This window comes from Salmo salar, chromosome 13 (genome assembly GCF_965601325.2).
Source record: "Salmo salar chromosome 13, fSalSal1, whole genome shotgun sequence".
Classification (NCBI taxonomy): Eukaryota; Metazoa; Chordata; class Actinopteri; order Salmoniformes; family Salmonidae; genus Salmo; species Salmo salar.
The window spans coordinates 38881911-38933631 of NC_138303.1; the positions used below are offsets into that span (position 1 = coordinate 38881911).

At 41.9% G+C, this 51721-nt stretch overlaps 4 protein-coding genes across 12 annotated transcripts; 2 read left to right on the forward strand and 2 right to left on the reverse strand.

Annotated features, from left to right (window-relative positions):
* Window positions 1-2389: 2389 nt before the first annotated feature.
* On the reverse strand, window positions 2390-7699 carry rnf41 (ring finger protein 41). Of its 4 annotated transcripts, none has more exons than XM_014135563.3 (7): window positions 7411-7699; window positions 5009-5048; window positions 4609-4724; window positions 4097-4368; window positions 3541-3676; window positions 3306-3409; window positions 2390-3038 (listed from the first exon to the last, which is right to left on the reverse strand). In XM_014135563.3, the coding sequence occupies exons 3-7, from the start codon at window positions 4696-4698 to the stop codon at window positions 2684-2686; spliced, it is 957 nt and encodes a 318-aa protein (XP_013991038.1). In that variant the 5' UTR covers window positions 4699-4724; window positions 5009-5048; window positions 7411-7699; the 3' UTR covers window positions 2390-2683.
* Window positions 7700-11415: 3716 nt separating this feature from the next.
* LOC106567179 (zinc transporter ZIP5) lies at window positions 11416-16873 on the forward strand. Of its 4 annotated transcripts, none has more exons than XM_082960059.1 (12): window positions 11416-11505; window positions 11610-11697; window positions 11900-12100; window positions 12428-12690; window positions 12859-13048; window positions 13254-13431; window positions 13633-13817; window positions 14497-14625; window positions 14936-15011; window positions 15120-15350; window positions 15537-15727; window positions 15965-16873. In XM_082960059.1, exons 3-12 carry the CDS (start codon window positions 11912-11914, stop codon window positions 16112-16114), a joined length of 1782 nt encoding a protein of 593 aa, XP_082816185.1. In that variant the 5' UTR covers window positions 11416-11505; window positions 11610-11697; window positions 11900-11911; the 3' UTR covers window positions 16115-16873. The 4 variants fall into 4 exon arrangements, with proteins under 4 accessions (XP_082816185.1, XP_082816186.1, XP_082816184.1 ...); XM_082960060.1 differs by having other exon boundaries at window positions 11487-11505; window positions 11622-11697; XM_082960058.1 differs by lacking the exons at window positions 11416-11505; window positions 11610-11697 and having other exon boundaries at window positions 11704-12100.
* Window positions 16874-16925: 52 nt separating this feature from the next.
* Window positions 16926-40435, reverse strand: LOC106567178 (serine/threonine-protein phosphatase 6 regulatory ankyrin repeat subunit C). 2 transcript variants are annotated; one of them, XM_014136186.3, is made up of 26 exons: window positions 40209-40435; window positions 39812-39898; window positions 37783-37861; window positions 37503-37573; window positions 37167-37367; window positions 36818-36905; window positions 34425-34567; window positions 34011-34223; window positions 33677-33755; window positions 33371-33568; window positions 33121-33238; window positions 32937-33005; window positions 32594-32734; window positions 32420-32482; window positions 32164-32275; window positions 31982-32053; window positions 31647-31848; window positions 31304-31391; window positions 30955-31072; window positions 30454-30673; window positions 28675-28762; window positions 27576-27659; window positions 27233-27378; window positions 27024-27106; window positions 26715-26889; window positions 16926-25818 (listed from the first exon to the last, which is right to left on the reverse strand). In XM_014136186.3, exons 1-26 carry the CDS (start codon window positions 40233-40235, stop codon window positions 25550-25552), a joined length of 3234 nt encoding a protein of 1077 aa, XP_013991661.1. In that variant the 5' UTR covers window positions 40236-40435; the 3' UTR covers window positions 16926-25549. The 2 variants fall into 2 exon arrangements, with proteins under 2 accessions (XP_013991661.1, XP_013991660.1); XM_014136185.3 differs by having other exon boundaries at window positions 32164-32278.
* Window positions 40436-41666: 1231 nt separating this feature from the next.
* Window positions 41667-51321, forward strand: LOC106567177 (coenzyme Q-binding protein COQ10 homolog A, mitochondrial). 2 transcript variants are annotated; one of them, XM_014136183.3, is made up of 5 exons: window positions 41667-42215; window positions 43330-43482; window positions 43715-43907; window positions 44151-44252; window positions 48679-51321. In XM_014136183.3, the coding sequence occupies exons 1-5, from the start codon at window positions 42079-42081 to the stop codon at window positions 48844-48846; spliced, it is 753 nt and encodes a 250-aa protein (XP_013991658.1). In that variant the 5' UTR covers window positions 41667-42078; the 3' UTR covers window positions 48847-51321. The 2 variants fall into 2 exon arrangements, with proteins under 2 accessions (XP_013991658.1, XP_013991659.1); XM_014136184.3 differs by lacking the exon at window positions 41667-42215 and adding an exon at window positions 42336-42470.
* Window positions 51322-51721: the final 400 nt, after the last annotated feature.

Below are 51721 nucleotides of genomic sequence, written 5' to 3' on the forward strand. Positions count from 1 at the left end.
AATGTGTAGAATTGCAGGAAATAAGCTTTAAACCTGTGCAAGATGTTCCCCAATGCTGGAAGAGGGGCCTGAGCTAAACAATTTGGGAACCCCTGCATTAGATACATTTTTAATTTTGATTTAACCTTTATTTAACTACGCAAGTCAGTTAAGAACAAATTCTTATTTACAATGACGGCCAACCCCGGCCAAACCAGGATGACGCTGGGACAATTGTGTGCCGCCCTATGGGACTCCCAATCCCAGCCGGATGTGATTCAGCCTGGATCATTGAACACCAGATAATGAATCAGAGGATTTTCAGGCACAATAACAAAAACATGCCATTTGGCAAAGCACATGGCATTCCATCCATTCACAACAAAGGGAAGGATTTAAAAGTAAAGTCCTCAATAGAGTATGGGCTGCTGGCCAGAGCTCAGCGGACACTGCTGCTGTAGACATACTATACACAATGACTGTACTGACCATGTGGGTGTTTGTGTGGGGAGACAGACGAGGAGCTGCCAGATAGACTGCTGCTTAGACCCCTAATGATCAGAAACCATTGATGTATGAGTCCCTGCTTGGAAATAGGAGTGACTTAATACCGTAAGAAAACAGTACCATGAGTATCACAATTGCAATTGTATTTATTTTTGTCTGTACACCCCACAGCTCAAAAGAGAAAATGACACAAAACATAAAAAAATGACAGAATGACAGGAACAAAAGATAGAATACAGAACAAAAGTTTCACAATCCAAATTGATCTTCATTTAATTGACACGTTTGTACATTATGGTGACACAAACAAAGTAACATGAAGTTAATTTCCAAATGTTTGTCAGTGGTGTAAAGTAACTAAGTAAAAAACTTGAAAGTACTACTTAAGTTGTTTTTTGGGGTATCTGTACTTAACTATTTCTATTTTTGACAACTTTTACTCCACTACATTTCTAAAGAAAATATGTACTTTATACTCCCATACATTTTCCCTGGCACCCAAAAGTACTCGCTACATTTCGAATGCTCAGGCAGGACATAAATATGGTGTAATTAACACACCTATCAATATAACGCACTGTCATCCTTACTACTTCTGATCTGGCGGACTCACCAAACACAAATACTGCGTTTGTAAATTATGTCTGAGTGTTGGAGTGTGCACCTGGCTGTCCGTAAATAAAAATTTAAAAAAGGAAATTGTGCCGTCTGGTTTGCTTAATACTAGGAATTTGCTGTTTAGCATTTACATTTACTCAAGTATGAAAATGTAGTACTTTTTCCACCATTGATGTTTTTTTGTACTCCCTGTCTTTAGATCAAGTCCCTTTTCATTTGTTACTTTAGTTTCATTCAGTTATTAAAAGCCTTTAGATAATAGTTATGTAAATTTAAAAAAAAACCCACATAGAAGCTTCAATCATGATTGAAATAAAACAGATTAGGCTACACAATGTTACATCCCAAACGTTTAATGTCATTTGGACCCAACTTTATGTTGACTATGTACAACAGAAGCAAAAGGACAATTATGAGCTTAACTGTATTTACATAACACGAAAACATTTTCAAGCATAGTCTTCCAAATAAATAAATAAAATGCATGGCACAAGAAAATAAGCTAAACATCATGACATATTCACAAAAAACAATGCTGGAGCGAGCAAAACATGTCCAAAGGTAGCATCCTGAAACACATGGCCTATGTTTACACAGATAGCCCAATTCTGATCGTTTCCCACTAATTAGTCTTTTGACCAATCAGATCTGCTCTGAAAATGATCTGATGTGAAAAGATCTGATTGGCCAAAAGACCAATTAGTGGGAAAATAAATCAGAATTGTGCTTCCTGTGTGAATGCAGATGGAAACCAACGGACAAAAATCACATTGTCTAATTATTGTATCAGAAGAATAGCTAGAGAGTGTATATTTCTTCAATATAATATTTGTATTTACATAATTTTTATGCTCATTTATTTACACAACAATGTATGATGGGGGAATCTAGAGAAACTTAGAAGATCAGACAAAGCTTTTAATAGCACATTATGTGACTGTTGTAAACATTCCATCTTAGAATATCCTGGTTATTATCAGTTATGTTCTTTTTCCAGGTGTATTTTTGGAAATGTCCTTTTAAGGCAAAGATATTAAGCTCATATGTAAGTAATACTCCTCTTCTGGTCATTTTAGGATCCTTTCCGATCTTCCATTCTGCTTAATCCCCCCCCCCCCCCCCCCCCCCTTTTCACTTTCATCTTTCAAGAGACAAACATTTACATAACCATTGTGAAATTGAAAAAAAAAAAGAAAGATGTCTGCCACTCTGGTATGCTCCCATGATGATTTAATCAGACGCAAAAAGACAATGTTTCGATCCGAGTTGGATCTTCAGGGATCAAAACATTGTCTTTCTTTAGGGTCTGATTACATCACCATGGGAGCATACCATTTCTTTTTTCTTTGATTCGTTCTTCTGTCCTGCACCTGATAAGTTGAATGTGTGTATTTTCATATATTTTTTTCCCATCGGGAAATAGACCCATAATTTGTATGTTTTTAGAGAGGAGTATTTTTTTTTTTTTGGAGGAATAAATCCCTGACATAAATGTCTGCACTCCTCTCTGCCAAACTACACTAGACATTCTCCTAATGTTGGCTAATTTCTTAGAAAATCTCCTTCCCTCCTTGCGTTCTTATAAGATCTCCTCCACCCCATGGGCAAAGATCATGACCAGGCCAGGCTCTAGGATCATGTCCTCTCCCATGTGTTGATTCTCACAGGCCATCAACACCACCGCCTGTTTCCCAGGGATCCGCTTGGCAACGTAGTTCTCGTAGTAACGCCGGTTCATCTGCCGCGTCTCCAGCGTGGCCAGGCCCTGCGGCCAGTTGCGCTCGTGGGCATTCTCAATCAGGTCGTTAACGATGGACAGAGGACAGCCGCTGTCGATGAGTGAACGCTTGATGACCGCCTGGAGAACTGCGTCTGGCGTGGAGATCATCCCGCCCCAGCGTGTCACCCGTGCAGGTTGGAGGGAGTTGACCCATCTGTTGGAAAGGAACAGGTGAGATGGGGAATAGGGATTTTTTTTTTTTATAGCTCTAAAGCACTTTGTGACAATACTGCTGATATAAAAAAGGGATTTATTAAATTTGATTAAGTTCAGGGTGATTTAAGTGGTTGTACACATTGATAATTTAAACAAACAATATCCAAAACACAGTAAATGGATGACGCTTGCTGAAATAAAATGCTGAAACTATGTCAAAATATCCTAAAAGGACAGGGCCAGGGGAACAGGAGAGTAAACTCACTCCAGGATCTCGTTGTACTCAATGCTCTCCTCCAGGTTCTGCATGTTGGGGTTGGTGCTGCGTATTGCTCTCATGTAGGCTTTTAGCAGCTGGATGTCCCGTTTCTTACAGAGAAAGACACAGACAGATTATATTCCTGACCTTTGAGGAACAGAGCACTAATGGATTTTTATGAATTACGCATTCGCATATGTTTGTGCGCTGTGTGTGTGTGTGTGTGCGCGCGTCTGTTTACTTGTTCCCCCAGCTGGTGCTTGTGCTCTACAGCATTCTTCTCCAGTTCAGAGATCTTGGTCTGCTGCTGCTGTACCACGCCACGTAAGTGCTTGATGCAGTTGTGGTTGCACATCTCATCTTTTGGCATCTCTAACCTGTAGAGAAAGTGTGACCTTTTGAAACTAAAGCCACTAGATCACTCGATTTGTATAGTATTTAAATAGGCAAGTTTGTATATAAGAATTTGTTCTTAACTGACGGCCTACCCCAAACAAACCCTAACCTGGATGACGCTGGGCCAATTGTGAGCTGCCCTATGGGACTCCCAATCACGTGATTGTGATACAGCCTGGAATCGAACCAGAGTCTGTATTGACGCCTCTAGCCCTGAGATGCAGTGCCTAAGACCGCTGTGCCAGCGGGAGCCCCCACTCTAGAGACCACTACAAGACTAGATACTGTCACATTCTGCAGTGGTGGTGCGGCATGCCCAGGAACTCAAAAGTCATAGCCATGTTTTTCATTCTGGCCGGTCTGTTCTACTCTGCTGTGTAATGTGCTCTAAGGTGACTCACCCACAGCCCTCCTCACAGTTGATGGGCCTTTTGGGGTTGTGCTCACAGTCCTTCAGGTGAGACTGCAGTTGATCTAGCCGCAGTGTGGCTGTGCAGCCGAAGCCAGCGTTGTCACAAGCAATCTGGAGTTTGGAGAGCATGTTGCGCATGATGCGGGGCACGGGCCGGAGGTGAGCCAGTGTCACCACGGTGCGGTCCACAGGACAGATCTGCTGCTGATTGAACCACTGGGTGATGCAGGCGTTGCAGAAAGCATGTTCACAGTGCGGGGCCTACACATGAAAGAAATAATGAGAGGAGATGGAGAAGGGTAAAGAGGTAGGGGGAAATAAGCTTGTTTTGTATGAAAAATAAGAATTAAATCAGTAGGTCTTTATCCCAGAAATAGGTGACTAGCTGAGAGGAAAGTTTTATTTTTATTACAAAAAAATCTTAATTAAATTGATAAAAGGGATTAACAATTCCTTGCATGGCCTGGCTGAGAAGGGAAGAGGGAAATGTAGGGCACTAACCTGCACTGGCTCCTCCAGTACCATGCTGCAGATGGGACACAGCAAGTCTTCATCCACCTCCCCTTGGAACCTGGTGACATCATACCCCATGGCACATCACTGAGACACACAAGTTTCTGCAGAATACAAGCCGGGTAGGTGAGTCACTGCCTGGAGAAAATCCATTTCACAATGCAAACCTGTCTAGAGGACTGTTTATGGCATATCTGCAAAAGCAATGCAGCAAAACAAACATAACCCATCCTGTGCAATGAACATAACTTCAAGGTCAAGCCTTGTTGTTACCATATTTTTAGCATCGTAAACAACCTCAGCTATATCCTCATGCTAAACAATGTTGAGTGGCTCAAACCAGTAGTTTGAGAGAACTAGTGAGAAAACAGAAAAGCAGTGCCATTACCTCACTCACAAATGGCCCTCATTTCTCCCATTCAGCAGGACTGTCAAAGGTCACATGGAGTGGCTTTGATGAGACATTGTATTGGGAGACAGACACAATCAGACACATAAGCCTAACTTTCTAGGCATTTACTTAGAAATGGTATCATGGCAATGACACAGAACTTAAACCAAAGACAGTACAGTATGGTTTGAAACTCCGCAATTACAATCCTTGGGGCTGCAGCCAGGGTGGGAAATTAACTTTATGGTCCGCCAGCCACTGTGGCAGGTAGATATATATATATTTTTTAACAGTCACTCAGATTTCTTACCAGTCAAAACATTATTTTCACTATAATTACACCAAAAATCACCACAGAAAAAATGGATGAGCATGCTTTCTATCGTTTCTAAAACAAGAAATGTATTACTAATAAGAAATAATGGGATATATATCATTACATTTGTGACCTGTGTCTTTTAATAACCAATGTACGTTAAAATAAATAATTTAGTATTACAATCTAAATGTACCTTTAATCCATCTGTCTGCATATTTCAAGATATGGCATATGAGTGTGCAGTGAGATATGGGTTGAACGCTACTTTTCTTGTCAATTAGCTTGAAAAAAACATGCACTTAAAAAAATGGAAATCAACCAGTCCTCCATCTTTAATACAATGGAAATGTCAAATGCTTATTATCTAAAATGTTGAAAGTGCGTGGGTAATAGAGAGAAAAAACCAAATGGTGCGGTTTGAGGCCATGTGGCGGAGAATGATGCAGGCGCTGGATATGGGGGTGTGAGCATGGGGATCTGGGCAGGAGTTATATTGTGGATGTTTGTGTGCGTCTGTCTGTTGTCGTTTGTATGTGGATATATATTTTTTTACATTTTCAAATAAAATAATGTTACTTAAAAAATGTTTTTAGATACAACAGTAAAAATAGAGAAACAGTTCTGCCACAAACAGCTGAGTGATACAACTTATGTATTATGATTGTTCAGGGCTCTATGCTGACATTTTGTTCTCCTATGTAAACATACAGAAGCACACAAATAAATCTAGGAGAGCAATTAATGTATTTGAGTGTTTTAATGACTATGTATAACAGTTTTTTGGGAGTTATCCATGCTCAATCATTAGGTGAGATTTGCTCCCGGGTGGCGCAGTGGTCTAATAAGGCACTGCATCTCAGTGCAAAAGGCGCTACTACAGTCCCTGGTTCGAATCCAGGCGGTATCACATCTGGCCCGTGATTGGGAGTTCCATAGGGCTGCGCACAATTGGCCCAGCGTTGTCCGAGTTTGACCGTCATTGTAAATAAGAATTTGTTCTTAATTGACTTGCCTAGTTAAATAAAAATATCAAAAAAGTGTTTAAAAAGACAAAACATTTTAGCTAACCCTTTAAGGGACGGGCCGTTACCGTGGTAACTTGAGCACTTGTCTGTGACCAACAAAAATCACCAACTACGACGTCTTCCTAGCTGCAGACAGTTGCAGCAAACTCAAAGTAACATTGAAAAACAACCTAACGTGTGAACAAAACGATGTAACTGGCTAAGAAACGCGAGGACAATGTCACACTTTGGTAGTATTTCTTGTCAAAACGGCCAATTTCTACATGTGGGTTTTGGATTTAAAACACTTCCCAAATGCTCTGTGACCACCCGCCAACGTGGCCGGTGAAATAGACATTCTTACCCCGCGAATGACAACATTTGGCGGGTGTTAATTTCCAACCTTGGTTGCAGATGCTGCTTTGGCATACTGAGGATGAAGAGACAGGGCATTTCATAGTTTGATCTGACTAGGCCCTGTTTTCTGGGTGGTGACTACGAGCCTGCTGATTAACACAATAGTGTAATCACAACTAGCTACCATAGATGATAGACTGTAGCCTAAACAATCAAATGGAGAACATCTCTGCTTTAAACCCTCGCTGCCTAGCCTCCAGCTGACTTGTGACATATTCAGTATGGCAGGCAGCAACACTACACAGCAGACTGGGGAGGGATGGTTAAATAAGATATTCTCTTATATCTAGCTGAAATTATAGGACACTTTACAGACTGGCTTTAATGAAATGCGATAGCTAACCAGCTCAAGCTAGCTAGCTAGTTAGTTAGCAGTCTAACAGACCTGCAAAGCTGCAGCTTATACATGTGAGTTATACTAACGTTCGTTAGCAAGCTGCCATCAAAGAGAGTCAACGTTCGTTTCTTAGTTTAGAAAATAAGTAAAGCCAACTAGCTAGATAGGTTGATCTAGTGATGGCTAGCCTAGCTAGCACTGTAGCTGACTGGCTTGCTAGGCCAACTGTTGGCTATATCAGCACGCTCTTGTTGACTTGCTAACGTTCTTACTGTAACCCTTTTTCAAATAAAATATTCTGTTATCGGGAATAACCACTTACGTCCTTGAAGAGCAAGCAAAATGATTGCGACAATTTCCGTAATTTCACCTCTGCTGACAGTTAGCTAGCCTCCAGCCACATCAGCTAGCCTAAGTAGGTTGTTGCTGGTTTAGTAAGCAAGCCACTCCGCCTCCTCAACCCGACAGGGGGGCGTCAGAGATGATTGAAATCAAATGATATTTTAAAAAAATGTAAGAAAACTAATTGTATAAAAAAAAATCTGTTGATATTATTGAAAATAAAAACAAGGCAACAGTGAACATGTCGTCCCCCACGAATGGTGCAGCGCCCCCCCTTGAGCCAAGTGAAATATCGCGTGTGACTAACACGTTTCAGTTAATTACTATATAGCTCCGGACTTGGGCCAATCAGTTAAATTTTGTACATGCAGGATCGCTATGGCAAGACGCATCACTCCCCCAAGTTTCTTCCAAATCGGGACAGTGCTGTCAAATATCGCGTGTGACTAACACACAAACGAATGGGGATGGAGAAAGATCCACAGTCCTCGATTTCATCGTGGGGACCATTATCACTAAATCTGGTTTGTAATTCAACGTAGGTCATTGGATGTGGGCCCTCAAGCTTGAGGCCCTTCGGTGCTTCCTGTGGAAGTGACTGACTCCTAAGGTCCCTTGCAAGACTACCTATTTGGGTCACTGTCCTCTGTACTGATCACTGTCCTTTGTGTTCTCTTTTTTGTGTGAAGGTGACTATGCCTCTTGTCAGGCCTGGGTCTAGACCACCATCATAGTTTGGCTCCCATGGGACGTAGATGAACCAGCAAAGACTGGCTCTGGGGTTCAAGACAGAATTCTCCTCTTTGGACTTTTCTGATTATCATCGTCCGACTCATAATCTATTATCCCATTAGGCCTACTCATCCCTGTCTTTCATTAAGAGATTTTAATATTTACCTGTAATGTATTCTTCAACATTTAAGTGATAACGACTTGCATACAGTAGGCCTATCACCAGAAAGGTTGCGAGAATTAGACTATTCTTTTTGTGAAAATTCAATCAACTCAACACTTGTCAAATCAAATCACATTTTACTTGTCACATGCGTCATAAACAACAGACATGGACTAACAGTGAAATGCTTACTTACAGGCCCTTCCCAACAATGCAGAGAGAAATAAAAAAGAGAAATAATAGAAAAGTAAAACACGTAAAAGTAATGATAGATACACAATGAGTAACGATAACTTGGCTATATACAAGGGGTACCAGTACTGAGTCTATGTGCAGGGGTACAAGTTAATTGAAGTAGATATGTACATATAACTAGGAATAAAGTGACAGATAGTTAAATAGTGACATACGCTGCTGCTACTTTTAGCTAACTATTTAGCAGTTGTATGGCTTGGGGGTAGTAGCTGTTCAGGGTCCTGTTGGTTCCAGACTTGGTGCATCGGTACCGCTTGCCGTGCGGTAGCAGAGAGAACAGTATATGACTTGGGTGGCTGGAGTCTTTGTACATTTTTAGAGCCTTCATCCGATACTGCCTGGTATAGATGTTCTGGATGGCCGGGAGCTTGTCACCAGTGATGTACTAGGCCGTTTGCACTACCCTCTGTAGTGCCTTGCGGTCGGATGCCAAGGAGTTGCCATACCAAGCGGTGATGCAGCCAGTCAAGATGCTCTCAATGGTGCAACTGTAGAACTTTTTGAGGATTTACGGGTCCATGCCAAATCTTTTCATCCTCCTAATGGGGTAGAGGTGTTGTCTAGCCCTCTTCATGACTTTGTTGGTGTGTTTGGGCCATGATAGATCCTTAGTGATGTGGACACTGAGGAACTTAAAGCTCTCAACCCGGTCCACTACATCCCTGTCGATGTGAATGGGGGCGTGCTCGGGCCCTACGTTTCCTGTAGTCCACGATCAGCTCCTTTGTCTTGCTGACGTTGAGGAAGAGGTTGTTGTCTTGGCACCACACTGCCAGGCCTCTGACCTCCTCCCTATAGGCTATCTCATCGTCGTCGGTGATCAGGCCTACCACCGTCTGGCCCTCTGGGACATGTCCAACCTCAAAGCACTTCATGATGACAGCCCCATCACACTTACACCGTTCATCATGAAGGGCTTTGAGATGCTGGTCATGACCCACATAAAGGCCAGCATAAGAGCACACTGGACCCACTCAAATTTGCCTACCACTCCAATAGATCCACGTAAGATGCCATTTCCATTGCTATTCACATGGCTGTAACGCATATGGACAAGAGGAACACCTATGTGAGAATGGTGTTCATTGACTACAGTTCAGCATTCAACACTATTGTTCCCTACAAGCTCGACACCAAGCTCAGAGCCCTGGGTCTGTACACCTCCCTCTGCAACTGGATCTTGCAATTGGATTCAACAACACCACCTCCACACTGACTCTTAACACAGGGGCCCCCCAGGGGTGTGTCCTCAGTCCTCTGATGTACTCCCTGTTCACCCATGACTGCGTGGCTTTGCACAACACCAACTCCATCATCAAGTTTGCTGACAACACCATGGTTGTAGGCCTGATAAACAACAATGACAAGTCAGCCTTTAGGGAGGAGGTAAAGGTAAGTGAACTGGCATTGTGGTGCCAGGACACCAACCTCTCCCTCAATGTCAGCAAAACAAAGGAGTTTATTGTTGACTTCAGGAAGCAGACGATGGAACATTCCCCGATCAACGGGACTGCAGTAAAGAAAGTCAGTAGTTTGAAGTTCCTTGGCATCCACATCACCGAGAACTTGACCAGCACCACCACTACTCTACTTACTAAGGTGGCTGAAGAAATTTGGCATGCCAACCAGGATCCTCTCCAAATACTACCGCTGCATCATCGAGAGCATCCTGAACGGTAGCATCACGGCCTGGTATGGGAATTACTCCGTCCATGACAGCAAGGCCCTCCAGCGGGTGGTGAAGACAGCCCATGCTCCCACCCATCCAGGACATCTACTCGAAATGGTGCCTGAGGACAGCATCATCAAGGACCCCACAAACCCCAGCCACGAGCTGTTCACTCCCTTACCGTCGGGCAGACATTATCAGAACATGAAGCCTGATACCAACAGGCTCTGAGACAGTTTCTATCTACAAGCCATCAGACTGCTGAACACTTGAACTGGACTGACCACCTGCTTAGATTCTCCACACATACGTTTATGCTACACACACATCACAACTGCTACTACTAGACTCTTATTATGATTGCTAAATACTGCAGAATTTAAACACTTGCCTTCCAATCCCCCCTTCCCCATAACACGTGCAAATATTGGACAATATTATATTGTATTATACTTATGCTAAAATGTTTATTATATTTTACTGAGCCATTTACTTTGTTTGTATCATCTTTTCTTATTTTGTATTGTTTTTTCATTGTCAAGAAGGAACCTACAAGTAAGCATTTAACTGGACGGTGTATACCATGTGTATCCCGTACATATGACTAATAAAACTTGAAAGGAATACATTTCGGTCTATGAGATCATCTTCTCAAAATGTATATGATCTCCTAAACCTGTGTTAACCTCAGACCTTATTTTTCTCGCGTTTATCCCAAAACGATATTCTTTCCCCCCATAGGAATGGCTGAACAAACAAGAGTATAACTTGTTTCCGTCCTAAAAAATTGAAATTAGTTTGTATTTTCTACCTCTGGATCATTGGTCTTAATTTTAAGGTTATGGTTAGGCATAAGGTTAGCAGTGTGGTTAAGGTCTGAGGTTAACATGCACAGGAGATCTTATGCGTTTTTGTTCTGAGATAATCAGTCAATTAACATGACCTTTATGAATCCTTTATGTTCTTGTTTTGATTACATAAATACTTCAAAATTGACTGATGAAGATGATCTCATAGAAATAAACGTATATGATCTCCTAAACCTGTGTTTAACACAGACCTTCGGCGTTTCTAAAACATTCATTTGCCCATTGCTTTGGCCAACGAGACATGACAGTTAGCCTCCATTAGTGGCTACAAAAAGACGCCATTCTCTTTATTGCCACTCTGTTCTAACCAGGACATGGATATATTGAGGTTTTGAACATTTCTCATGAGCCTTGGCTTGAGCAATTCAGCCTGCTTCATTGGAGAAGGTAGGTCAATTGCTGTTATCAATGCTTTGCGGCCTTTCTTATCTGTTTCATGACTCGGCTGTAAATGAACGAGTCGTTATAATATTAACTCCAAAAAATAAAAGACTTCCCCCCAGGCTCTTCAATCCTCTAAGCAGCAGGACAAGATAAGATGTATTTCGAGACTGGTGAAAGCAACAACGAACAACCCACGTGAGTTGCCTGTATGCCCCAGAAAATGTCAGGTTTTGTAGGTTCGCTGACCTGTAAAATGTTTGGCATTCAGCAACTGTAACAGTTTCAATTTTGCGGACTAAATGACGAACAAACTGGCAACATTCATGAAGGAGTCATTGAGACATTTCACGGTACCTGATTTTTAATGAACTTGCCTCTTCATATTCCTTTTTTGCAGTTAATTTATAGGATGTCACCTCTACTGACGCTCGCAGTAGGACTATTTGTCTGTCTGTCTCTGCTGGAGTTTGGGGCAGGGGCGCAACTTTCTCTCAGTGGCACAGTGAAAACACCAGGGAATATGACAGACAGGATATCAAATGGAAGCCGACAAGAGGGGTCGACATCTGAACATTTAGATGAGGCTTTTGAAGAGCAGGTGAGACTATTGTGGAAGACAGGCTATACCAGTTTGTATTGTCTCCAGCCCTCTGAAATATCTGAATTTGGCCTCAATAGATCAGTGCTACAACAATTTAACAGCAATATTATGAAGATTACGTAATTTAGAGTTGATAAGGTCACAAGTTAACCTTTGAGACACTGCTGTCAAAAGCACTAAATCTATTTTGTGCTTTGTTAAAAATATAAAATATCCTATTCTAATAGTTTAACAATGTCAGTATTTTACCACTGATGATTATTGCTCTTTCTGATAATTTCAGCTGTCCATTTACTCTTGTAAATACCTGTCTTTTTTTCCCAGGTCTTCTACTTGCAGCGTCTGTTCCATCAGTATGGAGACAATGGGACCCTGACCTATAAGGGCCTGCAGAAGTTACTGGGCAGCCTGGGACTAGGGCAGGTCAGTGTGTTGGGGATCAGCCATCGAGGATCGAGGCACAACCATAACACTTTGACACAACCTCACCCTCCTCATACACAATCTCATGACCATGACGATCAGGAAACAGACACCCCTAGTCCTAGTAGACCTACTCAACCACCCTCCTCCGCAAACACAGCCAGGTGAGATACAGATATTACAACTGATTTGATCCCATGATTGTTAGAGATATACAGCCACTTTTGAAGTAGGGAAGTTTAGCATTTGTGCTCATCCGGTTATGAATAGTTAGTTACACACTGACACCTGAATAAACTGTACTGCCTCTTCTTCTCAACCCGCTCTGAAAGAACCCCACAGCCTGGGATATCAGGGTCTGCTGGATCTAGGTATAAAGAGGGCACCACATTATCATCTGATAATGTGATTAAGGAAGAAGTCCTTCCGTGGTCATCTCCTGTTGCACACTCTATTCCTGTCCAAGGAATGTTTAACTCCCTTGTGTCAAATCACCCCACTCAGAGGCATCTTCATGGGAACGTGAGTAGTCAATAAAAGACAATTGATCTGGTTAATGTTTTGTGCCAAACGCACAAAGTTCACAACTCAATTCTGCTTACTGTTCTTGGCAAAATGTTATCCTCAGGTTTTTATTTGACATTGTTATTTAAAGGGAGTTAATGACAAAATCCACTATCAAAACATTCCCCTTACATAAAGTTTCTTTTAACCCTTTCCTTTTCAGTGTCTGAACGTTACTCAGCTCTTGTGGAATTTCGGTCTGGGAAAGGCACCCCACATCACTCCTGCCCACTTCACCCTCCTGTGCCCAGCTCTGCTGTACCAGATTGAAAGTGGTGTTTGTCTACGCCACCCAGAGTCTGATGGGGCGGAGTCAGAAAGGAGTGTGACTTTCCTTAAAGGTGCATTTATGAAACTAGATACCAACTATGAGAGGGAATGATTTATCGATATAGGATGTTTTAAAAAACAATGTAGCCTTTTACAACTTGGAGCATAACTTAACAGTTAGGATACACTAAGACTTAACATAACCATGGAAACTACAATACCCTATTGTTTAAGCAGAATGAATACAACATCAAAATCAATATAATATTTAGTTTTTTCCCCCGCAGCTTTGGGATGGAGCTCCTTAGCTCTGGCTGTGATCAGCCTGCCGTCTCTGCTGTCTTTGAGCCTGGTTCCCCTTCTGCCCCCTGCCCGCCTACGCTCCTTCCTCTGTCCAATGACAGCCTTGGCTGTGGGGACGCTGTGTGGAGATGCCCTGCTGCATCTCCTGCCTCATGTAAACACCCTACCAAACTGTCAAACACTACATACAGTGAGGGGAGAAAAGTATTTGATCCCCTGCTGATTTTGTACGTTTGCCCACTGACAAAGAAATGATCAGTCTATAATTGTAAGGTTTATTTTAACAGTGAGAGACAGAATAACAACAACAAAAAAATCCAGGAAAACGCATGTCAAAAATGTTATAAAATGATTTGCATTTTATTGAGGGAAATAAGTATTTGACCCCCTCTCAATCAGAAAGATTTCTGGCTCCCAGGTGTCTTTTATACAGGTAACGAGCTGAGATTAGGAGCACACTCTTAAAGGGAGTGCTCCTAATCTCAGCTTGTTACCTGTATAAAAGACACCTGTCCACAGAAGCAATCAATCAATCAGATTCCAAACTCTCCACCATGGCCAAGACCAAAAAGCTTTTCTGGATTTTTTTGTTATTCTGTCTCTCACTGTTCAAATAAACCTACTATTAAAATTATAGACTGATAATTTCTTTGTCAGTGGGCAAATGTACAAAATCAGCAGGGGATCAAATACTTTTTTCCCCTCACTGTTCATACCAGTGCTACTGTCTCTGTTTAGTCATGGAGGGTTAAGTTGTAAAATCTAGTAGTAAATATAAGTCTAAAATGAAATGCGTTGAATGAAAACCGTCTTGTATTATCTGTGTCCTGCAGGCTAAGACTGGGCCACACTCAAGCCACTCTGAACAACAGGACTCCATACTGAAGGGCCTTTGTGTGCTGGGAGGGTGCTACCTCCTCTTCATCTTCGAGAGCCTTCTAGGACTGAGGACCCATTATAAGGTTAGCTGGATTTCGAAAATAAAGAAGTTGTGCCACTGTTTTATGATACACTGTGCATAGTAGTCATTGGGAGATTCTCAATTGCATACTCCTTATGTCCTCCTCGCCTCCTTCTCAAAATCCATTGGATGAGAAAGCCAGAGGTCCCACCCCTCTGACCATCTCCTCCAATGGGTTTTGAGGCAGCGAGGACGCGAGGTGTATGCAATTGAGATTGTCCCTAAGTCATATTGTTTTTGTTGGAAAATAGGGAATTGTTTAGTCTTGTATTGCTGATGTGAATGTTTAAATTATTTTTTTTTGTCATCAGAAAGTTAAGAGGAAGCGGAAGCAGCAGAACACCACTCTAAATCCTGACCCAGAGAGGGAGCTTACTGCTCTGCAGAGTGAGTTGGAATGTAATACTTATGTAACTTTGAGAGCATTTATGTCCGTATTGGCAGAGTTGAACCGTTGCATTGTAAAACATCTTTCTCATCTCTCCCGTTCTTAAGGCCCCACCGTTCTTGAGCAGACACATTCCACTGAGCAGCATGGTCATTCACACAGCCCGCCTGGCCAGGAGCAGGTTGGGATGGGAAGCTTGGTGTGGATGGTGGTTATGGGAGATGGGGTACACAACCTTACTGACGGACTGGCCATTGGTGCAGCATTCTCTCAGAGTCTGGCTGGAGGTCTCAGCACCACCATAGCTGTGTTCTGCCATGAGCTTCCTCACGAGCTAGGTAGGTATACATGAACATCTCACCTTTTTGTGAGGTGCATGTAAAAACAGAGATGGGTGCAACACATAAAAGCATTGCACATCGACATGCCCTTCAAAAGTTTAAGCCTGGTACTATAACGTTTCAGGTAGACCTCTGTAATGAGTATGAGACTATGAAATTGATGCATTGTGTTTATCTTTGCAGGTGACCTGGCAGTGCTGATGGGAGCAGGGTGGCCTGTTCGTAGACTGGTTATCTTCAGTGCTGTATCAGCCCTACTGGGTTTTGTGGGCTTGCTAACTGGCTCTGTCCTGGGCCACCAGTCAGCCCACATCTCCCCCTGGATCCTCGCCCTCACCGCTGGGGTCTTCCTCTATGTGGCCCTCGCTGACATGGTGAGTCACTACGGTGGAAGGAGTTCCACACCCTTTTCACATTATCGGGCCAACATGAACTGCACTGTGCTGGTTCAGATATTTCCTTTTCAGCATGGTTCCAGCAACTATAGTGGCTGCGTAACCAGGCCAGCACAGCTCAGCTTAGTGTGAAAAGGCATTTTACAGACAACTGTGTCTATTAATTTGGTCAGCGTAATAATGCTGCATTTGTCATTTTCTCCTTTTGCTCAATAGTTGCCTGAGATGCTTCATGGTGATCCTGGCCCGATGGGACCCTGGACTCGCTTCCTGCTACAGAACCTAGGCTTGTTGGCAGGGGGTGCAATCATGCTGTGTATCGCTCTGTTTGAGGACCATATTGCCTTCAACCTGGGTGATGTCTGATTCAATGAAGGATATGAGTGGATCAGATTCTAAACCACTGGATTGGTTACTCTTTCAACTGAAGTGCAATTGGCCAATACCAAATGACTTCTTATCGGAGTAGACTTTGGTCCGGGTGGTAATTTGCATTACTACTAAAGGCCTGAAAAACATGATTTAAGATTACATCATTAAGTACCAGCTTCACTTTAGAGCACTCTGGATGCGTTTACACCGGCAGCCAAATTCTGAGCTCTTGCCCAATTATTGGGTAAAACGCATCCTCTAAGACACAAGATTTTACATTAAGCAGACGCTCTTGTATTGAGTAGATACATTTCTTGTCCCATGTGAGAATCGAACCCACAACCCTGGTGTTGCAAGCGCCATGCTCTACCAACTGAGCCACACTGGACTACACAGTTTGATGGTTAGTGTGAACAACACATGGAAATCACCCTTGCAGGACCAGATGGCCAAGAGAATGACCCTACACTGATTTTGCTTGCTTAAATGTTTTATGAACCCTATGATTTTTTTCTTCCTAAATGTACTGTGCAACTTGTTTTCTACTGTTTCTATATGAACATTGATTTTATTTTGAGATTGAAATCAATGTGAGTCTTAATCCTATTATTTCAGACTGATTTGCAGTGGTTGAACCATACAGGAATGTGAAGTTTCAATATCCAATTAAATCTTTTTTAAATCTTGAATACTGTATAGCCATGTCAGCAATTCAATAAAGGTGGCCCTTTTATATTTGGCCATGAATCCAGAGCACTTCTCACTCGTTCCACATCTAGGACTCAAATCAGAAACACACATTGCATTGAATATTCAGCAATAGCACTTTATTTAAAACACACAACCAACCCTAAGCCACAATACTGAATGACAAGACCAACTGGCTGCAGCAAACATTGTATAAAATAGAGTTAGGTTCAAATGTTTAATAAATCCTTTAAAATCATTTTAGCGTCAAAGACAGATGCAGATTCTTCCAAAATTGTGAATTATCTTTTACATTTCTATAACAAATTACCATTTACATATTGTCCACACAATGGAATAACAAGGCAAAGTGCTTTCAGGATCGATTGCATTGTCAAATAAAGAAATGGCTTGAGGTTTTGGAGGGATAGTGGGGTGAATGGAATGTGGGGGCAGGGCAAGGGTCTGTCTGGTCAGATACCTGACCTCTCACTGGTCCCCTATTCACATGGAATTAAAGCAGCTATACAGAGATTATGGTGGGGAGGCAAACACCTACCAACAGTTTGGTTTGGAGTGGATTAGTGTTTTTGAAGGCATACGGCTTGAGGGGAACAAAACTCACCCACGTACAGAATATAACAATGTGCATATAACCTGACTCCCCCATGACAACCTGTGAAAAATATATATTATGATAGTACCAAACCAGCTGTACGTACATACATACATACATACGTATGCAATAACTAACCCAACAAAACATTCACATTCCAGGAAGCTGTAAACTTTAACTGAGATGTAGAGCACAACATGAAAACATTTGTACATCGGTTCAAGACAAAGACAAACAGAAAATGCCAATGTACTCATTCATGTAATTCATCCCAAAAAGAAGGGGGTTTGCTATGCAAGGAGCACATCAGTCAAAATTAATGTCTAGCGTGGGTAGAAGACATTCGTTATCAGCGTCATAACACAGTCTGGCTTCACATCCCAGTGCTATTTTCTACGTTTTTCATAAATAATTTCATGTTGAACACACAATTATACATACAATCAAGCACACATGTTGAATTATAATTGTTCATGGCAAAATGCTAAGGTTCTCATAGGCTACTGTGTATTTGTTTGTTTGTCAAAACAGGTGGAGATTAACTCAAAGCTGCAATTTATAGGAGGTAGGAAAAATGCTTCTACTGAAAACCGCAAGAAATGCAAACAAGTTTATTTACATGGATAATACCATTAAATGTACCAACCTTATAGAATTTGTAGTAAGTGAGAGGCGTGTTTATATTCCTTGACTGGCCATGTTTGAATTCATTAATTTGGAAATGGAGCTACATCATTGGTCCTGGTGTCATTGCCATCACACGTCTAGAGCACATGCTGGTGATGGCCTTTTCTTCTCACAGTAGAATAGTATTAGAAGGTTTGTAAATGAGGTAATCAAGCGTTAAAATAGGGAATTGTTCCTTCCGCTGGGGGGGGGGGTGGGGGTACAGCAACCTGTAGGCCTGTCAAAGATACTACCATTCACCAGCAAAGAAGTTTAGAACTTGTTACCCAACAGCAAAGCTTGCAAAAACTATTGGAATGTTTGGCGGACAAACCAAATCTCTTTTTAAAGGTGCATTGAGAAACCATTTGATTATAACTAATCATGTGCCCTAATTCAGACTCCTCCCCCTCTCCTGGTATGTGGTCCACTCCAAGGTATTTACAACAGATAAGCCACTGAGTAAAACAGGCAACTAACCCTTAGTCGGTCTTTATCAGTTTACATTCAGTTAGGGTGCTGCAGAACAAATAAAGAAACAGCAGAAGGACCAACAAATATCACAGGATATACCCAATGAATACATCCTTTTCCCATGTATTGCTCAGGGAGCACATAAGCCATAGAGTACCTCCAACTGATCGTGTCCTAATCACTGTGCTCGAGGTGAATCACCATTATGGAGATACTCCAGAGATTGTCTGGCCAAAGACATCATCATGGGTGAAGTAGAAGTTGCTTGTACAGCAAATTACTGCAATAATGGCTAACATGGTTTTCGAATATTTCCTACCTCAGCTGATTAAAAAGGGGAATTTCAAGGGGAACAACCAATATCGTACGGGCTTCCAACATAGTACATGTCAAAGGGCCTCCAACATGTCAAAAAGATGTATACAGTAGGTATACACGTCCTACCCTAGGCACTGAGCTGATCTTACGATACTGGTACACTTTATTCGCTACCTTTTAATTTCCATTGTCATCGACATGTCTGATTTAAACAGGCCTGCCTACTTACATTAAGGGATACATGCCATTCACCCCCTCAACATTATACATAGAGTTCAGGAAATTGTCTCAACTTTTTTAAGCTGTTCTGATCTTCACTGAACAAGTTTATCACACACAGAGCAAGTAGTAAGATTGTGAAAGATACTAAACGGGGGTGTGCGAGGGTGAGATGAATTAGGGGGGAGTCTCTCTTAATGTTTCTTTCGAAAACAAGAAGGTATTTCATCATGTCTTTAAACCACTTCATTTACGTCCAAAAAAAAACCCCATATCATTTGATATGGAGGACGATGCATACGTACACACGCAAGCAAAACATTTAAAGATTGAAGGAGATTCACTCCATAAAATGCCATCCAACTGCAATTACAAAAAACCACATGGTTGATCTACCAGTCAAATCATCTTGTACACGGTCTCCCTTATGAGCAAGCAGCTTTGATACTTAAATATCAAAATCACACAGTCCTAAGAATGCAATTCCATATTCTAGATTCTAACAAGTGCCACTTCTCTGGACGCAAAGCAGCTAGGAAAGGTTCCAATCCTACTGCCCGCCGCAGAAAGTCTATTTTGTTTTTGGCCTTGAAAAACGCAGGTCATGTTCTTTTACTTGAGGAAGAAAATGATAAATAAGGTTTATTGCACTCGTCTTTTTCAACCATAAAAAATAAAAATAGAGGCAAGCTTAAAGAGGACGATCTACCTCGCCCTTATGCTAATATCAGACAACGCATGTTATATTACAGCACGGTCACACTATCAACGCTACACACTGCTACTAAGAAACCCCTACTTTCAATCAGTCTAATACAACAAACACTCCAAACAGTTACAACCAACACATTATCATTACTACTGTACCTCAATAGGATTTCCACAACTTGATCTATTCTCTACAGCTAGTGAGTTTAATTAAATACATACAACTGAAACAATCTGAATTGATATGCTCAGACTTCAGGAGAAACTACATTTACAGTACTGATACCGACCATCCAATCCCATGCTTTCCTATTCTCCATGACCACCATTCTTGGCTCTAACCGCCACAGCACTGAGAGCCATCCTTGAGGTGACATTAAAGAATAATGGGTCCATCTTTGGATTTGTGCTTTCAAAAAGTTACTTCAATATTGGTGCATTCAACATCAGAAAGGAGATTGTTCAGATCGTTCACTCCATATGACTCAAGCTCAGAGACCCATAGCATGCACACAGAATCGGCCAAGAACGTAAAACAGGAGTTGCTTATTATAGCTCACATCACATACTGTAGGTTGAGAATGTTCTTTTCAGAGAGATGCGCTCTTCTATGCTTTTACATGTCATTCATAAGGCTTCCGGGAGGTATAACTGGAAGACCATGCGGTAGATAGAGCATTCATTTAAAAAAAAACATTTAAAAAAAGGCACCAACCACCTCTGAGGTGGTTGTCACACAGGTCCAAATGATGGAAGAAACGTAATGAGACCACAAGCAGGGGGAAAGCTAGCATGAGTGAAACTCTACAAAACCTCCCACGTTCACTAACTTGAGGGGGTAAATAATTACTGCATAGCAGTCCCCCCACTATAAAATGTGTTTTCACACTACTTTTCCTCATGACCTCCATTGAATTACAGATTCTTCTGCCCTTCACATACTAGAACTCTCATAATTTGGTCCGTAGAAATCACACTGACAACAAGGTAGACGTCTGTGTTCTTCCTTTCTCTTCTCTCCAACCGGTATGGAGGTAATTCATTAACAGCGTTATTTGGTTTTGGAGGTGACAGTCAAGCTGACAAGACCGGTAATAAGTGAAATCCCAATTTTTCCACTTACAAATATGGCAAAATCCCCAAAACAATCACAAGGCAACCTTGAGCAGTGTGCCACCAACATGGATGCATGTGCTTCTACACCAAAGGATCTTTGTGTGCGACCGAAATGACACCCCATTCCCATTATAGTGCACTACTTTTGACCCGAGGCCCCCCCATAGGGCTTTGGTCAAAAGTAGTGCACTATGTAGGGCATAGGGTGCCATTCGGGACACATCCCATAATAGCAAAACCAGCAGAGATTTTAGCAGTCCCACTGGGAAACATAACTAGCAAGATGGTCGGTGTTATAACGTAGTAGGTACTGCAAGATACTTGTTCCTTTGCCTTTAAAAGGCTCTGCTGTGAATTAAAGTTTTACATTTGTATTCTATGAAAGATACTTCAAGTAAGAATAGGGGCATCCATCGAGGACGAGGTAAATCTATTCCCTGTTAACCATACATCTGCAAACATCAAAAACTGTTCTAGAATAATTACAAACCACGGGCAAAGAAATAACCATTCATTATTATTATCAGTTTATGCCAACACAAATAGTCTGTCATTTGAAATCTTCCATCCATTCTTTTCTCCAGACTACCACCAACTCTATTCTATGATTGCTTTCCACTTCCTACGATCAGTACTAAGTGGTTCAAACCATTAGTCACCAATGACATCATGACCTGTATCTGTGCCAGCAATGCTTCAAATCAGAACTTAATAATCATTCCAACAACAACAAAAAATATATATAATAAATGTTCACTCTAACCATGGCTACCACAGTAAATGAGTCCAAACAAACACATTTTCTACTGACCAAGTACAGTATGACTATCATGCTTAAAGGCAAATAAAGGTTTCTATGGCACTAAATGGATGTAGCTAGCTAGGTGTATTTTCCTTTTCAAAAACCGGCTATCAATGAATGTAAAAAAAAAATGAAAGCATCTACAGCGTAGTTAAATTTCCTGTTCAGAAGATATTGTAAGGCAATCTTAATGGTGTTAGAGATTAATGTTCAAACCCTCCAACCTCCTGTCTCCATTGTCAATACATGGTTATGACACACACATAGGGGCTTAGGTATAGCTGGAACACATTTAAGAAAGACCCATGACAGGAAGACTAATACGACGATTACTTCTTGCTGCTACTTTACCGTTTCATGAATGCCAGAGAAATGTAGTGTAATAGTTCAAAAGTCAGGAGAAAGCAAGTAGTCTTGTTCCAATTTGACCCTAGATTCACGTCAGTCAATTCATGGCTCAGATTAATATTCAGTATGTACATTGCTCGAATGCCTGCATATTTCTCAAACCCATTGCTATTATTATTATTTTTTTAAATATTGTTTTATTATCCAATGTACTTTGGCAAATAAGGCCCTAACTGTGACCTAAGATTCTCATGTGACGACTACTCCGCAAATCTTCAATTGGCATCTATGAAATGCTTTGTTGGATTGGCCTAAACACAGTCGAAGAGCAATAGATGTGCTGCACACGTCTTTCACAGTCATTAATGCTACAAATAATCCTTTCATTGCTTCCTAATATTAAACCCTAGGGAAATATATTTTACTTGTTTCTTTAAAGTTAGAATTATGATCTCAAGCTCCTTTACAATGAGTTCTCAGTCTATCAATGGAACACAGATATGGGGTAGTCCCAGATGGGATATATACTGAAGAACTGGCGCCATCAACTGGACAAGGGAATTGAAAAATAAAATCCACACACACACACACACACACACACACACACACACACACACACTCCTCTGCTCAGACGTTGCTGACACATGCCAGATATGTAAAATACCCATCAGGTAACCACATCACTATGTTATAGCAATCAGGTGCCTGACAGCACGCAGTCAATGACGTGGCACGCTACCATCGGCTGATGCATGCGGTGTCTGAACTGGGGAACGTGAACCCGACCTGCTAGCCAGACACACCTGCGGTTGGATGATTGAGGTAATCAGTGTCTCTATTGTACAACATGCATCCCTCAGTGTGGAGTTAGGCGAGGAGCCCGAGGAGGATACAAGCACGGCGAAAGCAAGCCTAGCTAAATCACTGGACTAACCACAAGGACTAATAGCGGACCCTGGGCTGGCATCAATCAAACCGCATCGTGATGACTGGATTTTGGACCATGAGATCTTTTTAGCTTTAGAGTTTTGAAGTTAAATCGCAGTCAATGAAGCAGCGTATACAATCCTTGCAATCTGTTCCTGTCTTTTGCACTTTAGCTACAACCCATATGTAAATATACATATGCATTTATTCAGACTGCACACAGATATGCTGAATGTGTTAAAGTGCTTAACTATCTCAAGTGCCTTGGATCAGGGCTAAAATGGAACTGCATTGTAGTGTGCATACAACTAAAATAATGCCAATATGATTTTCCTGTTGTTCGTCATCAATCCATGTCATTTGGTTCCTGGTTCCACACAGCCCGAGACTATTCCCCCTTTACACATGACGACATCAAAAGACTATACACTTCCCTTTGTTCCTCCTCTCCCCCAGACAACACTGACTATAGGGCACAACATGATATGCTACTCTGGTATCATATTAGGTCCTCATATTTCTCATCCAGAACTAATGCATGTCATTTAGCATTCATCAAGAGATGAGGTTGTGGCGAAGCATGAAATGAAAAATGAGTCCCAGTGAATCACTGAAATCTATTGATCCTCTGATGATATAATAGAAATGGTAGTGTAAAAAGATTTAAATTAAGTCAGGCAAAGAGCTCCAGTGGTCTGATAGAACAATCTACAATGTATGTAGACCCACAAGACAGGATACATACCAAAAAAGGAATTTCACACTTATCGGCTTTACTAAAAACACAAGTATTACTACTGGCCAGATGAGAGTAACATTAGTTTCCTCTCAGTTCCTTCCTACAGTAAGTAACCCAACGTACCTACTAGGCTTTCAAGTCTCTTTAGTTAGTCAAGAATTCTGTCCGGAGACATGAACAATCAAGTCCAACCAAGGAATCATATCCTCAACAGATGAACAAGTCTGAATAGGATCCAATGCTTCTCTGCTACCCAGTGGGTGAGACCTTAGTGTTCATCATATCCTGCATCCGTACTGCCATGGAGGCAATCAATTGCATTTTTTTTGTTCTAGGCACAGAGCGAAAAATGCCTTGGACACAGACTTCAGCCATTAGTCTAGAATAGATCATTTCCATGTTGCTAGTATCGGTACTCAAACAAATAAGGTGAACATCAAACAAGATTTCCAAGGAAACAAAAGCCCTTGAGACTATGATTGTCTTTTTGATAACGTTCAAAATGCCAGAAATTAAATATTGCTTAAATTATACAATAACAAAAAAGGGAAGAACACTGTCAGTCCAGCGTTTCAATCTCACACCAGAACTGACCATCGTACTAGACAAGATACAAGCTTTTTGATAGAGTGGTATTTCTCCAGCTCCAAAACGGCTGAAGTAACATTTCGGGAAATAATACAAATAGGATTCCTCTCCGAAGGTAATTCGAATTCAATGTACCAAAATGGTTTGGGAATGATTTAAGGAAAGAAAAATGGGAAATCAATTGAAATGGCTTGTAAGATTATCACTGAGCAGTAATCTTAGAATTCAAGATAATGTGTTTTGCTGAAGGTCAATGGGGCGAGTCCGCTCCTAAAGACTTCAAATAAATAAAGGCTTCATTGCTACTACTTTCCCTGTCTAGCCGTTCAGCAGCTGCAAAATGACTTAAGAGGTATCTCAACATCGATCTTTCTCTGTAAATATTTCTCAAATAAATATTTTGTCAGTCATAGCAGTGATATTCACCTTTGGTCATAATGTATATGCTTTAAACCAAATTCTCACTTAGTAAACACAAAATTGTGTTCTAGACAATACTTCAGCATTGAGAGCAAATGTATGCTGAAATGCCAACCTGAGCATTGTTCCCCTTTGTAAGGAGACATGCTTACATATTCATCTTTCAAACTTTAGCAGCCCTATGAAATTCTCCTCTATGAAAATGCCCCACAAAGAAAACGAGGCCAAAAGTTTAAATATTAGGTTACTACAGAAGGTACATATTATAATTTTTTTTGTTCAAGTCAGAATCTTTATATTTTAGCATTGCACTTTTGGGTAGGACTTTGTATGGTTCATTCATAAAGTCCTAGAACCCTTTGGATCATTCTCCTTTTAGGAAGGCTGTGCATTTCTCTACAAGGCCAGCACGTCAAAGGATGTTAAATACTGAATGATATGAAGAGAAAAAAAGTGACTCAACAAAAGACTAAAAAGATTAAAAAAGAAAAAAGAATGAACAGTGCTTTTAGCTGTCAGTCATTTTTCTGTGCTGACGAGTACCTATTTGCGGGACATTATTTAAAGGGGTTTGTGGGTGGTTATTAGTAACCATTTTGGGACAAAGCAGTATTCCAGTGACCTTACAGAAAGAGAGATCGGTCTCAGTGTTAAGCACTAACTTATACAGAGCTGGGATAGATAGATGCTGTGGGCTCCATTTGCATATAGGTTTGACTGCACTTCAGGAGAAGATCACTCACACACACAGACTACCCTGTGGTGGTGGTAGTGCTGTCAGACAGTAGATGTAGGATGACCTCACTCAGAAAGACATCCGTCCAGGCTGACAGCGGCATGGCGGTCTTTGACATAGCCGTTGTGATGGTGGAGGCCTCCGTTGGGCAGCGGCGTGCAGGCAGCAGTGATGCCGCAATGCTTCAGTAGGTTGAGACCGGGGGAGACGGAGGAAGAGGAGCAGGGGCAGGAGGAAGGGTCCAGAGGAGGGAAAGGTTTCATGGTGGAGAGGATCAGAGCCAGGCAGTCAGCTACGTCCTTGTTGGGGGCGCAGGCCAGGGCTGGAGTGTGTCCTTGTCGACAACAAACGCACAATCAGACCGCATACACTGGAAAGCTGTGGTCTATGGCTTATGCTCAAGGAAAATTGAAATACCTAAAACAAGTAAGTACCGTAAAACTTCAGTTAAATAATGGGTCTCAAATAGCCACCCGTTTCTTAATAGCCAGGCAACGGCACATTTCAGAAAATAAACGGCTGTTTCAAATATAAGTAGGGGCTAAATTAATTGTTTACGAGGTTTAATGTTTGATTGGTTAAATTAAATAATTCAGTAATGGACTTGAAAAAATGATAGCGATCATGCGTTTTTTTTTGTTTTTAAATCGGCAGGAAGAAACTGTTAGCCATCGGCTGCTAACATCTGAGAACCGCTAGCTAACTGACAAAAACAGTCAACTTCGGGAGTACAGACCTCTAACAAAAAAAGTGAATAAATAAAATTGGCCACACGCCCTCTAGTGGCAAAGGTATGCACTACCACAAATGCAGTCCAAGGAGAATCATTATTCTGTCAAGGAAAAGTTATTTTTCTATTTTATAAAGGCATTCTAAGACAGAATAAATGGGACAGTGTGTAAATTATAACACAGGAAATTAAGAATTTGATTAAAATCCTGGAAGGGAATGCTGTAATTAAACAATTAACTACGCAAATGGGCAAAAAGGAAAGACGCCTGGCTCAAATAGAAGCCCGTCTGTAATAAGCACCTGTCGTGTTCAGTGATCTAAGCAAATAAACACCTGGGCTATTAATGAAAGTTTTACGGTAAGTAACAAAAAATCTGAAGTCAATTAGAAATCATTTCGAGCCCAAGCCCATAACAACAAGACGACATGGCGTAGGACTTTCTGATGTTTACAATGAAGATGTTTGGGCAAAGAATAAAGTGGAATAGTGTCTCTTACCCTCCTCATCCACTGCCAGCACTGTGGCTCCTCGACTCAGCAGTGCCTGGACAACTGTGGCCAGACCGTTGCGTGCTGCTAGATGCAGCGGCATTTGCAGTGCAGCGTTGGTTGCATTGATGAGGGTAGGGTTATGGATCTCCCCCAGAATCAGCAGGGCACACATCTCATGAGCCTGTGAGACAAATAGGAAAAACATGCTTACATCAACCATCATCATCAATACATGTTCCATCATCTCAGGCCATAAGAGAGGTGCTGCATAGTCACGGATTTCTGAGCTTGGATGATATTTTAAGTGGTGCTTACTTTGCTGCAGGCCAGATGCAGGGCAGTGTTTCCATTGTCGTCCAGCAGTGTCAGGTCAGCCTTGGCTCGGTGCAAGAGGATGGCTGGAAATTACACAGGATTCATCCCAACAGATAATGCATTCACTCTCATCAAGCGTTACTTCACAGGACTTGCTGAACTCTATCCTTTTACAAAACATCAATGGAAAAGGTGCTCTGTAGACTTACCCACGGTGCCACTCTGTCCATTGTCGGCGGCGACCATGAGAGCAGAGCGTCCGGTGTGGTCCACGGCATTGATCTCAGCTCCGTGGCGTAGGACCAGCTGCAGCCCCGCCACATCCTCAGCACACGCTGCGGCATGAAGAGGGGTCCTACAGGCACAGAGAGAGAGACAGCCCATCATTGGTGAGCTCAGTATCGCATGACAATGAAACTACAGTTAAAACTGGATGAAACTGGAGTCCACATTAAGTACAGAGGTACAGCTTTAAAAAGGTATACAAATGACAGGAGACACCCAAATAAACATCTAGATAAGATAACAGCACCTTGCTCTCAATAGGCCTACCTTTCTTTAGTATCCCTGGTGTTAACCATCTGTACGCCAGCAGATTCCAACAGCATCTCTGCAGCTCCACTATGGCCATTCATTCTGCAATATCGCGAAGATGACCAAACATGACCGAATTAGTGCTAAAACATCAAACCCATCACTGATCCTTTCCCAAACACTTTTTACAGACATTGTCCTAATAATGTACAGGTAACTGCCAAAATAAAGGAAACACCAATATAATGTCTTAATAGGGCGTTGGGCCACCATGAGTTAGAAAAGCTTCAATGCAGCTTGGCATAGATTCTACATCGGTCTTCCACCAGAAATTCCATCATTTGGTGTTTTGTTGATGGTGGTGGAAAACGCTGTCTTACACTCCAGAATCTCCATTAGTGTGCAATTGGGTTGAGATCTGGTGACTGAGACGGCCATGGCATATGGTTTATGTCATTTTCATGCTCATCAATCCATTCAGTGACCACTCGTGCCCTGTAGATGGGGTCATTGTCACCCGGGTGATGCATAGCCATGGTAGACAAAATAATGAGTCATGGGTAACTGCATACGTAGAGCCTGTCTGAAAGTGGGCGTTGCGAGACAAGTGGGAGGATCAACACAAGTGGGTGTATGGAAACCTAACAGCTAATTGGGAAGATTGGTTGCCACTCAATACAGTTTTGTGCGGCTACTTTCTGCTTCCTTGTAGCACTTTAGCTAAGCCTAACCCTTTTCCTCCTAACCTGCCTAGCTAAAATGCTACAAGGAAGCAGCCACGCAAAACAATCGTGAGGGGCAACCAATCTGCCCAATTAGCTGTTAGGTTGACACACCCACTGCTGTTTATCTTCCCACTTGTTATTTTGCAACGCCCACTTTTAGATACTCCACATATGTAGTTACCCATACATGAAAATAATATGCCTGCCCAGCATTTTTATACATGTCCCTAAGCATGATGGGATGTTATTTGCTTAATCAACTCAGGAACTACACCTGTGTGGAAGCACCTGTTTCCAATATACTTTTATCCCTCATTTACTCAGGTTTTTCCATTTTATTTTGGCAGTTACCTGTATAGTCATGTTTAAAACATTGACTAGAGAATACTCACAGAGCACAGTGCAATGGGGTAAAGGAGTTTCCCTCCTGGATACTACACATTTTGTGTTCAAGTAAAACCTCCAAACAGTCTTCTTGCCCTGAGAAAGAAGACAAAGTGTGTTTCAAATTTGCATACTGCTAGCGATTTCATTTGAATAACGAACGGTCACGCAACAAAAACGGATATAGGTTCTCCCCTCACATTCGATTTATACATACATTTCATATACAGTTCCTTCAGAAAGCATTCACACCCTTTTGACTTTTCCCACATTTTGTTTTGTTACAGTCTGAATTTAAAATGTGATTGTGTGTCACTGGCCTACACACACAACCCTATAATGTCAAAGTGTAATTATGTTTTTAGAAATGTTTACAAATGAATTAAAAACGTAAAACAGAAATGTCTTGAGTCAATAAGTATTCAACCCCTTTGTTATGGCAAGCCTAAATAAGTTCAGGAGTAAACATTCGCTTAACAAGTCACATACTAAGTTGCATGGACTCACTCTGTGTGCAATAACAGTGTTTAACATGATTTTTGAGCGACTACCTCAACATACAATCATCTGTAAAGTCTCGCAGTGAATTTCAAAACAGATTCAACCACAAAGACCAGAGGTTTTTCCAATGCCTCGCAAAAAAGGGTACCTATTTGTAGACGGGTTAAAAAAAATACAAATAAAACAATTCTGACATTGAATCACCTTCGTGAAGTTAACACATTGGATAGTTTATCAATACACCCAGTCACTACAAAGATACAGGCGTTTTTCCTAACTCAGTTGCCGGAGAGGAAGGAAACCGCTCAGGGATTTCACGAGGCCAATGGTGACTTTAAAACGGTTACAGAGTTGAATGACTGTGATCAGAGAAAGCTGAGGATTGATCAACAACATTGCAGTTACTCCACAATACTAACCTAAATGCCAGAGTGAAAAGAAGGAAGTCTGTACAGAATAAAAATATTCCAAAACATGCATCCTGTTTGCAACAAGGCACTAAAGTACAAAAGCTAAAAAAGTGGCAAAGAAATTAACTTTTTGTCCTGAATACAAATCACTACGTTTGGGGCAAATCTAACACAGCACATCATTGAGTCCCACTCTTCATATTTTCAAGCATGGTGCTGGTTGCATCATGTTATGGGTATGCTTGTCATCGGCAAAGACTAGGGGGTTTTGGAGGATAAAAATAAGTGGAATAGAGCTAACAGACAAAATCCTAGAGGAAAACCTTGTTCAGTCTGCTTTCCAACAGACACTGGGAAATAAATTCACCTTTCAGCAGAACAATAACCTAAAACACAAAGCCAAATATACACTGGAGTTGCTTACCAAGAAGATATTGAATGTTACTGAGTGGCCGAACTACAGTTTTGACATGAAAATGGCTGTCCAGCAATGATCAACTACCAACTTGACAGACCTTAAATGTTTATAAAAAGAATAACACCCAAAAAGTCTACAATCCAGGTGTGCAAAGCTCTTAGAGACTTACCCAGAAAGACTCACAGCTGTAATCGGTCGCAAAGGTGATTCTAACATGAATTGACTCAGGGGTGTGAATACGTACGTATGTATATTAGATATTTCTGTATTTTATTCTCAATAAATTTGCTAAATATTCCAAAAGTATGTTTTCACTGTCATTATGGGTTATTTTGTGTATATGGGTGAGAAAAATTCCAATTGAATCCATTTTGAATTCAAACTAACACAAAATGTGGAATAAGACAAGGGGTAGGAATACTTTCTGAAGGCACTGTATACACCTATTGAACGCTGACCTTGGTAAGCAGCCCAGTGTGATGGCGTGTACTCTTCATGGTCCAATAGGGAGTCAAGAGGGTCGGAGCGCGTGGCCGCACGCAGCAGATTGGCGAGGATGTCAGTGTGGCCGCGGGAGGCAGCGTAGTGCAGTGGGGTACGACCCTGGCCGTCCCGACACAGTGCAGAGGCCTTGTGGTCCAGCATGGCTGTGACACAGTCATCACGGCCCAACGCAGCCTACGGGACAGGGACACACAGGGAGGGGCGAGGGACGGAGATGGAGTCATTTCCTCTCTGCTCTAACCTAAGAGTTACACAGCTAGATTTCCTCAAATTCTACTGTGCTTTAATAATTATTTCAAACTAATGCTGTTCCTTTAATAAACTCATGTTAGTGTTCCTCTCTATCACATAACTGAACCAGCCACGCTGTACAACATTAACTTTTTCACAGGACACAGTAAGTGTAGTGGATGTGTAACCAGCCCAGTACTGCTCAGCTCAGTAGTGTGACTCACCCCTCTGTGCAGGGCAGTGCTGCCCCTCTTGTCTTTGGTGTCAGGCCAGGCTCCCTTCTCCAACAGCAGGTGGACACAGTCTGTATGGCCACCCAGGACGGCCAGCATCAGAGGAGTCCTGAGGAAGAGGGGTACCACACAGTCATTTACATTACAATACAAGCCAACATCAACAATAAAGCCTCCTAGCAGGCAGAATGTGTGATTCTGCAAATCTTCAGTAAACAGCTTAAACGGTATTCCTGACTCTGGATCTACACTAAAAATAAACAGAATAAATTGGACGTCACAATCAAAGACAACGTCAACAAAGCTTCCTGGCAGGCAGTGAGAAATAGAGACCACTCACTGTTCCTGTGTGTCTGTAATGTTGGTAAGGTCTGCCTCCTCCCCACTGTCCACCAGCATGTGCAGACATTCAGTGTGGCCATTGGCAGCTGATATGAAATGACAAATATAATTTCATTACAAACTCCACCCTGTCTGCTAGTTTCTAAGCCATTACATACTACCTAAGATAGACAATATGGAACAATACACAGGGACACATGCTTGCAAGTAAGATAGTCAATGTATTCATTACACCTGGCACATAAACTAACTTGATTAGCATAATTTGCAAAAATGCATCCCGCAACCAATTCTAGGAAGGGCGGTGGGGGGGGGGTTGAGAGGCATGGCGTGATCCGTACCTGCGACATGTAGAGGGGTCCACATGTGTCTGTTCTCGTTGAGGAGGCAGGATGCCCCCTGGGCTAGCAGGACCTCTACACAGCGGGCGTAACCTCTCTGGGAGGCCAGGTAGAGCACAGAGCGGCCCGAGGCATCCTGCACGTCCACGTACGCAGCAGTCTCCGTCAGCACACGCAGCGCCTGCCAGTGGCCATTATCAGCCTGAAGGGGGGAGGAGATGGTATACGACAGGAAACAGTCATGCTTTTGGCTGCTCTATATGAACATGGCATCTTCTTCACACAGTCTCAAGCGATGCATCAGAGAGGGTTTTAGGAATGAAAGGCACACTTACAGCTAAATGCAATGGACTCACTGGAATACTGCTCTCGATGTCTCCCAATGCGTTAAACGACATTTCCAGGAGCTGAAGGAACATGGTCATGCTGCATTACCGTCCACACGGCAAGGTTCACGATGAAAAACTATTCACCTGTTTAGCTTCGTGCGGTATTGAACGCAAACAAAAGGACTCACCAGTTCCAGGTTCTGCTTGTTGCCGTGGGAAGCAGCATAGTGAACAGCACTGTAACCTTTAGAGTTGACCAGGGATGGGTCGGCACCGTTGTCCAACAGATGCTCCAAGCAACTACTTACAAAGACAGACAAAAACAACAGTCAAGTGGATGTCATGAAATATACAAAATATTGAGTCCTTTAAGCAGATCTTTAATTAATTATATTCTGGACTGTAGACGCTATACAAAACAATGGTTGCAGACAGTAAACTCACAAATAGGACTCCTTTGCTCCATCCTCCTCCCTCTGAAGAGTCCCGGGGAAATGTCGGTCCATTCTGGAAGTGTAGAATTAACACATTTAATGACAAATTCAACACACAGCCATGTTTCCTGAAAGCGTATTGTCATGCGTCAGTGTATTTTTGCGATGGAGTGCGAGTTCCTACCTGCAGAAGGCCTGGGAGGCAGCAGAGTAGTGCAGGGGAGTACAGCCTGTACGGTCAGGCTCGTTGACCTCAGCGCCAGCGCTCACTAGGGTCACGGTGCACTGGTACCTCCCATTAGCAGCTGCATAATGCAACGGAGTCCTGAGCGAAAGAAGGCCCACAGAACCATTATCAGTCCATTCATCAAACGTATTCACAAAGCACTTCTTACAGCAGACGTTACCACAAAGCTTTTACAGTAACCCGACAACCTTAAATCACTGACTATTCCACCGAACGTTATCGCATACCCACACCAGCATGAGTACAAACAGAAAGCAAACAATTAACTGCAAAAACTCACCTTCCCGACTTGTCCCTCTGATTCAAGTCGGTACCACTGCTTAAGAGCATGTTCAGACATTCAACGTTTCTGTCAGAAGAGAAGTGAGGAACACCACGATGAGAACGGCTGACTCGTTAGACAGCATTAACCAACACAATGGCTCAGAGTAGGTCCAGTTTTGGAGTGCGGTTCTGTGTCTTACCCTCCAGAGGCAGCAGCGTGTAGACACGTCCTTCCAAAGTTGTCTGGGATGTTGATGTCAAACCCAGCTGATAGAACGTGCTCCTTACTCATAGATGAAACAATACTGTACAGCTGCCCTGAGGGGAGAGGAGGCAACTAGAAATAACATCCAACACGTGACACTACAGTCAGAGACAGCCCCTCCAGCGTATAGAATCCAACAGATGTGTGTGTGAATGAATGATATAATATATATAAAAAGTACCAACCTGAGGAGAGTAGCTTGCGACAACAGTCTGAAAACCCATAGAGCACAGCCAGGTGCAGAGGGAACATCCCATGAATCCCTTGTCTGGCTGTATCTGCACCGTTGGTCATCAGAGTGCTGATCAGCAGCTCATGGCCGTACTTAGCAGCAACATGAAGGGGGGTATTGCCATATTTATCCACACTGTCAATCTCTCCACCTGGGGGGAAAACAAAGTAACAGGATGAGACAAATGAGTAGAGAACCAGTGGGACAAGAGTCACTTAAAGCAGCCTCACAGGTCAGTCAGAGGGGTTGTCATGGTTACCGTTTTGGATGAGGATCTGAGAGCGGGTGAAGCGTCCGTGAATAGCTGCCATGTGCAGGGGGCTCTTCCCTTCTTTACTCTGGAGACGGAAAAAAATAAATGTTTTACTTGTCTTGCAGACAAATCATTGTTTATTCCCCACATATTAAAACAAAATGTCAGGGTGAAAGTGGTGGTAGGGATGGCATTAGTCAGTCTTAGAGAAGGAGTGCAGATCTAGGATCAGTTAAGCCTTTTAGATAATAATTAATTTGATTATATGGACAGGAGTTAGGGTATCTGAGATCAGCAATCGTACTCGGAGACCATTTTTTAATACATTAGGGCCCCATACCTGCTGGTTGACGTCAGCCCCGTTGTTGACCAGCAGCTCCAGGCAGAGGGCCCCGTTGGTGGATACAGCGGCCAGGTGCAGTGGGGTGTAGCCACTCCTGTTGGGCTGGTTGACGTTAGCTCCGTGGTTCACCAGCTCGTTGGCCACAGCCTCCTGGCCCGTGTAGCAGGCCACATGCAGTGCAGTGTTCCCAAAGGCATTGGGCTCATCCAGCTAAAAGAGCACCAACACACAAGACATGAGTAGTTAGCTAAGTAACAAAAGGTCAAAAAAATAAAAAGATAAAACAATTGAATTGTAAATCAGAGATAATCCTCTGCCTCTTCTGAACATGGCCAGACCATGGTTGGTAATAAGTATTATTTGTATTGGCTATTTTGAGAGTCCGTTTACCCATTTGAACCCCACACTCACCTCTGCCCCGAGCCTCAGAAGGTACTTGACGATGTCAATGTGTCCGCTGGCAGCTGCAGCATGTAGAGGGGTGTAGCCCTGCTTGTCCTGGCAGCCTTTGTCTGCACTCCGAGACACTAGCAGCTTCACCACCTCCAGATGCCCTATAAGACACAGGGGAGAGGCCGGAGTGTGAGGAGAGGGGAGAGGCCGCGGTGTGAGGAGAGGCCGCGGTGTGAGGAGAGGGGAGAGGCCGCGGTGTGAGGAGAGGCCGCGGTGTGAGGAGAGGGGAGAGGCCGCGGTGTGAGGAGAGGGGAGAGGCCGCGGTGTGAGGAGAGGGGAGAGGCCGCGGTGTGAGGAGAGGGGAGAGGCCGCGGTGTCCTGTTTTTAATGTCACCCTCTTGTGAAGACTACAGCCACTGTTCATCAGAGCAGGGTGAACTGTAGTTTTTACTATGCTTTCTGGAAAGTAACTACTTTTCCAGGGGAACAAATAGTTACTTTGGAGTTGACTGCAACTATTTGAATACAGATCCTCAAAAATGACTACTTTCTAAAACTATTTGAATACAGATCTCAGGAAGTGACTGCTTTTCTGAAACTATTGGATTGGTTGCCTTCAACTGATGGCAGGGAAGCATGTGGAACTGCATGTTGAAGATAGAATGAATGAAGAGCACACATAATATCCTATACAATTCCAATCTGTCTGACGGTCATATCTAATCTACAAAATACATCAAGGTTATTATAGCAAACTAAAACTAATCATGAAAAAAAAATGAGTTAGTAAACTGAAATAAAATTAACCAACCTGTTTGAAAAACTAAAACTATTATCTTTGACTCCTATACCAAATAAAAATAAAATAAAGCTTCAACCCCATTTCATTGTATTTTATTGGGTTCTCAAGCTTCTGAATCTGGCAGGTCACACTGAAATGGACTTCATCATTTAAAGTTAGACTCAGCGAGATGACTGCAGATATTGGGCGCGTTTCATTGTTCAGGTTAAAGCAACCGACTGTAGACGAAAGTGGAGGAGTGAAGTTGGGGGAGGTGCATCGGCGACAGCAAAAGCCGGACACTAATGTGGTTTTCCAACAACAAGGCTCAGTACAACATGGCAGTGCTGCCATTGTTTCAGACCTGGGTTCAAATACTATTTTAAATATCTCAATTACTTTCAAATGTTCTTGTTTAAAACACACAAGGGATAGTTCACTCCGAATATAAACTAACATGGATTGTCCACCTACCAGGCTGTAGTTGATTCAAGAAGGCACTTCTGGGATATAACATTTCCTTTCTAAACATAAGCCATATTTTTGTACTCTTATCATTCTCAGTAACACTTCTTGTGCCTGTGTAATAAAACTGTGATTACTTTTGGAGCAACGTTTTATTAGCACATTTGCATTTTAAATGCATAGCAATGACAGAGTTTTTGTAACCACTGTACACAAGAGGAATAGTGACTGTTCTTTATTCCACTTATGTAATAACTATTAGGCCTTTTATAAAGCAATTTTCAAAGTCCTATGTAACAACAATGCTGCTATGGTAATAATCACAGTTACTACACATGTATAAGAACTTGATGTCAAGTGTTACTCTATCACTTTGTCTCACTCATTCTGAAAATATATTTGTTAGTAATTTTGAAGTTGCGAAAGTGGTTTACTGTATTGTTGAGGTGATTCCAAGTCCCTCACGTAATTCATTCTAGGCTATAGGCAAATAAATAATATTTGAATATATGCAAGTTGTTCTTCTGAGACCTGTATTTGAATATTAAAAGAAAAGTTGCTTTTAGTTGAAATTCTATATAAACTATATTTGACGACTTTGAGTATTTGAAAAATGTGTATTTTCAAATAAACTACAAAATACAAAAATGTTCAGCCAAGGTCTGCTGTTCATTCTACTTAAAACAGGACTTATGGAGAAACAACTGCATTTTTTCATCACCTGCCATTCATGCCAAGTTTCGAAAATTCCGATTTTTCCATTTTTTTGTTGTTGTTGCGGCAATCAGCAGTTAAAACAATAAAGCGCTCTTTGCGCCACTGTTCCGGTCAAAGGCTGATGGATGGAACTGGAGAAATGTAACCTTTCAAACTTAGAGTGCAGTGGATGCAAGGAATGACTATCCATTTTATAAAAATGATCGTTTTAACCCTGTTTTGAGGCTATACAGTGTTGTTTAAATTTACTTTGTTTACAAACGGAGTAAAACAAGTTCATATTTTGGGTTCTGATGGGGTACGACAGTTGAACTAAGCTCAAGAGGCATTTAGAAGTTACATTCTTCAAGAATCAATGGGTACATGTCATTTATTTATCAGTCCAATGGTGGATATAGCAACTGCAGATTGTCCTTTTAACAGTTTCCCAACGCAGAATCCAGCTCACCCAAGTACGCTGCCCAGTGGATAGGCTGTCTCTCTCTCTTATCATTGGCACTCAAGTTGGCCCCTTTATTGAGCAGCAACTTTACCATCTAAGGACAGAGAAAGTTAATATAAATATATTATATACACATACATGTCATTTTCATTATTCATACACCTGCTAACCTGGGTCCGTATTTGCAAAATCATCTCAGAGTAGGCATGCTGATGTATGATCAGTTGTTCTTTATTTTAACTCATAATGAATAAGATGGGAGACCTGATCCTAGATCAACACTCCTACTCTGAAATGGTTTGTGAAAATGGCGCTGTTCTAAGTATAAACAATATTTCGAGCCCTCCCCTCTCACCTCCATGTATCCGCTCTGAGCAGCATGGTGCAAAGCGGTTCTGCCAGTGCGGTCTGCCATGTTCAGATTGCTCAGTTGTGGTAGCAGGGCCTCTGCACAGCGTGTGGCTCTATTGGCAGCTGCAACATGCAGTGGTGTCTGCCAGAACTTGTCCCGTGCATTGGCCTCAGCTCCCTGCCGCAGAAGTAGTCCCACTGCCCTCTGGAGAGAGAAGGAATAAAACAGGGCTTGAGAAAACACTTCTTGACAAAACCCAAACATTGTCCATGTTTGAAACAATTTGGTACTAAGTGCTATATAAATCTTAACATGAGAGAGATGATCAACATTGCTTACTTCATTCCGGGAGGCAGCTGCCCTGTGCAATGGAGTTAACCACACATGGTCCTTAGCATTTACATTTGCACCTATGAGAGTGTACAAGACAAGGAGCATTATTAGAGGGCCATGACAAGTACAGTAGAGTCATACTAATGCACAGACACTACACAGTGTTACTACAACTGCAAGAAGACCAAAACCACATTTTCATTGCACACACATCAGAAGGTCAGGCGGGGGCGTTCTGTTTAGTGAATAGAAGTACCAGTGATTGGTCCATTTTGGTCACAATTACCTGCATTGATGAGGAAGTCCATGATATGAACATCTCCCAAACAGGCAGCAGCATGTAGTGGCGTACGGCGCTCTTGGTCCTGTGGGGAAAAGACAAATTAACCATTTGTATTGAGATGCAAAATCTATCTCCCTCTTACCCCGTCAGCCACCAATAAACACATTTCTGAAATATTGCTGAAATATTTACATTTAGGCCTTCTGTTGACTTTGTACTGTTATTGTATATACACACACTACCATTCAAAAGTTTGGGGCTGCTTAGAATTGTCCTTTTTGAAATAAAAGCAAAAGAAATTGTCCATTACAAATGGAGAAACTGCCAAGAAATGTAAGATCTCGTACAACGCGGTGTACTACCCTCTTCACAGAAAAGCGCAAACTGTCTCTAACCAGAATAGAAGGAGTGGGAGGCCCCGGTGCACAACTGAGCAAGAGGACAAGTACATTCGTGTCTCTAGTTTGAGAAACAGATGCTTCACAAGTCCTCAACTGGCAGCTTCCTTAAATAGTACCCGCAAAACACCAGTCTCAACGTCAACAGTGAAGAGGCGACTCCGAAAAAGCCCCATCTCAGACTGGCCAATAAAAAGAAAAGATTAAGTTGGGCAAAAGAACACAGACAATGGACAGAGGAACTCTGCCTAGAAGGCCAGCATCCCTGAGGCGCCTCTTCACTGTTGATGTTGAGAATGGTGTTTTGCGGGCACTATTTAATGAAGCTGCCAGTTGAGGACTTGTGAGGTGTCTGTTTTTAAACTAGACACTAATGTACTTGTCCTCTTGCTCAGTTGTGCACCGGGGCCTCCCACTCCTTCTATTCTGGTTAGAGACAGTTTGCGCTTTTCTGTGAAGGGAGAAGTACACAGCGTTGTACGAGATCTTTAGTTTCTTGGCAATTTCTCACATGGAATAGCCTTCATTTTTCAGAACAAGAATAGACTGACGAGTTTCAGAAAAAAAAGTGCTGTTTCTGGCCATTTTGAGCCTGTAATCGAACTCACAAATGCTGATGCTCCAGATACTCAACTAGTCTAAAGAAGGCCAGTTTTATTGCTTCTTTAATCAGGACAACGGTTTTCAGCTATGCTAACATAATTGCAAAAGGGTTTTATAATGATCAATTAGCCTTTTAAAATGATACACTTGGATTAGCTGTGCCATTGGAACACAGGAGTGATGGTTGCTGATAAAGGGCCTCTGTACAGTGCAATGCACACGCACCGAAACTAAAAATGTTGGTCTATAAATATAAAATAACTAGAGATTTCACACCAGTGACCTCAGTAAATGTTTTCCTGCCTATTAAGATTTAAATAACTTGAACATATTTTTTTGGTAACATTTTTCCCAATATTGTTTTCCTTTTTTAAAATCTCCCCACGTACCTTCTGGGGACTGCCTTCTTAACCAGATGGAAACACTGCTCTTGGACAAAGTTACTTTATCAACATATTTGCCTGTATTCACACTCCAGTGTAGTAGCCCATCCGGCACAGCCAGAAGAGGACTGGATACCCCTCAGAGCCTGGTTCCTCTCTAGGTTTCTTCCAAGGTTCCGTCCTTTCTAGGGAGTTTATCCCTAGCCACCGTGCTTCTACATCTGCATTGCTTGCTGTTTTAGGCTGGGTTTCTGTATTGCACTTTGTTACATCTTCCGCTGTAAAAAGGGCTTTATAAATACATTTGATTTACTGTAGGCCTATGTAGATATTCCTTTTTTTAAAGCAGATTCTAGCTACAATAGTCATTTACAAAATGAACAATGTCTACACTATTTCTGATCAACTTGATGTTATTTTAATGGACAAAAAAAATGCATTTATTTAAAAAACAATAACATTTCTAATTGACCCAACTTTTGAACGGTAGTGTATATAGTAACGAGGTTTCTGGGAAATACAAAATAAATTAACTCATCACATGAACTGGGTAAAGGACCCACACGGCACCCCTCTACTTGCAATAACTGGAGAGATGTTGAGATACAGTCCAATATCAATGGCATAAACCCGAGCCCACAAGCATACCAGTGCATTGACATCCTCTTTCTTGTTGTGCAATAGTTGTTGAATTTCATCGGCATTCCGATTGAAAACCGCTTGGACCAGTGGAGGCTGGGGAGAAGAACAGGAGAATGTCACGCTGTGCTTAGCAAGGAATGGTAGCTAGTTAAGTGAACAGTTTACATACATCAATCAGCGACACTTGGGCCGCGCCGAGGTTTAGCTAACGTTGCCATCTAGCTAGCAATCCTACGACATTTCTTTCAGACAGATACTTTCGTCAAACGTTATTGAACTATTCGACTTTCAGGAAAATGCTATCAAAACACGGGATTAGCTAACAAACCAAAAGTCTATCAGCTAGACAGCCAAATAGCCAGACTGGCTTTTCAACTAGCATGCTAGCTACTTGCTAGCTCACCTGGTCTGTAATGTTGAGTACTCCCATCTCCCAAAATCAGCCAGGACGGAGCTCCTTCATTAGGGTGGAACTGCAGTGTATATTAAACGATAGTTTTGATTTTCATTTTTCAAAGTTAACTCATGTAGCTAGCGATCTACAAGATAGCGCTTGATCTGTGTTGCTGTCCGTCTCTGCTTGATGTTTGTTTGTGGCTTCGGCTTTCTGCTGTCCTGCACATGCGCAGTTCCACGCGCGTTCTTATTTAACCTCAGTGGTCTTGCTCTCCCAGACAATGCGAGGGCCTCTGTTTTCAAGGGGAACGACAATAATATACTACTGAATACAATTCCAAATATTCTCGCCATTTTTTAAATGGCACTAGATTAACATATAAGGAATCATGGTTTACTCCCAAAAATGTTATTCGGGAGCAGGACTGCTGATATTTTAGGCTACCTCCGACACAGTTGGTGGCAGCAACGCATCCGTGGGTCACTTGTTCTGTTTAATATTAGTTTGTCCAAAAACAGCACTGGTGTAAAGTATTTAAGTAAAACATACTTTAAAGTACTACTTAAGTCGTTTCTGGGGGTATATGTACTTTACTATTTTTCATTTTTTGACAACTTTTACTTCACTACATTCCTAAAGAAAATTTACTTTTTATGCCATACATTTTCCCTGACACCCAAAAGTACTCGTTACATTTTGAATGCTTAGTAGGACAGAAATGGTCCAATTCACGCACTTATCAAGAGAACATCCCTGATCATCTCTACTACCTCTGATCTACCTCTGATCTGGCAACTCACAGATGCTTTGTTTCTGAGTGTTTGGAGTGTGCCCCTGGCTATCCGCAAATTAAAAAACAATTATTCCATCTGGTTTGCTTAATATAAGACATTTGAAATGATTTATACTTTTACTTTTGATACATAAGTATATTTTAAACCAAATACTTTTATACTTTTACTCAATAGTATTTTACTGGGTGACTCACTTTTACATGAGTCATTTCATAATGAGTTCTTTACTTTTACTCAAGTATGACAATTGGGTACTTTTTCCACCACTGAAAAACAGTATGGTCAAAGATCATCTATTGACAAGATAGTCGAGTGACCGCTCTTAACAATGGAAATAAATGTCATCAAAGATGGAAGGAGGCGAGATTAGTTTGAACCATTCTAGCCAACGAGAAGGCAGATACGCATGTGAACAAGCGTATATTTTTATTTTATTTAACTAGGCAAGTCAGTTAAAAACAAATTCTAATTTACAACGACGGCCTTCCCGTCATATATCCGATATAAAGTATTTGGGGGGGGCGAAATTCCACGTGTGTTCACATATCAGTGCATTCGTAACAATTTAACCATTACGAAACGTATATTCGTTCAAATAAGTCTCGAGTAACAAATTAGCTTTTTTATTCATTTGTTTGACTTGCCTACAAATATTATTCACTTCGTGGTCTTATTTTCGTGGACAGATTTTGGCCAGAGTAAACCATCTCGTTTCGTCTCGTCCTCTCTGGTAAGGTTTGTCCCTGGCCTGACCGACACCGGTATTTGTTTACTTTACTGAGCACAGAGAAGGACGATATTTGAAGGGGCTGTCGTTGTATGGGAAAACCCGAAAGCGCAATTTATGCACCCTCAGCGACCCAGGACATCGAGCTTGGAATAAATAGATGACTTTATGAACGTTTTTGTAATATAGGCTAAACGCGGCCTTATTTGTTGCGTCTAGGCCTATTTGGATAAGTGAATTGCTTCAAAAAGCCAATCCGAAGTGGGCGAAGATCTGTGTTTTCAGCAGTAACCTACAGATTCAATGATCCGTTCTCCAACTTGAGGTTGTGATCAAATAACCCACATAAAATATAATGGCAGCCTCAACAACTGCCCGGCGAATGCCGATGGGTGTGCGGACATTCAGTGAATTTCTGGAGATTGCTGTTGGCTCAGGTCGCTCACCTTGTCACACCGCGGGGTCAAGAGAACATATGAGACAAACCATCAGGTGAGATTAATAAATGTATAACTTCGAGTGACAGCGTCAACCAATCAGTGCCGTGCGTGCGCATTTTGCATCTATTTCAATCCCCTATGGGGCAGGTTTTTGTTCCAACCAAGCACTGGTTGAAATAATGAAGGTCCACTCTGAAGAACATTACGTTCTTCCTGTATAATTAGCATTTAGGACTAAAACGTTCCCTTTTCAATCACATGTCATAGGCTATGCATATTGTGTTATTCTTCATATTGGTTTCACTATGTAAGTAGTTGCCTTGCTCTTTGTAATTCTTCTATTTCTGACGAATTCTATTTCCATGACTGTCACAGTTATTTGTAGTGAGCACCTGGGGTGTATTCATTACGCCGATTCTGTTGCAAACGTTTTTAAACCGAAACTGTTTACGCCAAACAGAAGACGTTTTGCAACGAAAATTTAAGTTTCTATTGGACAAATTCAAGTAGGTCTCTCCCCGTTTAGTTCCTTTTGCTCTGTTTGCATCCATTTTGGTTCTTAAACAGTAAACAGTTTCCTTTACAATACTTAATGAATACACCCCAGGGGTGTATGACCAGGACTCCCAGAGTGCTTTGCCAACAGCAGGATTGGGACATGATGACATCAGTTCCCTGCATCAGAACCTTCATGGGCTTCACCCCTGGGGAGTGTTCATTAGCCGAGTTCCGTTGCAAAACGTTTGTTCTGTTGCAAATTGTTTTGCAATGGAAACCGTTTACTGTTTACTCTGGGAACCAAACGGAAGCAAACGGGGAGGGAACTACCTTAATTTGTCCAATATAAACTGACATTTTCTTTGCAAAACGTTTTCCGTTTGGAGTAAACCGTTATCGTTGTAAAACGTTTTGCAACTGAACTTGGCTAATGAATAGGCTGAGTGGGTCGCATTACATATAGTTCCATTCACATGTTTACTCAGATTATAGCCTAATAGCTTGTCTGAAAGATTGACGGATAGGATACTACTGAGAACTTTTTCCCCTTCTGGCAATATATTATTTCTGCCCTGACTCTAATGGCAGGAAGCCTGCCTGGAAAAGGGTGTTTGTTAGATGTTGTACTATTTTGAAAATTTCCTCTCTTTGTCTCCCTTCCTCATCAGACACTTGTCATCATGCGGTATTGTAATGACCAGGACTCCCAGAGTGCTTTGCCACCAGCAGGATTGGGACATGATGACATCAGTTCCCCACAGCAGAACCTTCATGGGGTTCACCAATAAGAGAAAGGAGTACTCGGAGCGGAGGATACTGGGGTAAGATGGTACCAACCATGAATGAAAATATATTGTAAGACTATATTTCCCGTATGTACAGGGTAAACCAGAGCTTGAATGCATAGATAGAAAGAAGTCATGGCTAGATTTCATATTAAAGTAAAAAATAAATAAAAAATAGGGCCTTTTCTATTTGAAACACAACGTGGAAGGTGTTTATTAAGTTATGTAATGTTGTTGTTTTCAAACTCCTCTTACTATACTGCTTCAGGTACTCTATGCTGGAGATGTATGATGTGGTAGCCAACGTGGATGACTACAAACTCTTTGTCCCCTGGTGTAAGAAGTCCCAGACCATCATGAAGAGGGCAGGCCACTCCAAAGCTCAGCTGGAGGTGGGGTTCCCACCAATTGTAGAGCGATACACATCCATGATCAGTGTGGTGCGACCCCACATGGTCAAAGTAAGTTCATCCCGCTTAATTTGGGATTAAAAATTCCGGTAACTTTCCTAAAATTCCCAGGTTTTCCAGAGATCTTGGTTGGAGTATTCTAGATTTCCTGCTTATTCCCTCCTGATTCCAGGAATCTTCCAACCAGGATTTCTGGAAAACCTGGGATTCTTGGGAACAGATTTTTGCAACCCTACTTAGTCCGCTTAATTTTGGTTTCATGAATTATGATGATAATTGTTTGTTTTGTGACAGGCGGTGTGCACAGACGGAACACTATTCAACCACCTGGAGACAATATGGCGCTTCAGTCCTGGCATCCCTGGTTATCCCCGCACCTGCACTGTGGATGTTTCGGTGAATATGACAGCCCCAGCTTGTGGCCCTTGTCTTTATCTTATGCTGCCCACCTCTCTTCTAATCTTGCTCTCTATTTGTGCATACACCCTTTGCAAGTGAGTAGTCTGAAAAAATTACACTACAGTGCATTCGGAAAGTATTCAGACCCCTTGACTTTTTTCACAATTTGTTACGTTACAGCCTTATTCATTTTCCTCATCAATCTATACAAAATACCCCATAATGACATAGTGAAAACGGTTTTTTTTTAAAAAATTTGCGAATGTATTAAAAGTAAAAAAACATACCTTATTTACATAAGTATTCACACCCTTTGCTATGAGATTCGAAATTGAGCTCAGGTTCATCCTGTTTCCATTGATCATCCTTGAAATGTTTCTACAACTTGATTGGAGTCAACCTGTGGTAAATTCAAATGATTGGACATGATTTGGAAAGGTACACACCTGTCTACAGTATATAACGTTCCACAATTGACAGTGCATGTCAGAGCAAAAACCAAATCATGAGTTCGAAGGAATTGTCCGAGACAGGATTGTGTTGAGGAAGCATTGAAGGTCCCCAAGAGCACAGTGGCCTCCATCAAATGGAAGAAGTTTGGAACCACCAAGACTCTTCCTAGGGCCGGCCGGCCGAACTGAGCATTCGGGGGAGGAGGGCCTTGGTCAGGGAGCTAACCAAGAACCCGATGGTCACTCTGACAGAGCTCCAGAGTTCCTCTTTGGAGATGGGAGAACCTTCCAGAAGGACAACCATCTCTGCAGCACTCAGCCAATCAGGCCTTTATGGTAGAGTGGCCAGACAGAAGCCACTCCTCAGTAAAAGGCACATCACAGCCCGCTTGGAGTTTACCAGATGGCACCTAAAGGACTCTCAGACCATGAGAAACAAGATTCTCTAGTCTGATGAAACCAAGATTGAACTATTTGGCCTGAATGCCATGCGTCACATCTCGGGGAAACCTGGCACCATCCCTACAGTGAAGCATAGTGGTGGCAGCATCATTCTGTGGGGATGTTTTTCAGCAGCAGGGACTGGGAGACCAGTAAGGATTGAGGGAAAGAAGAGAGAGATCCTTGATGAAAACCTGCTCCAGAGTACTCAGGACCTCAGACTGGCGCAATGGTTCACCTTCCAACAGGACAATGACCCTATGCACACAGCCAAGACAACACAGTAGTGGCTTTGGGACAAGTCTCTGAATGTCCTGGAGTGGCCCAGCCAGAGCCCGGACTTGAACTTGATCGAACATCTCTGGAGAGACTTGAAAATAACTGTGCAGCGATGCTCCGTATACAACCTGACTGAGCTTGAGAGGATCTGCAGAGAAGAATGGGAGAAACTCTCCAAATACAGGTGTGCCAAGCATGTAGCGTCATACACAAGAAGACTCGAGGCCCGTAATCACTGCCAAAGGTGCTTCAACAAAATACTGAGTAAAAGGCCTGAATACTTACAGTTTAAGTCGGAAGTTTACATACACCTTAGCTAAATACATTTAAACTCAGTTTTTCACAATTCCTGACATTTAATCCCTGTAAAAATTCCCTGTTTTAGGTCAGTTAGGATCACCACTTATATTTTAAGAATGTGAAATGTAAGAATAATAGTAGAGAGAATGATTTATTTCAGCTTTTATTTCTTTCATCACATTCCCAGTGGGTCAGAAGTTTACATACACTCAATTAGTATTTGGTAGCGTTGCCTTTAAATTGTTTAACTTGGGTCAAACGTTTTGGGTAGCCTTCCACAAGCTTCCCACAATAAGTTGGGTGAATTTTGGCCCATTCTTCCTGACAGAGCTGGTGTAACTGAGTCTGGTTTGTAGGCCTCCTTGCTCGCACACACTTTTTCAGTTCTGCCCACAAATTTTCTATAGTACTTTGTGATGGCCACTCCAACACCTTGACTTTGTTGTCCTTAAGCCATTTTCCACAACTTTGGAAGTATGCTTGGGGTCTTTGTCCATTTGGACACCCATTTGCGACCAAGCTTTAACTTCCTGACTGATGTCTTGAAATGTTGCTTCAATATATCCACATAATTTTAGTTCCTCATGATGCCATTTATTTTGTGAAGTGCACCAGTCCCTCTTGCAGCAAAGCAACCCCACAACATGATGCTGCCACCCCCTTGCTTCACGGTTGGGATGGTGTTCTTCAGCTTGCAAGCCTCCCCCTTTTTCCTCCAAACATAACGATGGTCATTATGGCCAAACAGTTCTATTTTTGTTTCATCAGACCAGAGGACATTTCTCCAAAAAGTACGATCTTCATCCCCATGTGCAGTTGCAAACCGTAGTCTGGCTTTTTTATGGCTGTTTTGGAGCAGTGGCTTCTTCCTTGCTGAGCAGCCTTTCAGGTTATGTCGATATAGAACTCGTTTTACTGTGGATATAGATACTTTTGTACCTGTTTCCTCCCGCATCTTCACAAGGTCCTTTGCCATTGTTCTGGGATTGATTTGCACTTTTCGCACCAAAGTATGTCCATCTCTAGGAGACTGAACGCGTCTCCTTCCTGAGCGGTATGACGGCTGCGTAGTCCCATGGTGTTTATACTTGCGTACTATTGTTTGTACAGATGAACGTGGTACCTTCAGGCGTTTGGAAATTGCTCCCAAGGATGAACCAGACTTGTGGAGGTCTACAATTATTTTTCTGAGGTCTTGGCTGATTTCTTTTGATTTTCCCATGATGTCAGGCAAAGAGGCACTGAGTTTGAAGGTAGGCCTTGAAATACATCCACAGGTACACCTCCAATTGACTGAAATGATGTCAATTAGCCTATCAGAAGCTTCAAAAGCCATGACATAATTTTCTGGAATTTTCCAAGCTGTTTAAAGGCACAGTCAACTTAGTGTATGTAAACTTCTGACCCACTGGAATTGTGATACTGTGAATTATAAGTGAAATAATTTGTCTGTAAACAATTGTTTGAAAAATTACTTGTGTCATGCACAAAGTAGATGTCCTAACCGACTTTGTTAACAAGAAAGTGGTTGAAAACGAGTTTTAATGATTCCAACCTAAGTGTATGTAAACTTCCGACTCCAGCTGTATGTAAATGTGATATTTAAGTTTTTAATTTGGTATATAATTGCAAAAATTTTGAAAAACCAGTTTTTGCTTTGTCATTATGGGGTACTGTGTGTAGATTGAGGTGGAAAAACAATTAAATCTATTTTAGAATAAGGCTTTAATGTAACAAAATATGGAAAAAGTCAAGGCGTCTGAATCCTTTCCCGAATGCACTATATATATATACAAAAGTATGTGGACACCATTTCAAATGAGTGGATTTGGCTATTTCAGCTATAACTGTTGCTGACAGGTGTATAAAATCCAGCACACAGCCATGCAATCTCCATACACAAACATTGGCAGTGGAATGGCCTTACTGAAGAGCTCAGTGACTTGTGAAGTGGAAACCTCTAGGAGAAACCGGCTCAGCCGTAAAAGTGGTAGGCCACACAAGTTCACAGAACGGGACCGCAGAGTGCTGTAGCGCGTAAAAATCGCCTGTCTTCGTTTGCAACACTCACTACCGAGTTCTAAGCTTCCTTTGGAAGTAACGTCAGACCAAGCTTCATGAAATGGGTTTCCATGGCTGAGCAGCTGCACATAAGCCTAAGATCACCATGCGCAATGCCTAGCATTGGCTGGAGTGGTGTAAAGATCGCCACCATTGGACTTTGGAGCAGTGGAAACGCGTTCTCTGGAGTGATGAATCACCCTTCACCATCTGGCAGTCTGACGGATGAATCTGGGTTTGGCGAATGCCAGGAGAATGCTACCTGCCCCAATGCATAGTGCCAACTGTAAAGTTAGGTGGAGGAGGAATAATGGTCTGTGGCTGTTTTTCATGGTTCGGGCCCCTTAGTTCCAGTGAAGGGAAGTCTTGCTACAGCATGCAATGACATTCTAGATGATTCTGTGCATCCAACATTGTTGCAACAGTTTGTGGAAGGCCCTTTCCTGTTTCAGCATGACAATGCCCCCGTGATCAAACCGAGATCCATTCAGAAATGGTTTGTTGAGATCAGTGTGGAAGAACTTGACTGGCCTGCACAGAGCCCTGACCTCAACCCCATCGAACGACTTTGGGATGAATTGGAATGCCGACTGCGAGCCAGGACTAATCGCTCAACATCAGTGCCCGACCTCTCTAATGCTCTTGTGGCTGAATGGAAGCAAGTCCCCACAGCCATGTTCCAACATCTAGTGGAAAGCCTTCCCAGAAGAGTGCAGGCTGTTATAGCAGCAAAGGGTGGACCAACTCAATATTAATGCTCATGAGATGTTCGATGATCAAGGGGCCACATACTTTTTGTTATGTAGTGTATTTTCTCTTTCTACTCCGTTTTTTTCCTTTATTTATTCTCTGACTGATATTCTACCCTCTCCTTCCTTCCTGCCACACAGATCTCTTTTGAGTTCCGCTCCTTGCTCCACTCCCAGTTAGCAACTGTGTTTTTTGACGAGGTGGTAAAAAAGAATGTGTCTGCCTTTGAGCGCCGGGCCGGCACGCTCTACGGCCCACAGACTTGCGTCCCACGGGAATTAATGTTCCATGAGGTACACCAAACGTGAGGTCCATCTGGCATTGTGTGCCCTTGCCCCAAACCAGCCTCCACCTTCACCCTGGCAGTCCCCTGTATCACCTAGCTGGAGCAGCAGGACACTACACGACCCAGCCCCCATCAACCGCCTCCAGTCTCCATTACTACCAAGGCCCAGATACCAATAGCCTGGTCCCAGGTCTGTTTGTGCCGTCTTGCTAACTCCTATGGTCACACTGGCATGACAAACAGCTCTTCTGAGATCTTGGACCATCTGTGACAGCAGATCTGGGACCAGGCTAATCTGCCACTAGTGCATCCTCCTCACATTATAGAGTAAGGACCAAGAAATCAGTGTGGGCGTCAGCCTGGCTTATCACCCTACACAACTATAGTTGACTTGAAAGTCCCATATCTTAGCCTGGATCAGTTTCTTGTAAAAAGCTGCCATCTACCTCCTCACAAGGGTTACTCTTCAGCATAGACCCCTTGTTGCAAGAATCCTTCTAAGTCTAATTGTAAAACAAAAAAGCCACTATGCAAATCAGAATAGATGGAATTTATTGCTGTGTAATCATGAGTGAGCAGGACACAATATTGAGTGAACGAATGACATGGACCATTTTGAGTCTGTCATAGTATATGACTGCTTTAGACACTGTAGATTGCTGAAGAGTGGGTGCAGGTGCACTCCACTGACCTGCTAGGTTCTAGTCGTCCAATCCTGTAAAATTAATATATCTTAAAGGGGCAATCCGTAGTTGAAACAATAACAACTTAAGCATGCTCCCCACCACTGTTTTGGTAAAAAGCTGAGGGATTTGGCTGAATAAATGTAACTACTCTCAAATTCATTGACAGATCTATGGATACAAGGACTGACCATCCATGATATCAAAATTATAGTTTTAACCATGCGGATGTTAAAATATATGTTGAGGCTATACATTTTTTTATTTTTTACATTTGCTTTGTTTACTTCTTTACAAACATTGGTAGTAAAACAAGTTTATATTTTGGTTTTTGCTGGGGTACGAGAGTTGAACTAAGCTCGTGAGGCGTTTTATAAGTTATTTGTCAAGAATCAAAGGGTTCATAGAATTAATTTATAAGTCCAAAAATGGATTCAGCAACTGCCGATTGCCCCCTTTTTTTAAAGATATTTTAAATGTACCGTATTGTTTATACCAAGAAGTGCTTTTTAAAAATTTGTTTAAGTTATTTATTATATATATTTTTAAATAGCAAGCCAACTGCTTTCCTTTGTGTGTAGAATGTTGTTCAAGTGCTTCATTTTTCATAGATTAAAACAATCATTGGTCATTTGCACCTTACATTAAGCACATTCAATTGTCTTCAATGTTAAGCTTTATGTAAATATGGAGAACAGGAGCTGTGAAAATTCTATAAAGTGTGTCAACACAAGCTGCCTAGCGAGTTCATAAATGAAACAAGACAAAGTATTGCAATTATTTATGCATGCAAGATATGGCTACTTGTGTAGGATATTTTCTTTGGAATTGCATTTGGTTGTTTTGCCTTTGTTTTTAATGGGAAGAGATTTGAATTTCATTTTAGTTAATGTGTAATAACAAAGGGCTCAAAGTCAAACCGATTGTTTAATATAGCAGTATGTATTTTCCCTCTGCTATGATGGTGGCATTTACTCTCAGGTGTCATGAAAGGTGAACATAGGAAGCAAGTGTAAGCGTCTTTTAAGATTCAAGACTATTCGTTTGTTATTAAAGCAAGAAACCCGGACTGATAAGAAAGGTCTCAATACTTCAAAGCAACTTCCTGTCTTTATCCAGTCTCCGGCATCAAAAAACACAGGTAGTAGTACTGCTTTTGAATCAAATAGCACTTGACAAGTAGAAGCAATGTAGTACAAGCCACAAAGCTAGGTGTTGATGCCATATTGCATTCATTTACCCAGTCCTTTCTTATCAGTGAGCTGTAATAGACTGGATATGGAAAATGAAACAATTAAGTGTGTGGATATAAGGCAATTGCATTTGTGTGCATGTTGTGTGTATTGTAAATGAAGATGAGGGAGGTGGAATGAATCATGTTACTGTATTCATAATTAGGTCTACCTTATTCTTTCAATTCTTTCAATCAAGTGAGCAATAATGCACAGATGGGTGTTGAGACCCATACAGTGTATGAACATAGTATGTTGTTTGAGTTTTGCATGCTGATCAAAGTTGTTTTGCCTGTTAATCATACTTTAGTGTGTATGCATTTCCACCTGTAGCCATGGTATCAGTTGGACAGCAAACATTACAGTGTACTGTGCTCTCCTTTTCTTTTCCATGAGAAATTCTGGTTTTGACCATGAGCAACTGGACACTACTCAATACAAAATGAGTTATCAATGGAATGGAATATTGGGAATATGTGTGCATGCAATGTAGTTATAGAGCCAAAGATATTTCCACCACTCGTAAATGAGTTGTTAAAAAAATAAAATGTGATTGTTCCCGACTATGGGAGTGTAATATAATCTAGCCATAAATCACTGCTTTCAGAAGTTGTGGCATGTAGCAAGCTGTTCAGCTCACCTTTGGGATTTGCTCAAGTTAGAAAACGTTGGCAGGTGGTGTAGAGCTGTGGGGACTCTTGTTAAGAATGCCTTGGTTTGTCGCTATGTAGCAAGTGACGTGCAGGGGTGGGTGGGATGCGGCCTTTTCAAAGGGAAACCAAAGCACAAGCAACAAGAGCAGGGTGTTGGTATCTGGGCCAGTTATTAATAACGACGCAGAGAGGAGATGGGTCTTTTAACTACACTGCTCAAAAAAATAAAGGGAACACTTAAACAACACAATGTAACTCCAAGTCAATCACACTTCTGTGAAATCAAACTGTCCACTTAGGAAGCAACACTGATTGACAATACATTTCAC

Coding starts and splice junctions, on each gene's coding strand:
- rnf41 (XM_014135563.3), bottom strand. CDS start 4,698: ATGGGGTATGATGTCACCAGGTTCCAAGGGGAGGTGGATGAAGACTTG. Junction 3,677..4,096: donor AACTGTGAGGAGGGCTGTGG/GTGAGTCACCTT, acceptor CTTTCTCTACAG/GTTAGAGATGCCAAAAGATG. Junction 3,410..3,540: donor AGCACCAGCTGGGGGAACAA/GTAAACAGACGC, acceptor TTTCTCTGTAAG/AAACGGGACATCCAGCTGCT.
- LOC106567179 (XM_082960058.1), top strand. CDS start 11,867: ATGAACTTGCCTCTTCATATTCCTTTTTTGCAGTTAATTTATAGGATG. Junction 12,691..12,858: donor TCCTCCGCAAACACAGCCAG/GTGAGATACAGA, acceptor CCGCTCTGAAAG/AACCCCACAGCCTGGGATAT. Junction 15,351..15,536: donor TGAGCTTCCTCACGAGCTAG/GTAGGTATACAT, acceptor TTATCTTTGCAG/GTGACCTGGCAGTGCTGATG.
- LOC106567178 (XM_014136185.3), bottom strand. CDS start 40,235: ATGGGAGTACTCAACATTACAGACCAG. Junction 28,763..30,453: donor ACACTGGGCTGCTTACCAAG/GTCAGCGTTCAA, acceptor CTTCTTTCTCAG/GGCAAGAAGACTGTTTGGAG. Junction 27,379..27,575: donor ACCAGGGATACTAAAGAAAG/GTAGGCCTATTG, acceptor CTGTGCCTGTAG/GACCCCTCTTCATGCCGCAG.
- LOC106567177 (XM_014136183.3), top strand. CDS start 42,079: ATGGCAGCCTCAACAACTGCCCGGCGAATGCCGATGGGTGTGCGGACA. Junction 42,216..43,329: donor CATATGAGACAAACCATCAG/GTGAGATTAATA, acceptor CTTCCTCATCAG/ACACTTGTCATCATGCGGTA. Junction 43,908..44,150: donor TGCGACCCCACATGGTCAAA/GTAAGTTCATCC, acceptor GTTTTGTGACAG/GCGGTGTGCACAGACGGAAC.